Source organism: Osmerus mordax, chromosome 5 (assembly GCF_038355195.1).
Source record: "Osmerus mordax isolate fOsmMor3 chromosome 5, fOsmMor3.pri, whole genome shotgun sequence".
Taxonomy (NCBI): Eukaryota; Metazoa; Chordata; class Actinopteri; order Osmeriformes; family Osmeridae; genus Osmerus; species Osmerus mordax.
This window is the reverse complement of record NC_090054.1, coordinates 10,210,979-10,272,251: the sequence shown is the minus strand read 5'-3', so window position 1 is coordinate 10,272,251 and position 61,273 is coordinate 10,210,979. Positions and strand designations below refer to the sequence as shown.

At 42.3% G+C, this 61,273-nt stretch overlaps 7 protein-coding genes across 9 annotated transcripts; 5 read left to right on the top strand and 2 right to left on the bottom strand.

The window, feature by feature from the left end:
* The first annotated feature begins 1,553 nt into the window (after positions 1 to 1,553).
* Positions 1,554 to 4,626, top strand: tysnd1 (trypsin like peroxisomal matrix peptidase 1). Of its 3 annotated transcripts, none has more exons than XM_067237105.1 (4): positions 1,554 to 2,912; positions 3,049 to 3,179; positions 3,347 to 3,535; positions 3,782 to 4,626. In XM_067237105.1, the coding sequence occupies exons 1-4, from the start codon at positions 1,849 to 1,851 to the stop codon at positions 3,982 to 3,984; spliced, it is 1,587 nt and encodes a 528-aa protein (XP_067093206.1). In that variant the 5' UTR covers positions 1,554 to 1,848; the 3' UTR covers positions 3,985 to 4,626. The 3 variants fall into 3 exon arrangements, with proteins under 3 accessions (XP_067093206.1, XP_067093204.1, XP_067093205.1); XM_067237103.1 differs by having other exon boundaries at positions 3,314 to 3,535; XM_067237104.1 differs by having other exon boundaries at positions 3,049 to 3,203.
* A 1,211-nt stretch (positions 4,627 to 5,837) lies between these two features.
* spock2 (SPARC (osteonectin), cwcv and kazal like domains proteoglycan 2) lies at positions 5,838 to 29,458 on the bottom strand. The gene is made up of 10 exons (XM_067235906.1): positions 29,225 to 29,458; positions 19,062 to 19,107; positions 14,704 to 14,818; positions 12,240 to 12,345; positions 11,566 to 11,677; positions 11,253 to 11,393; positions 10,573 to 10,791; positions 8,636 to 8,698; positions 7,414 to 7,545; positions 5,838 to 6,873 (listed from the first exon to the last, which is right to left on the bottom strand). The coding sequence occupies exons 1-10, from the start codon at positions 29,411 to 29,413 to the stop codon at positions 6,728 to 6,730; spliced, it is 1,269 nt and encodes a 422-aa protein (XP_067092007.1). The 5' UTR covers positions 29,414 to 29,458; the 3' UTR covers positions 5,838 to 6,727.
* A 6,277-nt stretch (positions 29,459 to 35,735) lies between these two features.
* On the top strand, positions 35,736 to 37,276 carry LOC136942881 (DNA damage-inducible transcript 4 protein-like). The gene is made up of 2 exons (XM_067235908.1): positions 35,736 to 35,903; positions 36,149 to 37,276. Exons 1-2 carry the CDS (start codon positions 35,744 to 35,746, stop codon positions 36,658 to 36,660), a joined length of 672 nt encoding a protein of 223 aa, XP_067092009.1. The 5' UTR covers positions 35,736 to 35,743; the 3' UTR covers positions 36,661 to 37,276.
* On the bottom strand, positions 37,264 to 41,187 carry dnajb12a (DnaJ heat shock protein family (Hsp40) member B12a). The gene is made up of 9 exons (XM_067235907.1): positions 41,055 to 41,187; positions 40,367 to 40,544; positions 39,180 to 39,325; positions 38,897 to 39,070; positions 38,719 to 38,798; positions 38,506 to 38,615; positions 38,226 to 38,398; positions 37,976 to 38,118; positions 37,264 to 37,880 (listed from the first exon to the last, which is right to left on the bottom strand). Exons 1-8 carry the CDS (start codon positions 41,185 to 41,187, stop codon positions 37,997 to 37,999), a joined length of 1,116 nt encoding a protein of 371 aa, XP_067092008.1. The 3' UTR covers positions 37,264 to 37,880; positions 37,976 to 37,996.
* Positions 41,188 to 41,323: 136 nt separating this feature from the next.
* trmt2b (tRNA methyltransferase 2 homolog B) lies at positions 41,324 to 44,350 on the top strand. Its single transcript, XM_067235905.1, has 2 exons — positions 41,324 to 42,261; positions 42,371 to 44,350. The coding sequence occupies exons 1-2, from the start codon at positions 41,365 to 41,367 to the stop codon at positions 42,977 to 42,979; spliced, it is 1,506 nt and encodes a 501-aa protein (XP_067092006.1). The 5' UTR covers positions 41,324 to 41,364; the 3' UTR covers positions 42,980 to 44,350.
* A 1,857-nt stretch (positions 44,351 to 46,207) lies between these two features.
* Positions 46,208 to 50,548, top strand: scdb (stearoyl-CoA desaturase b). The gene is made up of 6 exons (XM_067235839.1): positions 46,208 to 46,337; positions 46,538 to 46,805; positions 47,778 to 47,908; positions 48,256 to 48,461; positions 49,359 to 49,591; positions 49,988 to 50,548. The coding sequence occupies exons 2-6, from the start codon at positions 46,571 to 46,573 to the stop codon at positions 50,185 to 50,187; spliced, it is 1,005 nt and encodes a 334-aa protein (XP_067091940.1). The 5' UTR covers positions 46,208 to 46,337; positions 46,538 to 46,570; the 3' UTR covers positions 50,188 to 50,548.
* A 5,054-nt stretch (positions 50,549 to 55,602) lies between these two features.
* wnt8b (wingless-type MMTV integration site family, member 8b) lies at positions 55,603 to 60,153 on the top strand. The gene is made up of 6 exons (XM_067235840.1): positions 55,603 to 55,673; positions 56,220 to 56,253; positions 57,046 to 57,184; positions 57,882 to 58,007; positions 58,176 to 58,318; positions 59,584 to 60,153. Exons 1-6 carry the CDS (start codon positions 55,603 to 55,605, stop codon positions 60,151 to 60,153), a joined length of 1,083 nt encoding a protein of 360 aa, XP_067091941.1.
* The last annotated feature ends 1,120 nt before the right edge of the window (positions 60,154 to 61,273 follow it).

The following is a 61,273-nucleotide window of genomic DNA, read 5'->3' as shown; positions in this document are numbered from 1 at the left end:
GAGTGAAACATACAAATGCATAAGTGAAATGTTCCCCTGAGCTGTAACAGTAAAAATGGACACCAGAGACAGCAGACAGTGAGCTCTCCAACTAGGCCACTTCTAACACATTAGCTACCATTTCACCAAAATACCATCATTCTACACCGAGTAGCCTAATATCAAGTTAGCGGTTTGCACTAACTCATAGCAGAGATACCTCTGGAAAAGTTATCTAGTATAATTATAACAAGCACACAGAACTGAGTGATGAACTGCTGGCGGCGGTGGATGGTCCAGGTGCAACCGGAGGATGAACGGCCGGAGGGGCGATGCTCGGTACGGCTCCGCGCTGCAAGAGAAGCCGTGTGTTGGTGAACCTTGTCTGTCTCTGGTCCATGTAAAAACTGTCCGCCGTGAAATGTTCAGTGCAGAAGCGGCTGTTGGAGTTTATCCGAAGCTTTCCATGAGCGTGGCTCTTCACAAAATCTATCCACTTATTTTTCCTTTCATTATCAATACTAGGGAATTTAAATGGCGCTGCAGCGCAGCTGGAGTTCTTGCATCCAGGGAAGATGCAGTTGCGGGTGGTGGGAGACATCCTGAAGCTAGCTAGCTAGCTGATGTAGGCTACAATAACAGTACAGCAGGAGGAGCCATTCAGTGATCTGACGTAGATAGGGCGAAATGACGTAGATCGGGCATTTTTTGGCTCCGCCCATTAGAACCTGATCTGAAAACGGAAGAGAAACTGTTCTTCGGTTTAACTCCACATTTCAGTGTGACAAACTGAACCTGCTGGCCAATGTTATACCAGTAATATTTGTTTTATTTCTACAATAGCATTCTTGTGTCAGTTGTAATCTAAGTCATTGTAATGGAATATGACTTATAAAGTAGGGGTGGGGAAAAAACGTATTCACGATTCAGTCTTTTTGAGACTTGGGCTACATCGATTCACAAATGTAAAAAATAGATTTTTTTTTTTTGTAATGTTTTTTTTCTTAATTTTTTTTCTCATAAAAATCTTTTTTTTGATTAAAAATCGATTCGTGACCCCGAGAATTCACTCGAATCGTGAGGCACCAAAAGATTCCCACCTCAAGTCTCTCAGTTCATAGCGGGTGAACACCGGCCGCAGTTAACATAGCCTAGCTAGCTGGCTACGATTTTAGTACAGTAATATCAAAGATCCTTGCTCCTTCTCAACTCTATGGTAATATTCTATTCACAAAATACAACCAATAGTGCGGTAATGTTAAATCTTACTTGTGAAAAGTAATCCCCGAGCCTTGTTTGCGATTGTCCGCCGATTTGAGCAGGAATGTACTGCACAGTGCTCTGGCATCTTATTTCTTCTGCTGCTACGCAACTAGGAGTATGACCGGTTCAAGATGGCGGCCGCATTTCTTGTGCCCAGCAGCCAATGCGGCGTCTACTCTTTATTATGTCTATGAACGTAGGTTCCTTGTCTCCTCTTGCAAGCACGTTCAGAACAGAGCCAATGGCTTTCGTTCAGAAGACACGTCAGCCAATCCCCTTGCTTTCACCAATGAACTCGAGGAAGTAGAGGTTGTAAATAACTGGTTGCACGGATCCGCAGCTCAGCTACCGATAATGTTCTGCATGTTGTCAGTTTTCATCGACTTTTTAGCTGCCCATCATTATCTTCTCACTGACATTTATAACCAGTAGAGCTAGTTGTAATGTTTTGAAAGATGTGTCTTTTTGTCGGGGTAGCCTACATACTAACTGTAACTAACTAACTTGTAGCTAGCTAGCTTCCGCCATAACAAGCTAACTGTGCAGGCTGTGTGTGAACAGTCTACAACAAGTAAGAGTTGACATTCACAACTACAAAGTAATTAAATGGAATCGACAGAAAGGGCTTGTTGTATTGTTACAGTATCCGCGTCTTTCTCTGATCAGAAGCCTCTGAGCTGTAGTGGTGTCATTCTGAACCCACAGGCAGGAATCGTTCTCTGTAGTGGTCTGTTGTTCTCTCGATTTATGAATACCAAAGCATCTGTCTCCTCAGACCTCAGATTTCTGCCACCCGACATTTTTAATGACAATCTAAAAATATGTTTAAACTACTCGGAGCAACGAGACCTGGAAACAAACCAGTGCGCTTATGAGGCATGCACGGTGGCCGACAGCCCCTCGTCACACCCGCTTCAGGCCACAGCAGAGCTTCTTTTTCTAATCAACTGTGTGGAGTTCAGAAAAGCTTTTCTCAAAATGTTCAGAGGATCAGATACATGGGGTTTCTACGGTGGCGAGGAGGAGGCAGAGATGGTCAGGGACTCTGAATTCCTGAGCTGGTTTGCTGTGCTGAAGGCACCTGGTTTGAAACCAGGTGTGTCCAAATCAGGACCTATACCCATGGTTAACAGCTCTTCTCTCCGAAAGGGGTGCCCAGTATTGGCGTGCGGCTCTCCATTTGGAGATCTATGCCCTGATCTCTTCATGAGCACCCTGAGCAAGGGCATCATCAGTAACTTGGCTGGGGAGGAGAATGTCATCATCCTTACAGATGCCCGGTGCCTACCTGGCACTGAGGGAGGGGGGCTCTTCATCCGTAACGGAGACCAGGCATACCTTGCTGGCTTAATTGTGTCTCCATTGTGCTGGAAAGCCAGTGAGTTGATTGGACTGACACTGGTGTGCTCTCTCCAACTGATCCTGAAGAACATAATGCGTTGTATGAAGATTCATGATCCTATGGGAGACATCCACCTTCAACAGGAACTCACAGATTTTGAGAGTAGAAGCCAAACTTGGGCCATCCAGAGATATCCCACTGTGGCCTTGGTAGATAGCGGACAGTTTTGGGGCTCCGGGATCCTTGTCAGCCCTCAGTTGGTTCTGACCTGCAGGCATGTTGTCAATGGAAAATCTGTCGTCACCTTGAAATTTGACAGCAATGACAGGTAAACCCGTTGACCTACACTTACTAACCCTTATCAAGTGGCCTGTCCTTTCTTCTTTTGGAACTTTAGTGAAGAAGATGCCTAATCTGCTGGAATAGTTTCCCAAGCTTACTCGTCTTTTTATTTTGCTCCACAGGTACAATGATGTGATGGGAGATGTGCTTTACTCCACCAAGGACTCTTCACCCTATGATGTAGCCATCGTACAACTGAGAGACCCCACCGTCGAGGCAGTGATGCCACGTTTGGCCACATCATTTCAGCTAGGTCATACAGTCACTGAGAAATATAGTAAAGTAGCTGCACAATTATTTGTAAACTTTTAAGCATGTTCTACCATTACTGTTTCAGGAAATGATAATAGTTGGTAACGGAAGGCTACAATATATACTCACTGACAGCTTCTCTGGGCGTACATGTCCGTCCGCCCCCAGGTGAAGATGTTGTGGTGGTGGGTTATGGTGCGCTGGGTCAAAGGTGTGGTGGCCCCTCCTTGACTCGCGGCATTCTCTCCAGGGCCGTGAGCAGGTGTTCCGAGACTATCATGCTGCAAACCACCTGTGCAGTACAGGCAGGAACCAGTGGGGGCGCTGTGGTGCGTGTGAGCTCAGGCGAGCTGCTCGGTAAGGATTGCCTTATTGGATGTATTCCTAATTATTGGTTTATACCACTATACGTATGAATGATACAACAATAACATCTGGAAGTTATGAATGTAACATTCTATTTAGATTTTATTTTCACGAATGATTAATGAAACATTCAAAACAGTAGGGGGCACTCATTGACTGCAGTTTATGTCAGTGCGAGTAAGGACCTGTCATCTTGTGTACATTGGGGGGTGGTTCATTGCTGTAACTGTATTTCAGGTCTGGTATCCAGTAACACCAGGGACTTTGCTGCTAAGGTGACCTACCCACATCTGAACTTCAGCATCCCAGTGACTGTGCTCCAGCCGTTGCTGCGGCGATACGCCCAGACGGGTGATGTTGGCCTGTTCAGGGCCTTAGATGAGACAGAGGAGGGGGTCAGGAGGGTTTGGAGACTACAGGCTCCTCAGAGCAAACTGTGACTGAACGATGTCTAAGAGACACCCTGCCAAGCAAGCAACATTCTCAGTGTTAGGCAATAGCACTTTGCTCAACCTAGATACCAAGTACCTTCATTTCACAGAGAACATTCACAACAGCGAATTAGCACTTCAAATGGTTTGATTATGATAACCTATTATGTTATTCTTATCCAAGTGCCTGTCAAAATTGAACACAGTGTGAAACATGACCCACCAAAACATTATTTTTGAGGGAGAAATTATTTTTGATATGTCTATGTGGTATCCTCAATAAATGAATAAGCAGTTTAGTAATTTTTGTTGAAAGTGTCATAGTGATAAATAATTATTTTTGTTATTGCTACAGGTAAAAAGCAAACAACTGTTTTAAGATTCACACACACATTGTATAAGTTCACTAGGAAGTAGAGGAGCAGAACCATAAAGTTCAGGTAATGTTTCACCCAGATTTTCAAAAGTGGTGGGGAAGTTACGCCCTCTCCTCAGAGATGATTTGGGGAGAAAAAGCAACGTTTCGTGTCATCATTCCTGTGAACAATTCTCTTGTGTTTTTCAGGAAATGGTCAGACACAAATGAATCATATGTTTTTACGGTACTAGCCTTGGAACCCCTGACATTTAAAAAAAGCACATGATCGAAAACAGGTGGTCTTTTTTTGTCTTGTCCCGAGCACTTTGACACCCTATAGTTGAATAGATATCACGCAATAAAAGCCTGAATGATTCATGTTTTTTGTCATATTAAACAGATCTACTGAGAGTACTAGATGTTGTATGACACTACCCAGATAGGGATGCTTGTAGCATTTACTACCTCTGTGATCACTGAGGTATTAGACCGGAGGAACTGTTTTCTCTATGCAACATATTAACATCAAGGAGATGAGCCTCATGTTCCCATGTAGAATTTACACCTAGTAACATTACACATGCCTTGTTTTGTTTTTTTGCAGAACAGAACAACGGGGTAAAATAAGACTCGCTTGACATGTTACAGAGACTGATTGGTCCCTTTGGGTAGCCAGGAGACATACTGTCAGGATCTGCTTTCAGACATCTGGTATTCCTTCTCCCTTCCTCTGCACAGTGGGACTGTCATAAAACCTGGCGTATGGACTATTGTAATAAATTTAACGCCTGGTCCTCCAGGATATTACTGGTTCTGTATTCTATTATCACAGAAATACAGTGTGAGAAAAATGTGAGAAAATATGTATTTCAAAGGATTGGTTACGGCCTCTTTGAATGAGCACAATACATATGGCTTGAGGGGACTGAGAAGCCTATGTGCATACATGATAACATGATGCTTCACTGCTCCTGGAATCACTAGTTTACAGGTTTGAGGGGACAGAAAACTGCCTTTAGGAGCCTGGGAAACGAGCTGTTGCTTTATTCCAATTGTGACATGCAAGATAGAGCCCAGATTGTGTTTCTTACGGCCTCCTAAGAGCCACAGAGGGGGCAGAGTGAGGCAAGGAATTGAGCCGACGACTGAACACAACAACCCTGAAGTCTGATCTACGTAAGATATGGTGCAGAGTAAAGAAGCCCTTTGGACCTGTTGGAATCTACAGAGCAGCATCTTACATTTAGTCATTTAGCAGATCTTCATCTGCAGATGGTGTGGGAGTGCTACAATGCAAACCAACAGGAAACATTCTTACCCTATTTCAATGCAGAATTGAGCAATTATTTATGTGAGTCAGTGATGGAATTACTGCTTTGGAAGCTGGTGAAACCAAGCATTTTCTATCCTTCCACCGACATTCGGTAGAGAGGTCACTAGTGATCAGCCGGAAAAAGAATTGAAGGAGAGGTAGTTTGATAAGACGAGAAAGTAAAGAAAGAAATGTTTGGTGGCCTGGTGAGGCCACATAGATCCGTTTATTTTATTATTAAACACATTTTTGATCCACAGATGGTAGAATGTGGTTACAATACAAGCCAAGCTCATGTCTAGTTTTTCAAAGCATTGGTGTTAGAGGACTAATATGTGGCGACCTGATACACACAGTATATACACGTTTAAGAGTGAGGTGTGAGAAACACTACTTAGTACACTTGAATTTAACAGAGCACTATTGTCTCACGAGCTAAAGCATTTGAAATGAAACGATAAGTGCAAGAATGGCTTTCCTTGCTTTGCCTTCTCTCCATCATCAGACTGGTGAAACTAACATGGTGGACGCCAGGCCCCATCTCTTTCTCATCAGGACAGACAAAGGAGAAAAACAAAGAAAAAGGGAGCCTTGATGGACTGTGGACACGAGACCTAAGCATCTCTGGTTCCTAACGCAAGCACATTACAAGCACCTGGGGACTGGCTTCCAGTCTCCAGTCTTAAAGCTGCTCAAGGAGAAAGTTCCTGCACATACAACAGAAAAAAAATAACAGAGATTTACAAGTAAGGACTAATGTCCTCTGGATATCCCACGTTCTAGCTATTGATACAACCCCCTCCCCAACATGGGCACCGGATCATCTCCCCCCTCCCCTATCCGTTTCTCCTGCATCCTCCACCATATTTTTCCTCTTTCAAGCCATTGGTTAGTCAGCATTGTTCTGGGTGCGGTTTAATGTCCATATCTTCAGTCAGGTTTCCTGGATCCCTGTGTGTGTGTGTGTGTGTGTGTGTGTGTGTGTGTGTGCGTGCGTACATGTGTGTGTGAGTGCATGTGTCTGAGATAGAGATGGAGAGAGATCATCCTGTAGTTATGCTGCAGCAGGGACCGTCGGCGCTTCACCAAATATATCCTCCGTCGTCCACCTCCCCCACCTCTCCCTCATCCTCATCGGCCTCCTCCGTGTTCTCCTCTGTCTCCTTCTCTTCCTCATCCTCCCATCCAACGCCACTGCCAAAATCACCTGAATAGGCCACTTCTTCATCTGGAAGAGAAAGGAAATGAGAATTACTCATGGTGCCTGTCTAGTATTGCATTGCATTCTGGTCCAATGTTTACTCTGTGTACTTTTTGACGATGAAAAGCCAATTGTAATGTAATGAGAAATGTTGAAATGAATTCAAAAACGTTGACCGAAATAGCAAAGAAAGGGCATGTGTTTGACTTTGTCTGGAGTTAATGGCCATTTCTAAGCCTTGCCAGGGGAGCCATTCTTATCAGGCGCGGGTTCAGTCCAACCAGCCTCCATTTATCTTAAAAGGCTATTCTCACAGCGACAAGCAGTCTTTTAGAATGCAAATGATCCCCCTGACACATGAATGTGCCACTGGCCCATTCAGTGAGCGATGCTGTTGTATGGTATTACATAAGGGACGCTTTGTACAAAGTGTATGTGTATGCGCGGGGGTGGGACGGGGGGGTTCTGATGTGAGGTGTGTATAGGTATCTCTTCCCCGTTCGTGTGTGCATGTGTACTGATGTCTTTACAGAGAGTGTGTTCAAGATTAGATTATGGCAGTCTCACCACAGTCAGGCTTTCCACGGATTCTAGAGCTCGCTAGCTCACCGCCATTCTGGTCGACACACCAGCACTCTCCTCTGTCGCACTGTAACTTCCTGTAGAATCCATCCTCATCACAGCTGGGAATGAACAGACCTAATAAACACACATACAATGTTACATTGCATAATGCAGAATGCATACATTATATGTGTATCCAACTGTATAATACTTACTGGCATAATGTGGAGCTGTGCCTCAGTGAACTATTTCGAAATGTTTCTAAAGTATGTATGAAATGTATGTAGTTAAAATGTATGCATGCAGCATGTGTTGCCTTCAATTTCAGATTCCATGCATACAAATCAATTTGTTAAGGCTAGTTGTAAATAAATGTAGTCAGCACAAAACAAGAAACATAGGGTTGGTGATTATTATGGGACAAGGAAGGACACAGGCGCCTTAAATCACTTCTACTTATTAATAAGCTAAGCAAGATTCACTGCACTTTAACTTTTATAAAACGACAATAAAGCTTTGTCCATAGCGGGGCATAGAAAACGTTTGGTACCCCACGTTATGCGCATTTGAACCATTTCTCCCACTCTCAAACAACACCTTTTATTTCTTACGCTGAGAAGTAAAGGATAACTTGATAACTTGTCAACTGTCAACTCGGCAGAAATCTTCCCTCGGTATGCCTGCGCCTTGTCCATTAATTGGATATAGCGGGACAAGTTATCCCTTACTTCTCAGCATGAGAAACACTAGGTGTTGCGTGAGAGTGTGGGAAATGGTTGAAATGCGCGAGTCTTTCGCCGCGAGACTCTGTTTCAGGAGTTGATATATTTTTAAACTGAATATTCGAAAACGTTATCAGGGAAAGAATGACAACGCTGAAGGACATTGATGTTGCCAGGAGACAGGGTTTCAAGGGAAACGCTCAGCAGGCCGGCAGTGTTTATCTACGGTCAGCTCAGCCCTGATTCTGTCCTGTGTCCTTGGAGAGTCCTAATTCAGAACCCTACCACCCTGCCAAGTCTGCAACACACAAGCACGCACACACATACACACACACATACGCACACACACATTCTGGCGGCTGTCCTTCGTTTCCGTCTGTCAGTATCAAGTTATAATCCACAAGTCTGATCAAGGATTATCCTGGCCTGCCTCTTGTTATCTGTTTGAAGAGGCTCTTCTAAGTAATGGAATTGAATATAGACACACGTAGCATTATACGTACCAAACTTTCTCTTGCCTCCCTCTTGTACTTGGATCCTCTCAAGCTCAGACAGACAGGGGGGCTCTGAGGACGAAAGGAACACAACAGTCAGCACTAAAACGTTGTGTACCCCTTGAACCAACCCTTGGATATTTCAGAATAAAAGATGGCTAAATGATAGACAGACAGCGAAAAAAGTGGGGCAATGGGGCATATCAAAACTTGAAATACCCAAAAATCTAAAAGGAGATAAGTAATATAAAAAGTTGCCTCATCGGAGGCTTAATTCCAAACTAAGTGTCCACTGATTTCACAATATTACTTAAGCTGCTTGTCCTCTCCCAATCCAGGTCATAGATTCTGCTAGGCTTGCTGGCTGACGGCTGCAATCTTGGAGAGCTTGAGGGAGGACCAGGCTATAAACAAGCGCCAGTGATGTTGTAAGCGCTTGGCGGCAGCCACTCCCCTCGATCACAGTGGAGCCACAAAATGAGGGACAGACAAAGTGTGACGGACTCGGGGAGGCCTCAGAGGTGGCTGAGCTAAGGGGGGTGGACGGGGGACGGGGGGGGGGGGGTGGATGGGTGGAAGGGGGGGTGGACGGTGGGGGTCTAAGTGTCTGGTCACAAGGTCATAAACTGCAGAAAACAAATAGGGGTTATTTTTCTCCCGCTCTGCTTCCCTACTGCTATATAACCCTCACTCTGTCTCCCTCTCTCTCCCTCTCTGACAAATACTCACAGTTTTTACCCCAGGCGCATGTGGCGTAAACTGTGCTCCATCACAGGCTACAGACGGAGAAGTAGCAGTGATGCCCAGCCTGTTGCCTCTCTTCCCGATTGTGTAACAAAAGACACCTTGGACCCCCTTAAATTGGCATACTGCCCCTGTGACACAATAGATCTTACGAAGAAGCCATCGCCCATCAGTGCACACCGCCCTCTCCCACCTGGATAAGCGAAGCTCGTTCCCAAGCTTGCTGATGACATTACCATCCTGGGTCTCATCTCCAAACACGAGACCGCCTACAGAGGAGGCTAACGTCTTGGATGCATGGTGACGGGACAACAACCTCCATGCCCCCATTCACATTGTTGGAGCTGAAGTGGATACAGTCTCCTGCTTAAAGTTCCCTGGTGTGTTTTTATCAATGATGACCTTTCCTGGCCCAGGCGATCAGCTGCAAGGGGTAGAAACGGCCCGAAAGCGCCTATACTTCTTGAGGAGACTGATGACGTTTGGCATGTCTGCCAAAACTCACACCAATTTCTACAGGTGCACCGTTGAGAGCTTCTCACCGGCTGCATGCAATATGGCAGCTGCTTTGCTGTGGATTGCGAGGCTCTCCAGAGGGTCTTGAAAACAGAGAAGCGCATCATTCGCTGCCACTTCCCCTGTGTGCAAGGCATCTACCACACACAACGCCTCAGGAAAGCACAGAAACCTCTACAGCCACCCAGGCCATGGATTGTTCTTGCCGCTGTCGCCTGGAAGAAGTTACCGGAACATCCGGGCACGGACTACCAGACTCACTAACAGTTTTTCTCTCCCCAGGCTGTCAGGCTTCTCAATCAGCAACATTAATCTCAGTGACCACATGATCACCTCAATGTATGCTTTAGTCACTTTCCATGTGCATTCACCATATAATGTATAATTGTTCACACAATTTAATATACAAATCCGTACGCATTTCTACTATTTTTGATATGTAATACTATTGTTACTGTCTATATTCCACAGCTTTACTGGTTCTGAAACTGATGCTAGTGTTTCATTGCTATTCTTTGCTATTCTTGCCCTTTTTCTTACTAATTTTAACAATTAAATGTTTACGCCTACTATTTAGCTGTTGCTTGCCATATCCTACAATTATCCTTTTTTCAGAATAACCTTGTGTTAAACTTTGCAATTGACAAATAAAGCACTTTGACTTTGACAGTAGTCTGTGTACTCACTCTCTCTCCAAAAGCAGAGGCACCACTCAGCGGTGGAGACCTTCCCGTCCTTGTAGGAGTCGCAGGAGTTAAAGAACGGCCGGATGCACACCTCGTACTTGTCCAGGTTGATGGCTGACAGCTCGGCCTGGTCCAGGTACAGGTCACTGTTGGTGTCCAGCTTGGAGAACATCCAACCTATGGAGTCCTTACAGCTAGCCACCAGACTCCGGTCCAGGACTGAAGAGACACACACATGCATGGAAGATATCATTTACTGACTCATAGATATTTCACTGGGTAAGGTGCAGGACTATGCTAACTCTCCTGGTACAGTGTAAGACTGTCCATACTAACTCCCCTGGTACAGTTTACGTTTATACTAACTCACATGGCTGGTACAGTGTAAGCCTATACTAACTCACATGGCTGATACACTACAGGTATATACTAACTTACCTGGTACAGTGCAGGGCTATATTAACTCACCTGGTACACAATAGGTCTATACTAACTCACCTGGTTCACTGTAAGTCTATACTAACTCACCTGGTACACTGTAGGTGTATACTAACTCACCTGGTACCCAATAGGTTTTTACTAACTCACCTGGTACAGTGCATGTGTATGCTAACTCTCCTGGTACAGTGCAAGTCTATACTAACACACCTGGTACAGTGCAGATCTATACTAACTCTCACCTGATGTGCTGGCTGCCGCTGCTGTGGTGCTGGCCCCTGTCTTGGTGTTGTTGTTTTGCTTGGCGTTGCCCTGCAGTAGCTGGAACCAGTCCCTCAGCCGGTCCCCCAGATCAGCCAGGTCCTGTCCAGTACAGCTCTCAACTGAGGGAGGGAGCGACAAGGGAAGAGGAATTGCAACACTGTACAGACATTGCCCGCGTTTCCCAGATTCGTTAAGAGCTTCTTAGCTTCTTAGCTTCTAAACAAATCTGGGAAACGCGGCCATTGTGTGTGTGCTTGTGTGGATGCGTGCGTGTATGTGTGTTTAACTCACCATGTTTGCTCTCTGTAACCATGGCAGAAGAGGTGGTTGGACAGGGACACAGGCCTGAGCATGTCATGGTCAGCTCCTTCCCTGTCAGACATGCCTGCTGCTCCAGTTTGCACTGGAACACACAAATACACACACATACAAACACACACACACACACACACACAGGGACAATGAGGAAGAGAAGGGAAATGAGTAATGTCCAACATACAGATCAATGGTGACCAAATATACCCTCATTCAGATAACAGCCTTTCCTTGATACAAGCCTAGAATGAATAGGAATAATCAGGTTTTCTTGTTCTACATCTCAACAAGGTCACAAGTCCTCACTTTGAAGACAAAGGATAAATCAATGAACACATGGGAGGGAGTTACTGCAACCCTCTGCTCCTTAATCCCCCCGGGGGACATTTATCACGTCTCTCTGTATTTGTGCATCTCTGGAGACTCTCTCCCCTCCAAACTTCTCCTCTCCAACCATACACTCAGCTGTGCCTGCAGTCTCAAGCAGCAGAGAGCAGCCGTGGATGTGTGCACACCATGTTTTGATGCAAAAATGCCCCCCCGCCAGGTCTCTCTTTGGAAAACTATGAGAAGACAGATGGACTTGGTGTATGTGGGTGTAGGTTTTGAGGTAAGTGTAGCTGGGTGGTGTGTGTATTAGTTGGGTTTACCTGTGAGGCATAGTTGTGGCCATCTGATCCACACACAGGACCAGATGAGGAGATGGGACACGGCTGGCAGGTACCATCAGGAGACCTCAGAGATGGCTGCTTCAGCCTGACAGACAGGGATAAACCACATAAGAAGATAAAAAGGAGGACAAAACACATGAGATGACAAAAAGCTGACAGGTACAAAACACAACATTAATATCTACTCCCATTTTATTGTTGATTATGTCTTACATTGAAAACTGTGCTATGAAAAGAGTCACTTTCCCATATATTCAGTGCCCTCCATTATGTTTGGACAAAGACTTACTGATTTTTGTTTTGTGATTTTTGAGCTTGTAGTGCCCATTGAGCCATAGATGTCTGAGTGGTAGCCCATTCTCAGGTTTTATTAAAGTTTTTTTTTCTAGTGGTGGGCCGTTATCGGCGTTAACGTGCTGCGTTAACATGAGACTCAAATTGGGCGATAAAAGACTAAGGTTGTTTGCACCTTGTGCTATGCGGAATTAGTTTACTGTAGGAGTTCTTCCAGTCTCAAATACCACCTAAACGCAAAGCATCCCTTAACTAATGCGGAAGATGCTGGGCCAAGCACTAATGTAGCGCAGGGGAAGAGTCGTCGTCAAACTACTGTTTGAGTGCAACCGAGGCAAGCACGTCAGCACAGCTCTATCAGCCAAGCTAACTAATCTAATAAACAGGTAATAAACACAAGTATCTTATTAATAAATAAATTCAGAAGTGCATAGAAACATATTTACTGCTCAAGTTCAAGCAAATGCGTCAAATCTCACTGGCCGGTGCTTCATTCTACATTTATTCATTTAGCAACATTTATTCATTTAGCAGACGCGTTTATCCAAAGCGACTTCCAAGAGAGAGCTTCACAAAACTGTATAGGTCACTGATCATAACAACGAGATAGCCCCAAACATTGTGGGTAGCCAAAACATGAAGCATACATTGTGAAAAGCAAATAAGTTCCAATGGGAAGAACTATAAGAGCATTTAGTTAAACAAGTTACAATTAAACAACATGAACCTCAAAAAGTGCAAGAGTGTACCAGTAGAAAAAGCAAGCAACAATAATATAATTCTAAGCAACAAAATTATTTGAACCTTAAAACTAGGAAATTCTAAAGTCAGTCATCTGATTTGATTCCAATTGAGCATGGATATGCAACAATGTACTAAAACTGTCTACTTAATGTGCCTACTTTCATTTACATATAATTGTGCCCCTGTACACAATCATGCTGGAGTCCAGGAAGTGGAGTCCATAAAGACATGGTTCGAAAAGGTCTGTTTGGCCTGCACAGAGCTCTGACCTCAACCCCATTGAACATCTTCAGGATGAATTGGAATGCCAATTTCAAGCCAGGCCTTCCCATTCAACACCAGTGCTTGACTTCTCAAATGCTCTTTTGGCTGAATGGGCACCAATTCTGAGAGACACATTCCAAAATCGTGTGTACAGCCTTCTCAGAAGAGAGGCAGCTGTTATAGCTGCAAATGGGGGGGCAACTCCATATTAGCAACTTTGATTTGGGAATGGAATGTCCAACAAGCTCATATAGTGATTGTCAGGTGTCCATATACTTTTGGCCATATTGTGCATAAAAGGTCTTTCTACATGTTCAAAACAAAATTACTGAAAATACTCTTTAATGAAATCAGATTGTGGATTGTTTAATTACAAATCTAAAACTGTGGAGTACAAAGAAGTACATTTATTTGTCCCAAACACTATGGAGGGCACTGACAAATGTATCCACATGCATCTTATATTTCACAATTTATTAAATGGTTTTAAAACTATACATGCTACATTATAAGGACATTTAATGGTAGCCTTCCCATACAAGTTAAATACCACAAGAATAGACAGAATTCTCCATGTGCAGATTTATAAGCAATACATGTAAATATGACGTACATTTATTTTATTTATAAGAAATGTATTATCAGATGGGAATTACTTTACAATTTAATGTCTCAAAACAATACTAAAGGTCTTTTTTGCTGGTAGTCCACAGTAGCGATGTGTTCTGATGGTTGTTTAGTGTAGACTCACGAACATAGCCAGAGGGTTGTCCTCTGGCACTTTACAGTATCATATCTAGCAGAGGCTATTTACAGAGTGCACGCGTGCACTGGGGACATTCTGTGAAAAACTGCTGCTGGAGCTTTTTAATAGTCTCGTCTCAGAAGTGCATCATTCAACATTAGACACTAACGGCCCATACAATAATGGGGAGAACCGGCCTTCTATCACCAAAGCCTCAACTGCATAGAGGACTTATGGAAGCTATACATTCTCTATATAATGTGCAGTTTTGAGGTTACTTTGCCCATGATGATGTACCAGCATGGATGTGTGTGTGTTTCCACCTGTCAGCGAGTGAGTACTATGAGTGTATTTGGGGCTACCATCTACACTAGGCTACACAAACCATACACTCACCTGTGCTCCAGCTTCTTGCGGTTGACACACACAGCTCTCTGGTAGCCCTGGGCGATGCACACCTTGTGCCGGCTGCATTTAACCTTCTGGCATGGGTCCTTGGTGGTGTCTACATCTGAGATGAGAGATGGAGGGAGAGAAGAAACACAAAGAAGACAATGGGTTTATCTCTTTCTTCTATTCTTTTTCTTACCCTCACCAGCCCACATAACACACAAGACATCTCTCTTTCTTTCTTTCTCTCTCTTGCTCTCTCTCTCTCTCTCTCTCTCTCTCTCTCTCTCTCTCTCTCTCTGTCTCCCTCTCCCTCTCTCTCTCTCTCTCTCTCTCTCTCTCTCTCTCTCTCCTGTACATCTTAATAGGAGTGATTCACCAGGGTCCGGAGTGTTGCAATCAGCAGTGCTATAGGCTAAAGTCTGCACAGCTACTCTGGCCCACCTCATCCATCACGCACACCTCTGCAGACGGCTAATGACTAAACCGCGTGTCAGCCCCACACACACACTCATATGTCACCGCTGTCTTTTCCCAGTGAGCACTCCTCCTCCTCCACCCCCCCACCCAGCCCTGAAGCGCCTCACCATCCGACCCCCTCCCCCACGGTATGCCATCCATCAGCACGGCACACTAGACCACTGTGTATTTACAGACCACCAGTGGGCTTTACCAGAGAGATCAACTAAATAAGACCAACCGAGCTCATCGTCCCTTTCTCTACGCTTTACAGACACCATGGCAGCACACGTTGCGATATTCAGATACAGACGTACCGTTGTTTATCCTCTCGTGCCATATCTCCTTTTGAAGAACAAGGCCCAACCGGGTAAGGCTGAGGGCCACGCTGGCTTACTGGGACAAACTGCTATTTTCAAGAAGCACAAATCCAAACAATGCAGTCCTTGTGTGCCATGTTCCACCATTAGTATGAGACAGAGGTAGTGGTGGCGTGTGTGTTTCTGCCTGTCACTGACTGGGCTTTTTTTTTTACTTTGCCAACCTCCAAGACTCTCGTGGCAGGGATTCTCTGAGGCCCTCACGACTTTCACCCGTAATCTGACGTCCTCCCTACACTCTTGATAAATGTTCCTCCTTCGCTCGGCTCTAGGCTTGGCATGCTCGATGGTTTGACACCCAGCTAATTCACACTAATGCATCAGCAGAATCAGGAAGGGTGAGAAGCTAGCTGCCAATTTACGTACGAGGATGCCATTTTACAGACAGACAGGAGAGAGAGAAAAAGCCCGAAAGGATAGAAGAGAAATAGGGACAAACAGAGAGACAGAATAATAAGAAAAACACAAAAGAAAGAAAAAAAAGAAAGCAATTTTGAAAAAGAGAAACTGAGTGAAATTCAATGTGTTTATTTGCCCTTCCAGCTGTACCGTTGATGGCAAAACCCTTATGTTGTGCCTCCCCCTGAAGATTATGCTGTAATACTTAATCAAAAGAAAATGAAAAAAAGTAATACGAACTGAAAGGACTTAATCCTCTACGCACATAGGGACATTTGAGAATAAATATCTCAAGTAGAAGCCACAATGCTGGCGTAGGTTTGTCCTGTGTGTAATAAAAACATATGGTAGCTGCTTGAGCTCCATGTTAACTTAACAGGCTTCCACGGATTAAGGCAGAGTCTACGATGATGACGTTCCCATGGCAACAGGCTCTCAGTGGTATAGGGATGGTTTCTGGCGGTGGTTTGCAGCTTAATATGCAATTTTCCAGAGAACCCCTTCCGTCTCTGTCCCCCTGTCCTCGCATGTTTCTTTTTTATCTCAAGCTTCCTTCTTCTTTTCTATGACTCCATTGATACAGCCAACCCTTTATCTCTCTGATTCATGTCCTTTTCTCTACGTTTCCCTTCATTGCCCACACATGAGCATCCTCTGCAACGGTTCTCTCCTTCTCTTTCGCTCACCTTCTCGATCCAGCGGTACCTCCCATGTCCTTCCCTCCCTTCATCTCCACCGATGCATCCCAGACTAAGTTCGGTAGGGGGTGTGTAGTACAATCGGAGTAGCCATTAAAGCTGTGATAAACCTGACTAATTGCCCTCCCTGTGTTCTGATGTGGCCCGATCCAGATTAGCATGCTGCTAATCCTGTCAGATTGATCCATGTGGGAGATTTGTGAGCTCAGCCCAGAGCCCCATCATCCTCCCTCACATCCCCTGTTTACAAACTCACAAGCCTCTGATATCATCACAGTTATCTCCCTGTAGCGGCAGGGTTCTCTGAAACCAGGGTGCGATCTCAGTGTATACTGTTGGCTGTATAACTGCAAACCTAGTGTTACACACGCTCACTCTCGCTCGCTTGCACATACACACCCGCACACAGTACGGCAGGCTATCAATACCCTGCAGCAAGGGTATTAAACTCTGGACTGGAGAGTGCAGTTTCAGCTTGTTTTCATATCTCATTAGAGGGGAGCATTGATTAAGGGCCAATGATTTGCAAGCACACAAAGTCTGCTGACCAGACCTTCTGGTTCAAACCAGATGTTGATGAATTAAAGGTGAGCTGGTTGCTATAGATTTGGTGAAGGTCTAACCTGACTCACGGGAAAGTCGCTGAGAGAACACGTCCCATCTTGATGTTCATAATGAGACGTGGCCCTGAACCACAGCTGTGTTTCTCCACCATTGGACAACACTGATGCCGATCATCCAATCAGGGTGTTGCGCTAGCCGATTGTGTGACTAAGCAGCTGTGAAATTGCCAACGTGCAAATAACCCTGACCTTCCTCCGGCACTGCGGGGAGGGGGGGGGTTGGGGGAGGTTGACAAAATGTTAGAGTCAGAGTTTGCATCAGCGAGAAGTCCTTCACGGGGAGGTTTCTTTGTGGTTGGCTCTCCAAAGTAAATCTGGGTGGCTAACGAGGCCTGTAGGGGATGAATGAGACTGATCTGTCGGCCAGGCTCTACGGTGAAGACATCACACTGATTTAGTGATGTCTGCGGAGGGACACATCGGCCATTCTCTCTTTTTTCTCCCTTCCCTTCTTTCTCTGCGCCATTAAACCAGTCATAGATGCAAGAAGATCAATGTGGAGGCACAGTGCAGAGGGGGAGGGGGTAAATTGGAGGTGGAGACAGGTTGAGGGATAGAGAGAAGCGGGGGGTTGTAGTGGTGAGGGGGGAGGGGGGATCGATGCTATGGAAACAAGATGATCTCCTAGTCCAGTGATAGAGCTGGTTCGGTGCAACTGCACATTGCCAGCTGAGTAACAGCAGAGTCCAGTGTGTGTGTGTGTGTGTGTGTGTGTGTGTGTGTGTGTGTGTGTGTGTGTGTGTGTGTGTGTGTGTGTGTGCGTGTGTGATTAAGGGAGACTGTAAAACTAAATGTAAGTGAAGTGTCTGTAGTCCACTCTCAGTCCTAACCTATGCCTTTCAACATTGTTAAGTGGATTCCGATCTAGCAGGGACAAAGCCAATGTCAGTCACCTTAGGCTACACTGAGCCATTAGCGTGTTGCCCTCTCTCTCGTACTCCATATCCCCCCTCTCATTCTACCTCTCTCCCTCTCTTTCTCCCTCCCTCCCTCCCTCCCTCCCTCCCTCCCTCCCTCCCTCCCTCCCTCCCTCCCTCCCTCCCTCCCTCCCTCCCTCCCTCCCTCCCTCCCTCCCTCCCTCCCTCCCTCCCTCCCTCCCTCCCCCCTCACCTCTCTCCCACTCTCCCACCCTTCCACTTTCTCTGTCTCTTTCTCTTTTTTTTATCTTGATGTCCCTTCACTCTAAGTCATAATTAGCCCTTCATTAAGCCCTGATAGTACTGCACTAATGGACTCCCCTATTCCTCCAACTTCCTTTGAGCTGCGAATCACCACACAATGAACAAGACTTCCTGCCATGACTTCATCTGCCTGTGGCTCCGTTAAACACTGAGTCACTGCCTGGGCCACGGTCATAGTCTGTGTAGGATACTGTAGCTCCAACCCAAAGACATTTGGGGGTGGGGGCTCATGCTGTGGCTGGGGGGTTGGTCAGCCCAAAGGAGGCAGGCCGGAGGTCAAGCAGCTCTGCTGCTAATCTAACAACGACAGATCTTTTCATCATCAGTCCAACGCATCTGTGGACAGAAGCTGACTCCCCAAAACAAATGGGGAGGGTGATTCAGGTATCCCTTAAACTAAACAGTGGTGTTGTCTACGCGGCATGTGAGCATTTTCCTTTGTAGAGGAAGATTCTAGATATTAGTCTGTGAACTGGCTCTCATAGTGTCAGTGGAGAGCCCTTAACAAAGACATCAAGCGGCATTCAAATTGATTATAAGTACAGTGCTTGCCTCTGTTCTCTGGTTAATGTGACAAAATACAGAACAAAAGCGTGAGCGTTAATCCAGTTACTTAGCACTTACTTTCATTTGAGCCTTGATTCTCATCCCAGGTACGGACATAATCATCCTACAAAGACAGAAACAAAGAGATTAATGTGGTCATTCGTTCATTACCGTGTTCCTGTCTAGGTTGTGTAGGGTTACGAAGTAAATTTAATACTCAGCCTAGATTCCTGCTAAAATATTAAAAACTTAATCCAACATTTTCTGTGTTTACAGTTTGTTTTCTACACTTTTGGATTGGATTGGAATTCAATGGATCCATTTGAAATTCCTTATAAACATTTTATATCACATGCATTCATGATTAATGGAGTAAGTGAATTACTGTGAAGTCATATAGGATTCAAAAGGCTTTTTGGGGATGGTATAACTGTGCCCTCCTGTACCTCCACACATAGTGGTTGTGGAACATATGGAAGGAGTGGGAGCGATGTTTTAAGTGCCTGTCACTTCTCCCTCTCCCTAAATATGACCATAATCACCTTCATTAAAATGGACAAGATGAGAGAGAGAGAGAGAGAGAGAGAGAGAGAGAGAGAGAGAGAGAGAGAGAGAGAGAGAGAGAGAGAGAGAGAGAGAGAGAGAGAGAGAGAGAAGATTCTGAAGGGGACAGTATAGTAAGATCGACTGACCTCTACTTCCTGGTGAAACGACAGGCAAAAGGAGGGAAAGAGAAAAATACGTTGTTAGAGGAGAGGAGGAAGATAACAGACCAGCATATTTTAACGTGCATTCATTAACATTGACTGGTCCTTGCAAGAAGGTTTTCGGATGACTTCTTCAGATGACTGATTCAGCCAATGTACTTCCCGACTTCTCAAGTAAATAAAATGAAATATGCACAAAACAGAAGTTCCAAACAGCAGTACATTTGTGCTGTAGTTACCTTCTCAGTGGGATTTCATGAACAAAAATGCAGGACAGTCAGGTTACTCTTCCCAAAATAATAAAAATGTGACATATCACAGAATTTACTATCCACCTCCTCAACTCAGTAAGATATACAGTACATCACTGTAAATATTTATTGCGTAGGAAAGCTGTGTCAAAGAATTCTCAGGAAAGCAATAAAATGTGACACAAGAAATAAGCGTCCCTCATAAAGGCAGACACTGGGGTCCCCTCTCTGTTTTTCAACTTCCAGGCCATTTTAATAGAGGTAAATGTTTACATCATCAAGGGCTCAGCGTGGCCATTTAAACTCGCTTTGCCTCAGTGCAGCTCTGCACAAATCACCATGGACAAATTTCCACAAACCCCTTTTTTCTTCTTTTCCCTGTCTCTCTTCCCTTTCTCCCCCCTTCCATTTCTCATCGCCCCCCCCCCCTCCCATTCTCTCTCTCACCCCACTTTCAGTTACAGCCTCTCTCTCTTCTAGGCCAAAGCACTTACAGTAAACAGGACGGTGTCTATGACAGGGAGGGGCAGGAGTTTAAATCAAACGCTCTCCAGTTTGGCTGCATGAGTTACGGTCTTTAATGTAGTTTAACCTTGTCGAACCTGATGGAGTCACACATTAGCAGGCCAAGAACTCAGAGTTTATGACCAGGCCATTCATCTGACACCTCTCATGTCCACTTATTGATGCTGCGGCTCCTGAATTATTTAGCAGGTTATCTGTATTTGTGTTCCTGCCAAGACCATTGGGGAAGGTGTCCTACTGCTGTGCCTGGAGTTGAAATTTATTGCTTTATGGAGGAAAGGTCAGAGGAAATGCATTTAGGAAGACATGTTCTTTTCTGGGTGTGCATGGAAATTTACTTTGGGGCCACGGGAGGATATGGGTAAATTTTCTGCAATGAGCTATAAGAGTGGATGTGTCAATGTACAGCTTGTATAGTGTTCGCCATCTTGGTACTGGCATCCATATTTTATGTACATGGTATTCACTTCTTTTAAAACCAGTTCTGAAGCACATTCAAGGCCATGCTTAGCAATTATGAAGAAATTGATAGCTTGGTTGCAAAAATTGCTGTAGCGCTTCCAGACACATTGGGATTTACGATGTTCCAGATGTTATCAATTCAACTTCAGTCAGAAACTCGGAACAAGATTTCGCCAGGTCAACACCCACCGCATTTTAAAATTAGGTTTTTGCTTGGAAGGAACTGTCACCTTGTCATGGGAGTTGATGTGTTTGTGTGAGCATGTGTGTGTGTGGGGAGGAGTGGAGAGAACGAATGTGCGTGTTTGCATTTGTGTTTTTGTGTGCTTGTGCTTGACAGGTGTTCCTCCGTCCATGTCAGCTGTCACATGCACTCAACAATCTGTTTGATTGGAGCCTACTGTGCGGTCCTGCTAGTGGCGGTGTAGATCACGGAGTGCGAAAGTATGGAATTCTAAGAATACACAGGAATGACTGAAGTGACATCCCGCCATGTTAGATACCTTTATCTTAAGGGCCTGCTGTAGAGAGGATTATCCATAGACAAGACTTGGACAACCAAAACGTAGTTCAGGAGAGAAGGGGCTGAAGAGGTCTGTCCTTAAACCACTGATCAGTTAACAACAATTAAAGATAATTATGACTTTATTACTTTTATACTGTTTGAAATGTTCTGAATATAATAAACAATGTTTGATCTATACCTTGCAATATTAAGCTCATGAGCACATAACTCTTGGTTATGTCTAGGATAGAAATATGCCTATCTATTAATTATGTTTCTTCTATCATTAATAACTGTCATGATGCTGTTTTCTTATGCCTGCATAGCCATAAGTTAGTTTTTTGTAAGATGTGACTAGGAAAGGCCTTGTCGTGAACTTGTTTGAACTATTCCTTTCATTGACTTGGTACTTTCAGAGCAATTGGGTATTATCTAATACATCTTCAGGGTTTTATACAACAGCAATATCTTTCAAGCAAGCTCAACTAAAAAAGCATCCACTGCAACATAACTTGAGCAAGCTAGTGCAACAGCTTTTAGTCTGAAAACCTCTTCTCATTGAGGTGAGAATGGAGTGAGCATTTAGTAAGCTATTGCATCCTGGAAGCAGAAAAAGCTGGAAAATAAACTGTTTTTACCCCTTGCAGAGTTTACTCAGCTAGCCCCTGCTGTTGCTCACTGACTGCAGAGACCTCTCTCATTCTGTCTGGCATCCAACAGCTCCAAGAAATGGCTTCAGACCATGTAATATATGTATTTCTTTTCAACCTCTCACTCCTTCACTCTCCCGTGTTTTCTGTCAGTCTTACTCCCCCAACCTTTTCCGTTCCTTCTTTCTCTCCCTCTCTTTCTCTCTCTCTGTGTCTCTCTCTCTCTCTCTCTCTCTTTTTCGGTCTCCACTTCACTTTTCTTCAACTCCTGTCTTTTTAAAATTTTTACATCCTTTCCATCCCTCTTTTTTTGCCTCTTTTTTAATCTCCACCTCACATCCCCTTCCTCTGCCCACCACTGTTTCCTCTCACTCTCCCTCCATCTCGTTCACTTTTACTGAGCCAGCACAGTATTCCGCGGAACTCTCCCTTTGATTATGGATCCAATCAGTCATGCTGGAGGACAAACATGAGCAACCCCAGAGGATCGTTCTACACACTGTTCTTCTTTATCTCCGTCATGTTTTCTCCAGCTCGCTGCTACTCTGGGCTTAGAGGCATGAAGGCACGGGGGGGCTGCTAATTGAAGTACGCATGTAACTGGCCGGGAGCGGTGCACAGTGGGCGTGTAGAGGCAGATCAAACACACACTAGGCAGCACCGGACTGACCTGCTCCTCTGGATGGAGCCTGGGGTGTGTGTATGGGGATGTGTGTGCGGGGGGGAGGGGGGGGGGGCTGACTCACAGAGAGATGAAGATGGATTGAGGAAACAGTGGGAAAGGAATAGAGATGGAGAGAGGCCTTAAAAGTCAGGGAGGGAGGCCTTTAATCACACAATAAAAACAGTCCTCTATTCTCCCTATGGATGAAGTGCGTTCTGTGTGTTCACACAGAAAAAAACACGTCATGCCTGGCTCAATATTAATCTGATTTGCTTCCCCCTAGACAGCCTCTCTATTCAGCGCTTTGCTCAGCTTTATTGACATAGGCCCCTGAGCACTAACATGTCACACAATCTACAATCAATTACACTGGGAATACTGCAACGGCACCGGCCAGACACAAAGATTAATATGGGGCTTGGATGAAAACTTAAACACTTTCAGGACCTTAACAACTCAATTGCTTGCTCTGTTCCTTTTTCAATATTCCCATGGTAGGCAGAGCGAATTGAGGAAAACTCACTCAGTTTTGAATTATGTCCATCATTCACGGATTTATTTTGAAATAATGTAAAATCAGCTCCATTGGATTCTAATGCAAATGGAAAAATGTGTTTTCTTCAGAAGTAAACACCCATGTTTGACACTTTTCTCTTTAAGGGAAAGCACAGGTATATGCAGACATGATACTGGCAAGATTCAGATTCAAGACAATGTTGCCTGGATTGTCTCTGCGGGAGACACCTTAAAGCAGTGGTAAAGCATGCAGGCAGGTAACCAGGGTAACAGTTCATTATTTATCTAGTCCTAATTGCGCTTTCCTTTCATCTGTGTTTCAGCTGCCAACACTGACAACGCAATACCACACAAGCAAGCACGCACAAGCACTCACACACATGGCTGTGTCTCTCACGGTCTCATTATTCTACAGAAAAACTCAACTTCTCCACGATTGTGTCTTTAAAACACATGCAGAGAGTAAGAGAGGAGAATGGTCTGGCGAATCACAGTGGCTCCACGTTCTTTTGTACTTTGTAGCTTCTCACCGATGAGCCACAAAAACCTCCAATCTTGCATTTAACAGAATGTGCTGTCATGCAGAACTGGACAGTTACAGGTAGACCCATATAATATCCATCCATTCAGCTTCCTATGGAAAACACAAATTAGAACACAGCTGATCTTCCTGGTCTCCCCAGCTGTATGTACAGCATCTGTTCTCAAATCTCTATTCCTGCACAGTGTATTGAAGCTGGCGTAATGCGATGGTAAATAACCACCAGACTACGACGAAAGGCTCGATCTCTACTCACATACACCCCTGCTTGTGTTCTGACAACCAGCCAAGACACCCCAACAGACACCCCCTTCCCAACACAGCCCCACTGGTCAGACCTCATTCAGACGTAGTATCTATTGTGGCCCCTGGTCTCCCGTTCAGCACAAATAGGCTCCTGTGAAAAATCGAATCCCCTGCAGGCTTACCAAGGCACTGGGCCAGAGTAAGATAGAAGCCAACATGCACATAAGAGACCACAGTAGACAGAGTAACTGTGGTATTGACAAAACATTGTCAATCTGTCAACTTTCAATATGGCACCTTCCATTAACCTTGTTATTGGGACTTTACAATTATCAGTGTGAAGCGTACGATGAACACAATAGTGGGACTGTGCATAGTGCAGTCAGAGGGCAAAGTCTGTTGGCGGTGGGATAGCCAGGGCAAGGGCATTTTCTGGTGATAATCATTGTCTGGCATCACCGAATATGTCGGAATAGGATTGGGTTTAATGGAATATTTGGCTGCGCTGTCACAAACGCCATTATCCATAATTATGTTCCATATGCTGCTCCACAAGTGATGACAGAGAGGGGGGCGAGGTAGGGTCCACCCATACTGACTTACAACTCAAATCCTATTGGACCGAAGCCATGCTGAGAAGCACACCAGGCCTGGGTCCAAGAAATATATGAAGAGGAGCAGAGACTCCAAGTGATTCAGTTCTGTGCTGGCTATGCTATTGGGACTGCTTTACACATTCCTCGTCTCCGGGACAGCAGGGCCGTGAACATACTGTATGTACAATACAGTGTATCGCTGAGAGACATCTTCGATGTTGCCATCAAACGTTCAATTCCTCATGTTCCCCTAAAATCCTTCATTCAGATAGTCACCTAGCACCTGTACACCCCATCCATTTTGTCCTCTGTTGTTCTGCACTTCCAATCTGCTAGTGTTGACCGTGGGAGCTGAGGAGAAGCATGTGTGAAGGTACAGAACGCCGTCTGTTCCTTAATGAAAGGAAGTGGTGGAATAACAGCTGTGGGAAGGAACTGAGTGGCACAGCTTTGGTCCACTGGTTTAATAAGCTTCCAGGGAGACAGAAAGACAGGGAAAGAGTGACAGAGAGAGATTGAAAGAGACAGAGACACAGATGGAGAGAACGATGGCGACCAAATAACAATGTACAGATGTGTATGTATGTGTGTGTATTGCATTGTGCACAAACTGTTCAGAGATAACTTTAAAATCATCTTAATACCAGTACGGAATCATCTGTAGTGTTAATCTGGGGTCGTCTATGCGATCAAATAGAAAGGGATGTACCAGTAAAACAAATGCAAATCTGGCCATTATTTTAGTATGTCTTCATGGTCAAAAGCTTACATTAATGAGAAAAGATAAGCAAAAAGAAAACTGCCTTTAGATTTTGGCTTAGGTGAGAGACTAAATCAGAAACGTATCACACATGCCAACCTAATTTTTTTAAATGGCCACCGTCCTTTAGAATTGAGAATTGAGCCACATGGATAGACAGGAGCCTGACCTGTTTACCTTTCTTATCCTGTTCGATTTCAAATACAGTTTCATCCATTTCAGGGTGATTGTAGCAATGAGAGTTCACTGCTTTTGTAATTCAGGATTAGTGCTAATAGGCTACATTTTGACACGTTTGTGTAAATCCTCAGTTGAATAAACAAGGGAAGGTTTTGCTGGATCAACAGTTACTGGTTTAATTTGTGATAATGCAGTGTACATTTTACTTTTACATGGCTCCAAATATACTTTTTACCATTTCTGCATTTTAAAACAGATAACCTTTCTCAGACTACTAGGAATGGTTTATGTCAAGACTTGATTTAACCATTTATTGTAATGGAAATAGGTTTGTTTTTGGCGGGGTGGTTATATCTAAGGGGAATCTCCCTGCCTTGGAGCATAGCTAGCATAGCACACGTACATACAATTACAAGGCAGGGAGAGCAGCCAGACTGCCATGCCAGAACTAGCTCCGCCGATATTAAAGGGATAGATATGCAACCGTTTAATCCAAATTATTCAATGTTGTAGTTATGATGATGTTATTGCCGCACGTAGTCTGGTACCAATACCAACCCTTCCTTGACTCTACCCGCTTAATAATTAGACCTGTGATCTTCTGGTCCACCTATTACGGTATAAGCATAATATTAATGGACTTGCTATATGCACCATTTGTAACTCACAATAGATAAAAGTGTCTGGTAAATGAATAAGTGTAAATATTAATTGTCAGGCCTATGAAACACAACAACACACAACACAGGACCACCAAATGCCTGTCTCAGTTTTACACAGAGGTTGTGATTTTCAAAATCTCTGAGCATCGAGTCCCACTGCCCCGTACTCCAGCCAATCACCATTACTGGCTTTCTGTTGTTCTACAGATCAGGTGCATTAGTGGAATGAAATATCCTGTGCACCTGTCAGGTTCAAATAATTGTAGTTTTTCTATTCATTTGTTGATTGTAACTGTTACATCTCATCACTAATCTTTTTTTTGTGAACACATTGAAATTATACTGTGGAGTTTCATTTTTTCATGTGATATACAGTTCTCCATTGGAAACACCATGAGTGCAATATTTTCATTTGCTTACTCAAGTAAACAATAAATATGAATGTGTTATTTAGGCCCATGCATGTTAGGATGTACAGTGTGTGTACGCATATATACTGTATGTATATATACGTATGTCCATGACAGAGAGAGAAAAAAAGACTTCTTTCAAGCACCTCTGCTTTGATTATTGTTTTCCAGAGTTGCATTAATATTTAACATCAGCTCTCAAATTACTATTTAAGTCAACCTCGTTTTAAGTAATTTAACTGTGTCATGTGCAATTCTTTATTGATGAACTGGATAATTCCAGAAGGAGGCCCATTTAATCTACTTTCCACTTGTGGTTTGTACTCTCTATTTCTATTCAAAGACAAGTTTGAAACATGACAGATTGAAAGGAAATATATGCAGAGTATACTGGTGTAATCCAATTATGAATACAAATGACCACAAAGCCTCAAAAATATATGTATTTTAAGATTCTTCGTCACATGAAACTTGAAGTAAACCAACTAAGATTAAGCCTTAACATTACAATGTATTATTCATTCATGACATCGCCCACACTAAACGACCTTGTACTTGTTGAAAAACAAGCTTTTCTATGAAAATGACACTGACGGTGTCAATTGATCTTTCCTATTTTCCCTTCATCCCAATTCCCGAGGAGCAGAGGGGGTGAAACAGAGTCCTCAAACTCCCTCTGAAACACATTCCATTTCAGGCCCATTTGCGGAGTGCCGTCTGTTGCTACGGCAGCAAGCTGAAATCAAAGCAGTTGCTATTGGCGATCCCCTGGGAGGCTCTGTGATGCTCTCCTCTGATGTTTCCCTTGTCAACATCACCAGAGACACCAGCACTCCAGCGCTTTCACTCACGAACACACATGCGCGAAACCCATGAGCAAGGACACACACCGGCACAAACACACTCCTATGCACACATATCAACCGCTAACTCATCCGGCAGTGCTCTTAGAATGGCAGATAACTTTACAGGTAACACTGCACATTCCATCACTGCTTTAAGCTTAAATTGAGCACAAGGAAACCCATCTGACATCTTAGTAACTCTACTGGAAAGCCCAGTCTACAGCGACAGGGAGACGAGCTCAGCTTGTTTTCTCAGAAATGTTTTGATTTCCACTGAGGAAGGATGAGGGAAGCTTGTGCGGTATTGCACAGATGTGTGTACGAACCTGATCTGTGTACAGTTTGCGAGTGCATGTTTGTGTGCGCATGTGTGTGCGTGTATCAAGATCACTAGGATTCACTTCTTAAAGCTGTTGTTCAGATGTGCAAGGTGTTGTGGGTGAGCCAATTGATAGATACCGATCTGAGAAAATACGGAAGGTGCTCTGGCCAGCAGTCTGAAGCAAGGATCCATCCGTGCTAAAATGAAGCACCAATGTATTCACAATCCAACTCTAATTTATACCTAATCTTTTCATGCCCAAAATGTCATGACTTTATTAAGGAAAGTTCCTCAAGGAAATTCTCCTTACATAATCACAGAGAGAGGCGGACAACTAATCCTGCCCCAGGCAGAGGAAAAATGGGCTGGAAGGGGACCAGCGGGTTTTAGATCCATTCAGCTACTCAAGGAGGATCATTTGATGATTTTAGACCCTTGTCATATGAAGTAAATTACTAACAAATATACAGTATTCAACAGTAGATATGTGGAATTATTGAATCAATGTCACTCACGTTCAGGCTAAAGCCATTTCTCACTTTGTAAATAATGTAGTCTGTCAACTTACTGTAAATGGAAGGGGAAAAGTTGACAATTTCTTCAAAAACATACTTTTGCTGCCTCCAACTGCATTAGATCAATAACACTTTAACAGGATTCCAGTAGAATATAATCCAGAGTACTCTTTTGCAAATCATGCCATGATCGTTGGTAATCATATCACTGAGCTGGAGGCTGGGTTTCACATAACATATTCATGGACACTCAGAAACAGCAATAAACAGCCGTTGGGCTCAAATCAATCCATGCAACTTGGCTCAGACTGAAACTAAATGAATAACACCAGTAATCTATCATCAAATCAAATGCAGTTTAATTGTATATTGCGACCTCATTACAATGGTTTAAATGGAGGAATGTAGATCATAATACATCTGAAAAAGATACGCACAAGCATTATTGGAAATAAGGCTGTCACTAAACCTTTCATATATAGTCATATTGCCTATTATTGCACTGACAATTGTTTAGTTGGTCAGTAGTCTGACATAATGGTGTTTTATTGTTAATTTCCCATATAGAAAGCATCGGAATTAGGATAACCTTTTGTTGCCCTGATTCAATTTACATGTACGTGTTAATTTTCTGGTTACCACTCAATACTTCACTGGACCGTGTCCCTTCATCCCGACCAACAGTCACAGTAAATAATGAATGGATAGGCAACAGAAAACATTTCCCCGCAAACAGAGCCAACGGTACTTCCCAGACAACCCCTATTGGTAAAGAATAATCTCAATCACGGCGGGTTTAAGGTACGATTCTTGTAAGGGCATCCTTTCGCTGTTCACAGCTTACCGCATTACCACGGATCTCTCAATAAACACAGCGGACTTACATCTCTGAAGTGATTCCAGTGCTTGATCTTGCGGCTGTACTGTGAAATGGTGGACAGCCACTGCTCATCTTCCATGAAATTCCCCGTTTTTTCAGGCTCTTTTACACTCTTCGCATCCGCCCGAAAGGTGGACCCCACCAGCATCATCAACGGGACGAAAAGACACCGAATATTCGTCATTCTGACCATGGTAGCGGATAGAAAGAGACGCACTCACTCGCACTGGCTTCTCTCCTGGACGAGAAGAGGAGGATGCTGAGATATGTCACCCGATTGTAGGATGCTCTTTCAACGAGAGAGAGAGAGAGAGAGAGAGAGAGAGAGAGAGAGAGAGAGAGAGAGAGAGAGAGAGAGAGAGAGAGAGAGACCGAGAGGCCGAGAGACCGAGAGACCGAGAGGCCGAGAGACCGAGAGAGAGAGTTATGATTGTTACGCCTGCCCAGTAAGGTAGGCTATTATAGTACATACACCTGCTCAGCACCCGAACCATTCTGAAAATATTTAAATGTTAATTTATTTAATGTGCTACTGTGATTCATTTCATTGCAGATATAAACTAACTCCATCACATTGGTCAATATAAAAACATATTTGTCTTTTCACCAAGTTAATAAAGTCATAAAAGAGTTCATATATAATTTTTTTTTGGGCTACCCAGTTTAACAGCTTTTTGTTTAGCTCTGCCGAACAATGTAGCCTATGTCAGGTTGTTCGATTGTTTTCTATTTAGGTGGTGAACCTTCATGATGATTATACTGTGCATGGAGTAGTGTGAAGTATCCTGAAATCGCAGAGAGCAAAATGTTTGGGGGTCTTTGGGGAATCACAACATCAGTCTCCGCCTATCTCTTATTTCTTCACCCCGTACAGAATAGATACAGCTTTGAGGAAAACAGTGAAAGACGGACAGTAATTGAAATGCTGGATTAACTGATAGCATCTTTATTCCTTCCTGAAAAGACTGTTCTCTCTCTTCCCGAATGTAGAGCGAGGACGCGGAAATCTAATCTCTCAGCCGAAAGCAATCAAGTTTAGAAAGAGAAAATAATTTAGGTGGAAATACACGAACACGCGCACACACAAACATACGCACGCACGCACGAACACACACACAAATACACTGAGCTAAAATGAGTTCATACAGTTTATACAATATATGATTAACAAATAATACTTGTTCAGCCTTTGTTTAGTGATGAACTACTTTCTGCTATTGCTGAAAAATACACAATGGAAATTCTCCTTCTGCACTGGGACTCCATATAGTCTCTTCTTCATAGTGCCATTGGTTCAATGGTCAGAAAGTCTAGTCAGTCAAGAAGGCGGAAAGTGTGGACATACACAGCATTCAGGGAACAGATGTGACGGGAAAAGACTGCAAAGTCACTTCAGGGGCAATGAGGCATGTCCTATGGACATATTGAATGTGACAGCTGAAGATGCTAGGAATTGAGGAACTGAAGAAAACAGAATTGCTGAAAGATGATAGATCATGAATTACCATTTCATTTATAAGTGCCAGCTCGGAACTATTTCTAGAATCCAGTGGACTAGGGGATTCAGCCAACATCCTTTAAACTGATAGAAATAAACACATCTCTAAAAGTCAGTGTCCGTTGGTGACAGTCATGAGATTCTAGTTTCCCTGAGGTAAAAGAAAAACAAATTCTCACGCACAGATCGGCAAAACATACTGGTCTGATCTACCTGCTGAGTGCAGACATGTGAGATCAACGACAGCTCATTAACAAAACATGCTCTGTACATATGGACAAGAGTCTTGCATGCCTGGAGATTTGAGTTAATGCTCGGTAGCCATTTGACATGAATGGTGTCGGGCCTTGGAGCTACTGCTAGATGTATTCACATCATTGATTGCTGACATTTGATTTGTGAGGGAACAACTATGTAAGCCTGTGAGTTTATAGCTTTCTAAATGAAGTACTGGGACTCCTCTTCAGCACTGAGCTGTTGACATGTCAGATGGTAAACCATGTCCTTTGGACAGAGGTTGAAAGCTGACAGTTAATGCATTTAAGCACAGTTAATATTGACCACAAAAAGGCTATTTTATAAGACACCCCAAATAGGAAGCTGAATGACAATGGAATTCTACAACACATTGTGATTAAAGTTTGGAGATCACGATGCAGTATACAATTTTTCCATTTCAAATAAATATGGGTGTGAGTGGCTATCTTCATCGAGATAGTTTCATCGTACCAGTCAGAGCAGTAAACTGTAGAGTTTAGTCAGTTTAAGCTCTTATGGTTAAATCACGTAGCTAAATAATGCATGTGGTGCTAAAAAGAGAAGGAGGGCATCATCGGACAGGTCATATCGTACGAGAGCAACGTCAAGGTAAGGCTGCTTATAAATAATGATCACTGTATTTTTCCCTGACATCATACATATTCTCCTCACCACAGATAGTGGTCTTCTGCCATCTTTCTTTAACATTGCTGTTTTTTTGTCCTTAAGGGTTTTGATTCAGTAGCGAGTACACTGCTTGCTCTCTTCTTTCCCGATCACTGAAAGGGGGGAGGGGAACGTTCCTGTGTTGAGGTAAAGCTCCAGTACATTACATGAGGGAGAGAGTTGAGTGCTTTTACCAAGCTCTCAGCACTTCTGAGAGACTATCGCTGTGTCACATCTTCTCCAAGGGAACTTCTGCAGTTGAGTTCTATACTTTACTTTTTAAAGATGTGATTTACAATGTTATAAACGGATGCCTTCTGTAGCCATGGATCTTGTTATGTTTCTTAACTTTTTGGGAATTCCTATCAGAATGTTTTTAACATTAACATAGACAGCATAGGCTCCAGGCTACTGTTACATGACTCATTGCTGCAACGACACAGCTCATTACAAAATGAGGGTAAATCAGGTATCACTGCACAGACTTTGTGTAGATAAAATACCAAAAGGCCCTTCTCAAGGAACTTCTCAATGAGGTAAACTGTCAAGAAATGTTGACTGACAGAAACAATTCAGAAGTTAATCCTTGTCAATCCTTTAGAATTATAATTTTTTGCCTTGAAGTGTTAATACACAAAAGAATATGCCGCTCGTTTTATGGAGAGTAACATACTGCATGAATAGCTTCATACACAGTTCATCTTATGGCAACTTTTTTTCTCTCACACAAACAAGTTTCTGACTAAGGATTCTTTAGAGCATGGTTGTTTATTATTAATGGGTAAACATTTCCAATGGTCTCTTGAAATGTATCTGATAATACTGTGATATACTGTGTACAGCATATTAATGCAGCACATAATATGACAATGACTGACTTGAGCATTCACTGAAATAACCCCTGTCTATGGTGAAGTGTCCAATTACTCAACATTAAGCCTAAATGCATGTCTATATCTAAAGTTGCTGTGTAAAAGTGTTGGTGCTACGATAAAGAACAGTGCGTCTCAGCAGGATTTGCCAAACATCACAGTTTTCTTATCCCCTTGAGGATGGAGATCTGTTTCTGCCTCCTCCAGCAATAAATCAAAACCTAAATGGAGCACTGTTTCGGCTCCAAACACCAGGCGCAGACACTAAGGCCCAGATAGACACTGCTCTATACCCAGGGCTAGAGCGCCCTCAAATAAAGGCAGGGCTCAAATTACCCAACATACTGAGGGGCTGCATGTAGTCAGAGCAGCTTTGTCAACACCAGACAATTGGTCGTAATGTAGTACACCTATATAGTATCATGCACAGACAAGTCTTCCTCCCCTCAACTAAACAGGCCATTCTTTGCTAACTGCCAGTATTACCTAGATGGTTATCAAGATCAAATAGCCTTCAGAGTAAACAAGGCTAAAGTGGCAATTTGTCATGTTACTGAAATGTTAAAGAGTTCTCAAAACTCCATACTTAACAATGTATTTGCACGTGTATTTATTATTCATGAAGTCAAACAGTTCTGGTAGTCATGTAAGAACAAATAGGCCTATTTAACACTATTTTTCGTCTCCTCCTCAACATTACAATTAATGCAATTAACCACCCGAGGCTGTGTGGTAACTGTCAAGATCACCACAGTCAGCTAAAAAGAACTGGAAAAATTCCATCTCCAGATAAAAAGGACCAGAGATGGCCCAAGGACCTCTGGGAAATCCACCTAGGTCTAATGCTAGATATTTGGATTTCTTGACTGAAGTGTCAGATATTGTGATTTAATTCAAACTCTACACAAGACATTTTTGGGGCTTCTGTTTAGGAGCTCATTGCAAGGCAAGTGACACAATTATGAAACGTTTTTCAAAGTGGTTAACTGAGGCCATCCTCTGGAGATTAAATGTATTACATCAAGTATGTAATTATAGGTCGGTGGTTTCAGTGCCACTTTGAGAATTATGCAAACTAGGAATTTGGGACACCTCAGCAAGGTTCTAACCTTGTTTGACAGAGTTGTCAGTCGGAGATGTTAACTAGGCAACTACATCTTTTTTTCAGAAAACAATTATGATGTCATGTAGGTCAATATGGATTCGATTCATCAGGTGGTAGGTCTCCCAGACCTTTCTGTGGAGTTTGCATTTCATCCCCATGCCTACATGGGTTTTCTCCACAAAATAAAAACTAAAAGGTGAAAGGACAACAGGATGGGAAAAATGCACAGGCGAATTTGTTCGATGGCCGCCATGGCATCATGTGCCAACCCTAGAGCAACAATCTTTGGGTGGTACCCGAAAATCTGAAGCTGATTTCAGGAATTGTATTATTCTGTTAGGCTAGTTGAAAATAATGTCAGTGGATATACGTGTTTTTACAGGCACGCCTGACAATCAACGGACATGTGATTTGAAAATGTATTTTGAAGTTGATTGGTCCTACCAGTCATAAGATAACTACCCTGTATGTCAAATTGAATTCCCACTTTCCAATCATTAAAAAAAGACATCCCGTCGACTCGCGAAGGGGGCGGGTGGGGATAATTGCATTAATTGTATCAGGGTGGCTAGTTGGCTGCCTGACATGCGTGTGTGTACGTGTGTTCCGACAGATCTTTGAGTCTGCACACGTGTGTGTGCTCCACAAATTGAGTGAGTTGAATTAGGATTATAATTCTTCGTTCACCGTGTAGCAAGTCGTAAAAAGTGAAGTGCTACTAATAAAAATGTGCCTAATAGATGCTAATAGATGCTGGTCATAGGAGGGGTTATTAATCCTGTAGCTACACTTCAGCAGAAGCCACAAGTGGACAAACGAAGAGTCAAGTGCACGACTCAATTGGTAACTACAGTAATCGCAACAACAACCCATTTCAACGAATCGTTTGCGAACTGCACATAATCACTTGCAGTCTCTTGAGTTTTGGACGATGGTTTGAATCCCCAGCCCTGGAAAGGTTATTATACAGCATCCTTTCTGGCAAGTCTGTTGGCAGTCTAAATGTCATGTTGGCTAAGCTATCTCGATTGTCTTTCAAATAGCCTACTTTCTTGACCTCCAAATTAAATACAACACCTTCAACGAATAGGCCTATTGAACCGACTTGAATTGTCTGGTGCAGTTTGTTTTATCATGTCATGATGGCTTAACGCCGTTAGATCGCCGGGTATTTAATTGTGCTAATTTATTTTGGGGGCATTGCTATTATGGCAGATTTGTCTGGGAATCAGAAAAAAAACTACCAAAAGTTGCCAGCTTTGTGAAATTGTTTTGCTTTGTGAAAGGGTATAGACCCAGAAAATCGCCCACTCAATTCGATAACCCTTTGTCCGATTTACCGGTTAATAATATAGTCTGCCATGACCTCAACAGAGTAGCCTAATTTGTTCTTTGGCAAATGTACATATTTTTCTGAGCTACCCTCTCTTGGCACCGGACCTGAAGATAAATATAGCCATAACATTTTGGGTACTAGCCTATTTAGAATGCACAATTGTTCGTAAATTACAACAGGGAAAGGTGTATTGGGCCCTTGTTGCCGGAGGCCAACTTGCCTAATCGCCCCATCCCCCATACTCTATGGAGGACAGCTTACGTGAGGAACGTGCAGTGAAACTCATTTACACATAGTATTTTATCGGTGATTGTAGCCTTTTGTAATATTGTAAAAACTATTATTTTTATAGTATTTAGTTTGCAAGGAAGCTTCTTTAAGTTTTAAAGCCCCAATTATAATGAGTTAAATCAGAACAGTAAATGTATCTAAACAATGGAAGTATGACATAAAAAGATGATAAATAATGTGATATGAATAACTGTGATATAATTTGAAATTATTATTATTATACAAATTAGCTTTGTTTTCTGACCATTTATTTGTGGACAAGGGAAACTCATCTCAATCTGTTCATCATCGGAGAACCAAACTGTTACTAGGCAGGGTAGAATTTTCTAGTACGTGTCCAAGACGCTGATTGGCTTGTATAGGTGGTGGGAGGAGCATATACTTTTAGGTACATAAATGTAATGTTCCATTGTTGTAATTGTGTTTTTGTGTTCAGCTTGACTGGTAGTTAGAATCAGGACCATCTTCAGAAGTGTAATCAATTGTAGAGGCTAAAAATGCCGTGTAATAATTCAGTGGACGAGAGTTATCCTCCTTCCCCTGCGGATTATGTGAGAGGTTGTAAACGGCTGTCATGGGGAAATTTGGAGCAGAGACTGACTGAAATCAAGATTAGTCAGAGTCTAACGTCAGATCAAAATAGTATGAATGAAAATGGTAAGTGTTTACAAGCTATTCGAGCAGTGTCCCTTTTTCAAGTTTTATAAAGTTAACTAAATGCAGCAACACAGCAAAATCTTCTAGGATAAGGTTTGTAAGTCTCCAACGGTATGAAGTGGATGTACCAATTTACCAATACGAAATTGTCGTGGGGGAATTGTTTCTTGGATAATTCAAAAGTATCATTTAAAGATTTATTGGAGTATGTTTAAGAATGTTATTTTACTTTTTGTCTATTCCAGGATCGGTTTCAGACATGTCCCTGACATCAGAAAGCAGCATGTTCTGTGAGCCACTGGAGGAGACGCTGTGTGCACAGGTCGTCGAGACCATAGCTCAAAAGCTTACTGACCCTTCTGACAATGTGCTGAGGTGCTCCAAGATCATTCTACCAGACCTTCTTCTTCAAAATATTAGACAGAAACTTCTCCACTTGGCTGCTGCTGAGCCTTGCGGCCTACGGGGGGCGCTCATTGACCTGTGTTTGGCACAGGGGGACCAGAAAAGTCTGTGTAGTGTTGACCGCTTAGCTGTTGAGCCTAGCTTGGTACCTACCTTCCATCTTACTCTGGTTCTCCGGCCAGATACTGGGGGACTGTGGCCCAAGTTTCAAAAACTTTTTAGGGGGATCTATTCCCCTCCCAAACATCGCACGACTATGAACCATAGACACTCCCTGAGACTCAGTACTAGCTTTATGGCTATCAAAAGAAAGCTGTACAGTTCCGAAGAGTTGCTTGTGGAGGAGTGCTGACTGCCATTCTTTGCCAATGGAATGATATTGAGCATAATTTGTGTGTGATTGTTAGTTACAAATGTTGCGTCATTTATGGATTCAAGTGTTATACTTGAAATATATTTCCTTCCATTGTGGGATATAAATGGGTATGGTCAGCATAAAGACCTTATAGGTTACTTTTTACTTGTTTTAAGGAGCTCATTGCTTGTTTTTTGGTAGCTATTCTACATGTTTTCATTGTACTGAGTACAATCAACAGTAAGACAATCTATTGTTCCATCTGAAACCATGCCTTTAACTACATTGTGATTTGATACTTAAATATCCATGTTAAAACCAGGCTTCCTTTTTGTACTTTCACTGAGGTGTAATAACAAAATGCACGTTTTCAAGCACTTGTGAAGTTTGAGTTCTTTTTCTACACAGTTGATAATGTTTGGGGTTTACCCAAAGCTTCACCAACAATTACCTCAAAATACAATTGGCTAAGCACAGACACTTTGCGGTTTGCAGTACCTTCATATCTACAGTAGGGCCTACATTCAGTTAATAAAAACAGGGTTTGTATAACACGGATGAGAATGAAACAGCCATTTTTAAGAAAAGAAATTAGGCAGTTCAGACAGAGTAATTCAGGAATTAATTTTAATAAATACAATTTTATTTTCATTTGTGCAATACGTTCTCTTTTCAATACTTTCTAATCTCCATAACCTGACAAGCTACACGCTAATCCACAGGGTACATTAAATTAAATTCTGAATGACATTAGTTTGATAAATCAATTTAGCCCTGCATTGTTAAAAGTAAAATATTTACACAGGTGGTAAAACTATAAAAAAAAATCCATTCCTCTTAGTGGCTCAGATGTCTATAAGAAGGCCATGAGGTTTCTCCATGAAACATAAGAATAGGGATAGAGAAAGCTTGTGTTTAGCAGCTTTTGTATTCCATTCAAAGTTTGCTTTTAATTTCAACCACAATACCAACTAGGTTTCCGCCAGCCTGAAGACACAGGTGTAACATCAGCAGTTTCCTAGTCCATCTCACAGTTCAACAGTAAGTCAGTCCACAGAACACTGCAGAGGGGTCCCCTGAAGTTGTCTGCAGCCCACCAGGTGTAAGGCGTTTCTGATTCTCTTAGATAGCTGCATCAAAATTCTCCAATTTGTTTGTGGGCTTCCATAGAGCTTCATTGATTAATTTCTTCAAATTCAATTCAAGTACCGAAAAATCTAGAGATGAATACACAAACGTAAAACATGTTATCTACGTACTTTCAAAGCTTAGACAAATGCACATGCAGACAAATAGTTGATTGGTAGCTCACCCATTGCCGTGTCAAAGGTTTCTAGCCATGTAGCATGACCTGGATCTCCGAAAGTCTGGAACAGCTGGGAGTGCCCATCCTCTGAGCCCTTTGATATAAGTCAGAGTCTCCAAAATAACGTGCACGATACAGCAAGCCTTCCTCTGAAGAAAAAAGGACACAAGAAAATATTATCAAATATTAATTGGTATTTCAGGCTGGTGTTTTTAACCAATCAACAGTTCAGATTGAAGATTTGGGTCTGACTAACTCTGTTGCTTCTCCTTCCAACAATTGTTTCTGAGGTTGGAGATGTAGTCTTCCTCCACACTTCTCTCTACATTCTTCAGGTTGTTTCCAGAGTATTCATCTGTGAAGCGTTCACCTACATAATAAGGCACTTTCAGGAGCGGCGTGTGTCTCTTATGAATATGGCCAGCTGACCTGGAAAAGGGAACATAATGACAATATTAAGTTTGTCGAAAATTTGCAACCTATTTTCTGAATGAGATTATTTTTTTAAAGCCTTATAGTTAGCTAGGTTTACTTACGGGCGGTAGCTAAGGCTGTAGGGAGGCTGGGACACCATCATTTGGCTGAGAGCAGAGACGACGATGAGTATGAGGATGGGCATGAGCTGGACAAACAGTGCCAGGCCTCCCTGACAGAGAATAGAGTGTCAGACCACTCATCTCTAGTGTGGACATTGACATTTTCCTGAACATAAGAAATGCATTGCACAAAACTTAGCAGATTTCACTTACTTCCCGGGGTTGTTCTCTCCTCTCTCCCCTATGCTGATGGCCAAAATGCATTCTTCCATTTCTGTAAACATGTACATTACCTGGAAAGTAAAACAAAGTAACATTGCTTAAAGACACATGTAGCCTAGCCATTACCCAGGTGTACATTTGATTGAATGTTTTGCAATTCTCAACTGACTTGATGGAAAGCCTCCTCCAAAGAACATGTTAAAGAGGTCTTCAGGTGAGATGTCTGCTTCAAAGTCATGGCGCTGTTGCCTCTGTCTGGTTGGATGGGCTCTCTCTTCTCCATATTGGTCATACTGCTTACGTTTTTCTGTATTACTCAGCACAGCATACGCATTACCAATAGCTGGGAAACATAAAATCAATGTTATAATGTGCAGCATTGTCAATAACACAGGGGATGTAGTGTCTTAAGTAATAAGGCTATTGGCCTTATAGGGGACTGATGTATTCACCCTTAAATGCTTCTGTGGCTCCTGGTGCATGGTTTTTATCTGGATGGAATTTCAGAGCCAGTTTTCTGTAGGCCTTTTTTAGATCCTCCTCTGCAGCGTCCTTTTCAACTCCCAGAATCTCATAGTAATTTTTACAACTCTTGATCCTATAGCCAACCCAGATGCAACCGTCACATTGATGAGCAAATATATGTCAGACATGAACAAAAGAAAACTATCCTGATTAATCCATTGCTATTGACTACTAACATTAGACATGAGACAGGTCGGAGCCAGGGACGGATTTATGCACGGGTTATAGTGGTGGTGGTGGGGGGGTTGGGCTGGAGAAAGTGTATTTATTTGTTGAGAGCAGTGACTTGTCAGACAAGAAACCCAACAGACATTGTAATGGCCAATAACAAAGCAATATAAACACTTTGATATACGATTGGTTTGAACTAGTAAATCATTTGAATCAGCAAATGAGGGTTGTTAAGCAGTGAGGGTTGAGTCTTTTGACCCGCTCAAGTATAGAACCTGGATAACACTGGCGACTTACAAACTAGGGCTGATAGTTCTGTTGTATTGACGTTACATGTCATCATCTTCTCCTTAAAGTTAAAGACTGACTGAGACTATGACTAGGTCTCAAAAGAAAAAGCATTTACCTCCACGAGCTGTGTTTTCGATTTCTTAATGTGACAGTAAACTATTTCAAATGTTTGCATTTTGAGATTGCATGTATTGGAAAGTGCTTCAAAAATAAAATTTATTATACAATTGTTACTGGCATCTGACTGCATTAGACATACTATATGTGTTGGAACATACTAAATATTTATATTGTATGAATGATGGATACTGATGTGGTACTGACCGAGTAAATGATAGTTTTACCAAGAGAGTTGGCTACTGGTCTAGCTATTTTGTATGACACATACATTTTTCTTTTAATGTCAGAGGATGTCCCGTGAGGGGTAGTTGCTGAGTACAAGTGATTTGCTGTCAACTGTGTAACCCGTAATATATTTGTACTACTGTAATGCCTGTATGATCATCATCGTGTATTAAAGTTGGGGAATGGGTGGTACTGGGGAGCCTTAAGACATCCGTGCCCAGGGCCTAACAAAGTGTCAATCCGTCCGTGGTCAGAGCCTATGGTAGATATTTAGCCTACTTAAAACGATGAACAATCGTGAACTCACTTTTTCACAGCACCCAGCTGATCTGCAGTGTATGGTTTGGCTGCGTCTGTGGCATTCTCCTCCGACGCATGAGAATCATTTCCATGGCTGCGGTTCCTCACTCCAGAGCTATCCCCGTTCATAGGAGTACTATTTTCGTTCGGAGGTTTACCGTTCTGTGTGAGGGACTCCAATATATCTGACAGAGAGAAGGAGATGCTGTGAGCAACAGCTTTGTCTGTGGTGGCTACATCTGGATCTTGTACAAGATCGTTAGATATACATAGAAAACACATTAGGAGGCCCAAATGTAGGCAATCTGTGAGGATCAGATACTACTGGACAACTACATCATGGCAGCTGGCTAACAAGCAAGTTACAAATTAGAGTTTAGAACAGCCGTTAAACGAGACACATAAGACTCATCTTATTAGAGCTAGTGCTACACGGTAGTAACGTGAGTAGGCTACTTAAATAGTAAGCTACAGTAGCAACATGAAAGGCACATAACCAACTGCAGACACGAAACGAGGTCAATCGAAAATAATTAACAGCGGTTATGTGTCGTTTGAAAGAAACAGGACTACAAGTACCACACTAACCAGTTAGCTAGGATTCGCAAGCCATTGCAGATTTGTATCTACAGCAATGCCAATGGCCCAGAAAATGGCATGAAATCCAAGCTAAAATACAAATAACACTGACGTACTTTTAGCTTGGTCAGTTGGAAACAAGCGTTGTGCTTTCTCAAGAAACCTCCTAGATTTGTCTGGTTGGTTTTTGCTGAGTGCATTGAGAGCAATCTTTATGCACCGTTCCGCTTCGTCCTTGTTTGATTCCATCGCGACGGCAGCGGAAATGTTTACTTGGCTCTGGACGCCGTAAGATGACGTTGAAAAAGTAGGAACGTAAATAATGCGTCACTTCATGTATCGTGTCCTTGTGCTTGTGACTGGCAGCTACATATGTGGTTAATAGTGAATACAATGTAACGAAAAAATTATAGATTCAAGATAAGTATGTCATTAAGTGTGGTGTCCTTAGCAGCTGGCTTAAGCTTCAAATTAGCAATTCGCCCAACTACACGTACTGCGGTGAAAGCATGTCTTTGCCACTATTCAACAAACGAGGTAATTCCATCAACTGACCATGGTACATGGTCAAGAAAGAAAACGTCGAGGAAAAAGAACCATACGCTTAAATTCAATGAAAATCTATCTTGGGAGGAACGATTGGCGGATGCTGTGACGCCGTTGTGGAGGCTGAATTACAATGAACAATTGGAACTAAAACAGAGGAAGCAGAAGGATATCCTGCTTCAGCTCTCAGACCAGATTTCAATGAGAAACTCTTCTCAACTGACTTTAGCATCAAATTCAACACTAAATAACAGTAAACTTAGTTTTCCTTTACTTCCTATAAAGGCATCACCTGCTACGGTTGGCTACCGCAACAAATCCAGCTTCTCTGTCAACAGAGGAGTTGATGGCAACCCAAAGACGGTTGGTTTTTATGTTGGCACAGGCAAAGCTGGTAATATTGTCTGTGTCAATGGGGATAACCTCATTAACATGCCAGAAAAACACCTGCTGGTGGCCAGATGCTACCAGAACTTTATCCGCCTCTCTCCTCTGGAACCCTGCCTCCTCTTCCATACCGGGGGTCACTGGAGAGATATCACAGTAAGAACCAATACAAAGGGACATACTATGGCAATAGTGTACTTCCATCCACAGAGCCTGACTCCAGAGGAAATAGACTTCCACAAATCGGCTCTAGTGGAGTACTTCATCCGGGGACCTGGAGTCGTCTGTCAACTCAACTCCCTGTACTTCCAGGAAAGTTCTGTGACTCGCTGTAGTCATGAGGAATCTCCGTACCAGCTCCTACATGGCTGCCCACACATATACGAGGAGGTAATTACCAGCATTGGAGTAATTACAGTGATTAATTCGGGGGATAATCCCTACAAAGGTTAATTGTATTAATTAAAGTAAGCACTGATCTCATTCCTATCATCCTCAGGTGTTGGGGTTTAAGTTTCGCATCTCAGCAGATGCATTTTTCCAGGTGAACCAGGGAGCTGCAGAGGTGCTCTATCACACCGTGAGAGAGATGTGCCTACCAGATGGAAGAATAAGAGAAAGAGGGGGCATCCTCCTGGATTTGTGCTGTGGAACAGGTGCCATTGGCATTGCCATGTCCCCCAGAGTGGACAGAGTCATTGGCATTGAGCTCATTGAACAGGCTGTGGAGGATGCCAGACACAATGCAGCCCTCAATGGTGTGTTCAACTGTGAATTCCTTCAGGGAAAAGCGGAAGTGGTCCTGCCTCAACTAATACCCCAGCTGAGCTCTATTAGTAGGGAGCTGACAGTTGTGGTAAACCCTGCCCGCTCCGGCCTGCACTACCGTGTGGTCCGGGCACTACGGAACACTCCCTCTGTCCGCAGGCTGGTCTATATATCCTGTAAACCTGAAGGAGAGGCCATGAGGAACTTCAAGGAGTTGTGCTGCAGTCCAGACCCTCAAAAGAAGCTCATAGGAGAAGAGTTTTCTCTGAGAGTGGCTGTGCCGGTAGACATGTTCCCACAAACACCACACTGTGAACTTGTGCTACTGTTTGAAAGATGAGCTGCTGGGATCCTGGTGAGAAGTGGATAGACTGCAATTATGATGATTTAATACAAATTTCTCATTACAACACTTTGGAATTCTACTGACACTATCAACACTAGATGGAGCCATTTCAAGTTTGTCAAGGCAGTTCTCTATTACCAATCTATATGAGTAGCCATTCAAGTGTCGACACCAAAGTTCATACAAGCTGGCATTTCCCTAAAATGTTGTACCTTTCATCAAAATTATGAGAACAAATTTAAAATATAAGGATAAGGATTTTTTTTATTGTCATTCCAAACCATGGTACATGAGCTGGAGCGAGATTAGATACTGAGATCCGGTTAAATCCACTCACAAATAAATGACTAAACTACTCATCATAAATAAATACAATAAATACAGATAACCAATCATACACACACACAGATAATTTATTTATTTTTAAGGCAGGGTATTTAATGTGTTTGAGAGGCACTTTTTGTCTTATTATAATAATCACATTTTGATAGCAACAAATACATATAAAGGTTTGATGTTAATATGAAATCAATCCGACATCTGTGGGCGTCGCAAGACTGTTATAAACACAACCAATCATTAGGCAATGCCCTGACTAATGATTGGACTGGCTACCTGTCTGTCTACCTACCTACCTGCGCACACACTGCCCCTGCACTCAATGTGCGTTACTGTAGTTTTGTGGGAGTGGCTTTGAAGGGATACATTGGTTTGAATCGTGTCATCAAACAGAAGTGAAAATATCTAGCTTTGCAAAACTTGCCTAACCCAGCTTCAAAAACAAAACCTTTAAAAAAAATTTTTTTTATGACATCTTAGTCATCACCTGAGCACTTTTTTCTGATTAGATTAAAATGATGCAAAAGAGTAGTTCTGAAGGTAATGAAATAGAGGTGGCACTCTGCTATCACTCTGTTAGCATCTTCAAGTGTATTGTGTTTTTACAGTAGGAAGGCCCATACATAGTGCATAAAGAAAGTACAGTCAAAGATCAAGGATCAAAAGTACTAATTCTACAGTATTTTATCAGAAGAAGACTTAATTGAATTTATTAATAATGCGTAGTTTAGTTATTTATTTGTGAGTGGTTTTAACCGGACCTCAGTACCTAATTTCGTTCCAGCTCATGTACCATGTTTTTGGAATGAATCAGAATCAGAAAGGGATTTATTCGCCATAAAAGTTTGCACAGACAAGGAATTTGCTTTGGCAGGAAGGTGCATACAATAAACATATACCTAAAATTTAAATATGTGGACTAACTATACTAAGGGTACATAACTAGCAGTACTAAGTGGTATAAATATAAGTTGCCGTAAATTACAATATAAAAATACAAAAATACAAATATTACAAAAAATACAAATGTACAAGATACCATGTTGTGGTGCAGTGCAAAAGCAGAGTGTTTTAAGCAATAAGTCACTATAAGAATGACAATAAATGATCCTTTTCCTAGTTTGTGATGCTAGATGAACACATACACACGTGTGGGTAGCCGTGACACCAACACACGCTTGAGTATCCACACAATGAAATTACGTTCTCTGCATTACCCCCCATCCTGTTGTCCTTCCTCAAAGGACAGCCAGGAGCAGTGATCAGTCATATCAACTTGTGTCAAAAGGCGACGGAAGTCAAAGTGCTCATCTTATGCCTTGGCCAGGAACATGAGCAAAAGACCAATTTGTCTTGTATGTTTTTATAGTTTTTTTTTTGTGGAAACCCTTGTGAGCACATGCAGACATATATACATACAACATTTGTATGTTCATTGGACATACGAACTCCACAGCGGATAAACCAGGAGACACCCCACAGGAGCACCAACAGGCTGCAAGCGACAATCAAACCCACAATCTTCTTGCTACCAGACACTATGAACTGTGAGGTAACGTATTACATCATAACTGCAAAAAGTGAGGGGAGTTTTGTCTGATAAGAGGACACAGGGTAGATGTCAGAGCTTGCGTATGACCTGCTGCTACCTTTTTATAATGCAGACAGTATGTCAACATGGGTGATGGGGAAAGCGATGAGGCAGATAATGCATCTTGCCACATATTTGGCCTTCCGTACCCTTCTTGCACGACACATTCTTTGGTCAGGACATACCCGGTTTGCATCAGAATTCATATTTTTATTAGGTACGACAGATTATAGATAGATGCAACATTTATATCTCTGTGGATTCTTGTCTCTTCTTTTTTATATCCGTTGGCCATCCCTGGGGTGCTGGGTCTAAAGTCTCACATGTTCACCAGAAGACCTCCCAAATACCAAATGTATCTTTCTTCCAATGGTCTTGACAGAATCCAGTCATTGAATAAATAAAAAATATATATATTTTGGAGATCCAAATGTTGTGTGTGCTATATATACTTTAGAGCCCTCTGTAACAATACATTTAGTAGAATCCTATGGTTTTACATACAACCGATGTTAGTTATTTACTGTGCCTTTTGTTAATCTAAATTAAACCTCTATTCACAGGGTTTTTTACACATTTTACATTTATAGTAACCTTTAGTTTTTCTAGCTGTGGCTGTCCCTATGCATAACTTTTATAGAGGGTTGTTAGGGTGTTTTTTATTTACCCATCATAAACTAGGCTACTATTATTTTATCATGTTTTCAAAAAAATGATTAGATGTAGACCTATGTATGGATTACTCATCATACAACTAAGGCAAGTCAACAGGTTCCAACCAGTACAGTAATGCTACGTTGAGGCTGAAGGTGCTTTTCAACAAACCAAAAATACTGTTAGGCGTGAATTCGGGTAATCTGGGACATTGGGTAATGTGGGACACCTAAACTCCAGAGCGTTTTCTTCCCTGCTATGACAATGTCAAGTCCACATAACTTTGACTATAGGTTTAGCATGGATGTTATACTTATTCACGTTTCTGTTTGGAGTGACCTACTTTTAAGCCCTAGGTTACGGTAGGCTACTGCTGGTCACTGACTTGAGTAACACAAATTGAAAGATGGTTGCATGCCTATGAAGCAAACCATCTCTGTTGACATACCTTATGTAATCCCCAAACAAATACATGATCATGACTAAACAATGAGTGTTACTGTGAAAAAAAAAGAAAAAAAAGACATCTGAACGACTTTCACCCGTGGATGTCGAACATCAGATGACAGGGAACCAATGAAAAAGTCAGGGCAATGTGGCATCCTCCCCGACCAATTGCATGCTTTAAAAAGACGACTGAAATTCACAAAGCGGAGGTTGGCTACTGGGCGCGTTCAGCATCACGAGGCATTCGCAATAGAATATCAATTGAGCTTTTTCTTCTGTTCATCTTTGGTAGAGATAGGCCAACTTGCTGAAGTTTATACGGTAAGTGAGTTGGAGACTAAGTGCAAATATTTGTGTGCATGATATTTTGTTGCCTGTGCTTTGCTTGTCTGCTTTGGTGGCAAGACCCACGCAGCACTGCTGGCTGAAAGTGTTACAGTCTAGTTCCTGGACGGATGGCATTGGATGAGTTTACTGCGTAGGCTATCTGTCTTCAATTGAATGCTCCATTCTTTGTACAGTATCAGGTCTCTGCACATTACTGGATCGCAAAAATGACAGAAACGGAGACAAGGACTACCAATCCTCGCAAGCAACAGAACGGAAAAGTTGTGGCAGAAACATCAGCAATGGAAGATGTTTTTGATGACAGCTACAAAGAGAAAGATGGTCCAAAACCACCGACGAGATTGGTGTGGAGAAATATCATATCAATGCTACTGTTACATACTGGGGCGGTTTATGGAGTGACGCTCATCCCATCCGCATCAAGTTTAACTCTCGTTTGGAGTAAGTATATTCCATAATTACAATTTTGAATTTTCCACTCGCATGATCAATCGAGATCCTCCGAACATTCATAGAGAACAGAATGTGCTAGTGGGCTGTGCTGGTGAAGAGGTCACATGGTGGCGTTATATACAGTATGTTTTTAAATGCGTAGCCAAGTGTTGAATGTGGGTAGATCTATTTTGGGCTCCGAATATTTTTCACTTTTCAGAAAAAATACACACTTACGTGACGCGACGACCTACACTTAAAAGTATTTGCAAAATTATACCGACAATTTAGGCTTACTGTACCCAGGTAGGCCTATAGCCTATATCGTGAAGCCCTATTCATGTGTTTCCTCATGAAGTAACTTTGTTGCCCAGTCGCACTATTATGGTAAGGCAGAACGATTTTCGTGCTAAAGGTAGACCAGTGAAGGATGACTCAAATTACTGAACAGCCCAAACTTTGTTTCCACAGTTCCACAGGCAATTTTTTCTCTCTGTCTTTGCAATGCTGAACTGCATATTATTTCACTGGGCGAGACAAAGGACAATCGCCATTGCAATAGACATTCCATTGTGTGCTACATAGCACCACAACAGAATGTCCTTCTTTCCTGGTTGGAGGCCCCCGGTTCTCACATCCTTAGCAGCCTTGTCTGGATTCACATAGAGCAACATTCAGCAGTTTTGAAAAAACAAGTGTGAGATGGCTAGCAGCTATGCATACATACTCCCACTGGCAGCTTCAAACATAAATAACTCCATAGCAGTGATACTGGGCTGGGGAATAGAAAACACATGGCCACCTCACTATTGCATTGTTGGTAGAAAATTCATTTCTCTGTGTCATTGTTAGGGTTTTCTAGGAATGTGTGTGCCAGATGTTTATACTCCTTAGTTTTCTGACGTGGTCACTTTACCTTGTTAACCACAAACTTGGGCAAAGCTTAACCAATGAATGAACTAACCTCTATCTTTTGGCCAGGTTTAATGTGCTTCATCACGAGTGCTCTTGGTATCACTGCTGGAGCACACAGACTATGGAGTCACAGATCCTACAAAGCTTCTTTCCCACTGAAAGTCTTCCTGGGCCTAGCCAACTCAATGGCCTTTCAGGTAAATCAATCTGAATGCGTGTCCTTCCCAGACTAATAAACAAATCATCATATGCTTATTTCTGTGTAAAGGGCAAGGCATTTTATGGCAAGATGGTCATTGCAAATCCATAACATGTTTAAACTCTGAATCTATGAACAAATCAGCAACATTCATCTCCGGTTTTACCAAAGATGCTTGTCATCCGAGCAGTGTGCATCTGGAATCTCTTGCCTGCTGATGGTTCCCCTAATTTCAATTCCAATAATTCTATGTGTATTGAGCTCAAGCTCAACTGTTTCGCATTATCATGAAGTGCAAGCCTCTCTTTGTGGATCCAATGTAATCCTCGATCTGTGTCATTGCAGAATGACATCTTCGAGTGGGCAAGGGACCACCGGGTTCACCACAAGTACTCAGAGACTGATGCAGACCCCCACAATGCCATCAGGGGCTTTTTCTTTTCTCACATCGGCTGGCTGTTGGTTCGGAAACACCCTGATGTCATAGAGAAGGGAAAGAAGCTGGAGCTTTCCGATCTGAAGGCAGATAAAGTTGTGATGTTCCAGAGACAGTAAGGACATGGTCCACCCCTCACCCCTAGACACATGAAATTTGAAGTCAAACTGGTTTAGTTCCAGGTTCTGTGTTTTTGATCATTAAAATGTTGCAGTGTGGTCGCGTAAGAGACAGAAAAGTACCAATCCTGCTTGTAGTGTTGGTTCTATAACATTGTCATGCCGCTCATACCAGTCTTGCATAATAAATCTATCTGTAGCACAGTTAATCATCAATCTTAAGGGGAGAGTCCAGTCACATACTTGGTGAAGTTCACATAGGATGGTGTGCAGTACACTCCAATACACATGGTTGTATTTCAACCCAGGCTTGATCACGCATGCAGCTCATGAGTGTCTAGTGGTAAAGCCATTTCCCCATTGAAACCCTGGTCACAATAGGAAATGGCACTCAGGGTCAGTGTGATCATGACAGCTCTTTGGGGGCAGATTTGCTGATAAGGGCTGCAATTTCTGGTAGTTGGCAGACTCAGAGAAAATAGACTGTCCATTTGTCTCTAGGCCATCTCTATTGGATGCATTCCTAAACTGGCATCATAGCTGCTCAAAGGGGAATTAACATTCGCAAACACCTATCAGAGCACTATTCTAAACATGACTTCTGTGAACCGCAAAGGGCTATTGGTTGTACTCTGTAGTTTTTATTTTTAAGAATGGCCCAATTTTTTCCTCATCAGATCATATAATTTGCCTGTGTTAATCACACTCCTACATGCAGCCAGGCAGGCATACTCACCAACCCACAGTTACGACAGTCATTACATAGTTGCATAATACCCGACCATCAGTCACAGTCTGGCATGGAGCCAAAGTGAAGATGTTTGCATGCAACCTCACACAGTCACATGAGCAGACCGAGCTTCATGTTCTTCTCTGCCCTTGCTTCTCCTCAGGTACTACAAGCTATCTGTGGTGCTGCTGTGTTTCCTGATGCCCATGTTGGTTCCCTGGTACTTTTGGGGGGAGTCCTTGTTGGTGGCGTACTTTGTGCCTGCCATCCTGAGGTACACCCTGGTACTTAACGCTACCTGGCTGGTCAACAGTGCAGCTCATATGTGGGGCAACAGGCCCTATGACCAGGGGATCAACCCCAGGGAGAATCGGTTTGTGGCTTTCAGCGCCATAGGTAAGGAACAAGCCTAATGTGAGGGCTTCTTATCTTTCTTGAATGTTTGTCTAATGTAAATTCATACTGGCAAAATGATTGCTCTATCTGTGAATGCCCATCATGCAAACTCCAGTAGCACTCCTTGGGCTGTTGGGAATTCAGCAGTTTGAAATTCATAGGGTGGAACTAGCTAATCCAATGCAATAGCTAATTGTTTTAGTTATGGAAGAATATCCTTTTTCTTTGCATGAAAAGAAAGCTTTTGTCAGAACCATCGCATGGGATATATTTAAAGAATGTGAAGGCCTATTTCCTATCAAAATGCATAATGTGAATATCATTTCTAAGGTAATGTGATTATGTATTATGGTCTGCTTTCCAGGCAATCAATGACTATTTCCTTTTGATTTCCAGGGGAGGGCTTTCACAACTACCATCACACGTTTCCCTTCGACTATGGCACTAGCGAGTTTGGTGTCAAGTTGAACCTCACCACTGCCTTCATAGACCTTATGTGCTGCCTGGGACTGGCCAGGGACTGCAAGAAGGTGTCCAAAGACATGGCCATGGCTCGGGCCGAGCGAACAGGTGATGGGAGCCACAAAAGTGGCTAGGTGTCATGTCTCATGCGTAATATACTCTACAACAGGCCAAACCAGGAGAGAATGTAGCTTCAGTAATCACAGCAGTAGTGGTGTGTAGTGATGACCACGGTTCATGTCTCTGCTTGTTTTTGAGTTCAACCTATATCTGAGTTCCTCAGACTAATATTGGCTTTAAATGGTCCTAGACCTTTCAGTGTAGTGTGTTTGTATGTTTTGATATGCATTAGTCAACTATCTGCAATAGCAAATAACTTGGCTGGAAATGTAAGCACAGTTTTTAACCTGTTGTGTCCCAAACAGGCACTTAACTGTGTGAATATCAGCAAAGTGTGGTTGAGATGGGTCATGTAGAGTAAAAATGATATACCAACCAAGCAACCTGTCATTTGTGCACCAAAATCAATAGGAGCACGTTAACCTCTTAATTATTTATTTGATATTAATATCTCTTGGTGGCACTTATTGTTAAGTGATACAGTTCTTCTTCCCATTTCGGCGAAGCAAGGCTCGATTTGATCATGTGTCTTTAGTAGAAGCCAAGCTATGTTTTCCCGCATGTAAAGATCTGTCAGTAGCACATTTGCTGACATTCTTTCCAAAAGGATGGAATTGAATTTGGGGCCAATCCCTGCTTTAGTGTATTTTATTTGTTATTAAGCAACCTTATTCGGTCCTCTTTATCATAAGCTGCTGTGTTATACAGCCGACTTCACAAGTCCATGTAATCTTCAAAGGTCTCCATTTATCAAATATCATACAGTGTACATACATTATAAAGTACTAGTAAATTTGCATACATATAAACCACAAGATGTGTCCTGTCCAAGGTGCTCTTAACTGAGGTCTTCCTCCTCGTAGTGGACGAAGTTCTCTGAAACTTGTCGAGTGTCTGTGTATAACACCAAGTATACCTCTAGATTTGCTAGTCTCAAAGGAACCCCCTAAGGCCCCCTCTCCCTCTGTACTTTTAGAAATATTATGGGATTTGACAGGTAAAAACGTGTCACTACCTCCTGTTTGCCCATATGTTGGCTGTTTTGGAATTTAAATCACGTTGCTTTTACCTGTTTTATCCTGTTATCTCTATAAGTGCTTAGAAGGTAGGGCTTATGGGTTTGTTTGGTAACTGGCAGATATGTGGCAAAGGTGTTGGTGACCTTAGTGAGATGGTTGATGCTTGATTTTCCATCTGCTTCAATGACGCACCTTTGCACTGAAATATATAAAATTACTTCTCAGTCTTATACTGAGATGTTTTTTGTGTCATTTATTTTATACTCTTATTGCAAAAGAAAGTAGACAGCCGTGGCTGTACTAGCCTCCCTCTAGTAAACAGACTTGTAAAGCATTTACTGTACGTGTTTGTCTCCATCTTGACATACTAGTCAGGATTCTCGCCCAAATGCCTTATGGAGGTTATGTGATTTGCTTGTTGCACATCTAGACACGTCTAATAAAAGATTAATGCAACATTTATGAAGGAATTGGGTCTGTTCAAAAGGATCATATTATCCAAGTGTGAGGATTGGAAAATATGCTTTGGAAATGTCATTTGGCTGTGTTATTTAATTACTTGATGTCTATTTGTGGAAGGGAGATGGCTAGAATAACTGTAATCTCTTTAACTCAAGAGGAAGACTATATGAATTGTCTTTCATGATATTTAAGTCATATTTTTGTGATGAAGACTAAAAAAAGAAAAAAAAGAAAAAGAATCTACATTTTGAAAACTGTCCCTTTTGGGCTCCGGAAATACAGTAAACTCAGATTTAGTAATGAACTCATTAATGAAATTGTAATAATATTTGTCAAACTTGCTCTACCTTTTTCTGTGCAATTATTTTATACAGTGTTAACTTCTTGAAGTCTGAATGCCTTAAAAAAAAACTGCCGCATTTTTTCAAGGAATGTTTTACCCACTGTATGTACCGTAAATAAACAACATTTTCTACATGTTGGAAATCATGGCTCACCGTCTTTATTCTAGTCCTATAACTTGTCCTATTCCTAAAATGAATACAATTGTTTATTACCTTTTACCTGTAACTACTGTATAGCATCTGTGACTTCGGTCAAAAATGGGGAAGCTTGTAAATGACTCTTCATACACAGCATCTCGTTATGCTTTACTGGATCATGACTGCTGCTCAGTGGTTCCCAATTCAAATCAATTTTGAAGGGATGTGTTGTGTAAGTATATGTATACTAGCTTTCAGCAATATAAGATTTGCTGACCAATCATTAAACTGGGACTAGTCCTCAGTTCCAATAGTTTTTAGGAATATTTTATTTTAGAAGTGCCTTCATCTAAACACGTTTGTTTGTTTGTGTTTGTGTGTGTGTGTGGGGGGGTGTTATTATTGGTCAAATTTGATCTTGAGCCTCTTTGTCTCTTTTCTCTTTATGTACTTGCACATCATGTTTGGACCAACAGACCTCTCGCTGCGCCTGCTCAGACTAAACAGCTGTGTGAGTATGTGTGAGCGCACGTGCTGTGTTGCTCATTGCTGATTGTGAAGTACAAAAACTGGTCCAGCAAAGTAAAACCGTTACTCTGATGTTACAGATTCCTTTATGGGTATAGCTCTGAATTTGAGTTGGTTGTGATGGTCGGTCCCAAACATTGGCCTATCTTGACTGCTCTTTGGTACAACATTAATGTAGGGGGTTCCATGATGTCCTGTTTGTGCACCGTATCCCCCTTAGTTGTGCACAAATTCACTCCTATACACATGGATATCAATGCCTACAGTCTTGGTCCAGTGTGAAGGGATAGAGGTTGAAAGTTTTGAAAGGTGGAAATAATTCCGGTGTTGCAGTAATGTAGTCTAGTGTTTAATTATACTGTTAGTTTACCAAGACTTCCTCCTCCCGTTGCTGTCCTCCACCCATGTCTAACTGTGAGCATATGGTGCATGCCTGAAAGTCAGCACACCACAAGGGTGCAGGATTGAATAATTTCATATTCCGGGTATTCTCTTCCAACAGGAAGCAAACGGCTCAGGCTTCAAGTTAACCACATGATGTTATAACCAGTCCGCTGGCTCCATCTACTGGACAAATATTGATATGCCAGAGCTTCCAGTGATCTGTCTTTTTACTAGTTTAATGTGTAAGGATATGGTGATTTCTGTTATTGTCCGTTTTAATGACTCACAGCCCTGCCCAAACAGCAAGACATATTTTAACAGTGGGTCAGAGTGTCAGTGTGCAGTCCAGGTTGCACCACAGCTGTTTGATTTGAGCTCCGGATCTCTGCAATGACATCAGCCCTCTATCCATTGGCTGATCTCCGTCAGACCATCCACCCCACTGCATGTAACACTCTGGTGTGGTCATGTTTGTAGGCTACTTTTAGCTCAGTTTGGTCAAACTCTACAGTGCTACCTCTACACTTGCATTTGAAAATATGTACTATTTATAATATGTAGGCTACAGCTGTAGAACCGGCCTAAATCAGCATGTTTGAAAAACTGTCAGTTAAAGCATTAAAGTAGCAAACAAATTCACAAAATTATTTGTAACTATCTCAACCGGTTTGGTACCAGTATCAATTATTCAAAATCCAATAGCACCACTTTATGCCAGTTCCCTTTCGCACAGTTAAGACGACGCCAGGAGTCATCATCGCAACAGGAGAATAACAATTAAAAAAAAGTTATTATCAAGCGTACTGATATACACGCGTACAGAGAGAGGCGACACACACACACACACACACACATGGTCGAGTGTCCACCGACCGTGTACCGATCGGCCGATTAAATTCCCTCACTTCTTTTCTCACACCCTGTTGCCCTTCCTCCGCGGGCAACCAGAAGCAGTGATCAGCCATTTCAAGGCGACTAGGAGCCAAGGCAAATCATAGCATACGCATAAATCTAGTTTTTTATTTTATTCAAACCCTCCTAATCCCAAAACATCCCTCCAACCTTGGAAATCACCATTTCCAAATATTAATTTGCACACAATAAGATAGGCCTACACGACTGTCAACGGAAAAGGTTTTAGCAAAGGGTCGACAGAGTCATAGCGGCTATAACCCGAAAATATAGCCTATGGCAACCTGGATCAGTGATGCAAATGTTTAACTGTATCAATGTTTCGGCTACTAGTTTCTTCGGATCCCCAAATCCTTTATTTTTTGATTGTCCATTCTGAAATACCCCACATTTAACGGAGATGTTACCCTATTTTTTCGGTGCAATGAAAAGTAAGTGAAGTTATCCTTCGTGTTTAGCCCAAATTAAATAAGTTAATTGATCGTTTGTCTAATTGCCTATAATGGAAGAGCCAAAGTGCCTACTAATTAAATTACATAAACATGTGTGTCGATATAAATGTGCTGGTCAAAATGGGTTGAAAAATCTGAGCAGTTTAATCTTACAAATCCGTTGTAGACCTAACACTTTTGAACAGTAAAATAAAGGCTATAGCCTAAATTTTGGAACTCAAATCATTTGGCCATTCATTGTAAACTCGATCTCTTAAGCTTCGTGATTTTTTTGTTCATACTCATTCTGTCATGTTGAGATTTGTCATATGTCAGATATGTAATCTTGACTATTCACAGACTAAAAATTAGCACCCACTCTAGTGATTCCTAATATTTTTTTCAATAAATCTCCCCGAAACAATCACATACACGACCTTAGTTACTCAATAGGTTACGGGGGACTACATGGGGTATCACTTGATTACACGACAGAGGCTGTAACACGAATAATATATATATAGGCCTAAACATTATAAAGTCTAGGCCATTCTCTTCCCAACGTAAGTGGTTTCAGCAGTAGGCCTAGGCTACATTTAGTCAAAACACTGGCAAAACTGTTCAACTTTTTCAACATAAACATCGAATGCATTCCTCCCAAACTGGCTCTTTGATAAACCAGGATACTTTCCTCACGAGTAGGCCCACACACTGGAATCCTTAAAAGCTAATATAAATTCCATTAAATATTTGTTTCCAAAAGGTAACAACAGTAGACTAATCCGTGGAAATAGATCAGTTAACTGTATCAAACTCTTAACGTGAAGTATTAACTGTTAAGTGCTCAAAACTCGAGAGATCAGTCAATGTGTTCTGATTTCATATTAATTTAGTCGGCTCTAACCATTGCTTAGCGGGAGCAGAGAGCTCTTCTCAACTATAGGCCCAGGGCGCCCTTTTGATCATTTCAATCTCTCCTTGGTGCAGAAGTTCTGATTGGCTGAGGGAGTAAGAAGGGGAAAATCTTTAATTAAGCAGATAATCTCTTGTTGGGATGAGAGTGGCTCCATTTCAGAGCCCCCTCGAATCCCACATGAGAACCTTGGCAGCCTGAGTTGAGTCCTGTATGTAGGTAGCTCTGTATCCTCTCCACCGTCGCACTGTCTGTCGGCTTTTCAAAGTTAGAGAACTACTGCCAGTCACCTGTCAGGATGTTCATGCATTTGGAGGCCTTCTATTACATTTTAATTTTGATGGCTCACATGAGATCCTGCTGCAGTTGGTAAGTTTTATCAATTTTGCTTCATTCAAACAGGAGCAGGAGTTTTTTTTAAACTGACTATCAATGTTAAATTAATGTTAAGATTAATCTTAATTTACTTGTTTGGGGAAATAATGAATGAAATGCCCATTGAATAATTTGGGGTACATTGAGAATATTTCTTGGTGCTTGTAGGTTGTTTATGTTCCTATTTATGTGCCCTGAATTTAACAAATATAATTATGCAGTTATTGAATGATTAGTTTGAATAAATGGAGAGAAATACGTTTTTTCAGCCAATTGAAAGGTTCTCACAATTGTAAACAAATTCTGAAAACCATTTAACTCATAAAATGTTGCAATATCTATTCGAGAGTTTAAAAGTATTATTATAAAATTCAACAGTTTAAACGTCTTTTTATGTGTCTATTGAGGGTTTTTTGACAGGTTATAAAGCTTGTGCACTAATGAGAGGTGTTAGCTTAGATGCAGAAGGCAGGGAGGAATTTCTCCGCCTTGTGAAAGACACTTAGTTTCTCTGAGTTAATAAGCTGTCTTCTCTTCCAGGTCAGTGAATAATTTTTTGATGACTGGACCCAAGGTAAGCCAACATTCTTTTGATCTCCTACCCTGACCCAAAAGAAAAAGTTAACTTTTTTCTGAAGATGTCTACTAAAATACCCCTATACATGCATTTGGTTTGCTTGTCTTAGATAGATATTTCCCAAAAGTATAAATACTCCTCCATGTTTATTATGGTATGACGAAAAGACCCAATCCTAGAAATGTACGGATGATTTTCGGTGCTTGGGAAATTATTCTCTAACTCTCACACACTTGACATCCTTCAGAAGCGCTGTGTGTCCCTGAGCTTGGGGTTGAGTATATGTTTGAAGGCGAGGGTGGGCAGAAATATGGTGGGTGGCCATCATTAACGAGCCAGACTCCTGTGAGAGAGGTGGTACCTCACTTTCTCCAAAGACCACTTGAGACATATTAGTATGTATCATTCACGCAGTCTGAAAAAGGAGCAGAGAGGCTAGTGAAAGCCAAGTGGAGAGGGTGAACTTGTAAAGAGGGCTTGGACCTTCAATTCAGGGTTGGGAATCAGGTTCAGAAAGTAGGATAATTTTTGGTCTAATCGGATTTGAAATAACTTTTTGTCTTTTTGCTTTGTTGTGTTTTGTTTTATAGTAAAACAGTAGAGCCCTGCTTTTCAAGCAGGGCTCTACCAAATTGCTATGACTGATTATACTCTTAGAATGTTATAATAAAGAAAACAGACAAACAAAATGTGTCTGATATTTGGGGAATATCCTAGTATATGTATCACAGGGCTTTTGTTTAACCATGATGGTGTAGTGACACATTCCACTCCTGTCTGCTTCCCCAGGCCTATCTAATCTACTCCAGCAGTGTTGCGGCAGGGGCCCAGAGTGGCATTGAGGAGTGCAAGTACCAGTTTGCCTGGGATCGCTGGAACTGCCCAGAGAGGGCATTGCAGCTATCTACCCACAGCAGTCTGCGCAGCGGTAATACCAGAGGCGCTGTGGTGCTTACTTTACAACATAGTAGATTTTAATTAATTGGGTTAAATTATGGAATTACTGTTTTCTATTCTTTTCATCATTTACAGTTAGAGAGATATGCAAGAAAAGGTGAATTTGCTACTGTCATTTTAGTGTTAGGCTACCAGTGTTACTGTTGCTCAGAAGAGCTAATCCCAGATAGAGCTGTCTCCTCCTCAACGGTTAGAGAGAGAGTTGGTGTTTGACTTCTCACTTGTGATGGGTTACAGTGTGACCACGGTCGCTCCAGCCAAAACAAACACACTAATCCAATTCACAACATCCTACTGTTTCTCCCCTACTGTTAAGGCCCTTTAAAAACAAGGCATTGCCAAGGCAATTAGACCCAATGTGTTAATGACCGGGCTAGAAATAGCAGATAAAGGATATTGTGAGGCTGAGAGAGGTTGAAATGGAAGCCCACTCGAAAGATGAGGGTTTGGGTCACAGGGGCAGAGGGGGAGGGCTTTATTCAGTGAAGATTTTGTTGTTCAAAAGGATTGGTGCTTTCACTACATTTTCAGCATGGGTATGATAGGAACATGCAATGAATAGCAAAACTGACACAGCAATCAAGACAGAATCCCAGTGTTCTGACATAAAATGATTAATCAGGTATAAAGGATATGAAATGATTATTGTTGGGCCTCTCCATCCACAGCAAACCGTGAGACAGCTTTTGTCCATGCTATTAGTTCAGCTGGAGTCATGTATACCCTCACCAGGAACTGTAGCCTTGGGGACTTTGACAATTGTGGCTGTGACGATACCAGAAATGGACAGCGAGGTAAGACAAGAAGACATTTGTTTCTTAGTCTTAATTCAAGGTAAAGAGACAAATTAGTCAAATTTGGAAAAAACTTTATCAAGTAATTTGTATTCAAGATGTCAAGTCACAAATTGAAAGTTACCTAGGGAATGCAAATAACTTTAAGGTTTTCCCCATCTGCCATAGGGGGCCACGGCTGGCTATGGGGAGGCTGCAGTGATAACTTGGGCTTCGGTGAGGCAATCTCCAAACAGTTTGTTGACGCACTAGAGACTGGGCAGGATGCACGGGCAGCCATGAACTTGCACAACAACGAGGCTGGGCGCAAGGTACTGTACACATATGTCACGATACAGCTCTGTGTGACAACAGAGGTACAGTGAGTTTTAGCACGTTGTGACTAGAGAGGTCAAAAAAGCTTCTATGTACATTGACTATTTCTGGCTTATATCATATTTGACGTAAAATACAAATTTTAGGGCCAAACCTGTTTCTCTCAAACCACAGATAATGTTCAGAGGAATTAATCATCAAGACTGCAGCAGTAGTAGGGAGGTCTTGTAGTTCAAGGTCTAAGTCTGCGATCTGAGAATCTCTTTCGGCCCCCCAACATACCTCTCAATGTAAAGTACCTTTTGAATCATTTTTTTCTTTTCCTGTTCAGAATTACAGCGAGTGTACCACCCAAGTGTGCCTTTCAGGTCCCCATAAGTGATGTGCCACTTGTCCCCAATAATAACAGTGTGTTCGTTGTACCAGAAGGGCCTATTTACTTCTGTTGAATGTCCTTCTTGACAAGACCTCAACACAAGAATCGCAGGATCACTGGTGCAAGCTTAATTAGAGCGCCTGGGGAGCCACACATTTCACAGAGTTCTAAATTATTCTGCTCCTTAAATAAGTGTTTAGTTTTATTCTTGCAATAAGGATCCTACATTTATGTTGGTCTTTGTTTTGCCCCGGGGATTCTGTGGGGACCACAGGCGTGCAGCTGAAGTGCTCATTGTTTACCCCCCTGCTTGCGCTCCCGTCTGTCACGACTCAGGATCCCCATGGCACCTGGAGCATCATTGTAACTGAAAAGATACGAGAGAGAAAAAAGAGAAAAAGTCCTTTTTCATTTCTCCTCTCAGTAGGGTTCTTCATTGGGTCTTTTCTCAGCAGAAAACATGTTGATAATGGTCATGTTAAATAAATACTCCTATTTCTTCGAAGGGACAATGAGACTCAATGTCAACTTTCACCTCCAACGAAAGGGCTTCCCTTCTCTGAATAAAAAAAACCTTCCTTTTCAACCGACAGCTGTTTGTGTGGAGTAAAGTCAGGAAATACTAAGAGAAAACGAAACGGACAAAATCTCTTGGATGAACTCTGAACTGCTTTTTTCTTCAGTGTATTCATTTATAATTTTTTTGTCAAGTGGGGAGGCTTGGTTTACCATTGTTCCATTTGACCACATCAATCGAGAGGCACACACACATGCTCTCACACACACAATCTTACAATAGCATGAAATGGAAAATAAAACAATGAACATTTTCAAATTTTTCTTCTTGTCTCTTTTGCTCTCTCTCCCACTCTGTCTTTCTCTCAGGCTGTGAAAGGGACTATGCAGCGTACGTGTAAATGCCACGGTGTCTCAGGGAGCTGCACCACTCAGACCTGCTGGCTGCAGCTGCCAGAGTTCAGGGAGGTGGGCAACTACCTGAAGGAGAAGTACCACCGGGCCTTCAAGGTGGACCTCCTCAGGGGGGCCGGGAACAGCGCAGCCAGCCGGGGGGCCATTGCTGAGACCTTCAGCTCCATTTCCCGCAAGGAGCTGGTCCACCTGGAGGACTCCCCTGACTACTGCCTGGAGAACCGTACCCTGGGCCTGCCTGGCACAGAGGGGCGTGAGTGTCTGAAGAAGGGCAAGAGCCTGAGCAAGTGGGAGAAGCGCAGCTGCAAGAGGCTGTGTGGGGAGTGTGGGCTGGCCGTAGAGGAGCGCAAAGCAGAGATGGTTTCGAGCTGTAACTGTAAGTTCCACTGGTGTTGCGCGGTGAAGTGTGAGCAGTGCCGGAAGACAGTGACCAAGTATTTCTGCGTGAAGAAGGGGGGCCAAAGGGGCAAGAATGAGAGCGCCGGCAGTCGCAGGAAGAACCTTCGGCTGAGAAAGAAGCACTGAGCACTGCGGTGCTGTGTTATCACTGCCACATCAGCAGTCAATGTGCTCAGAAACAAACATTTGAAAGTCTAAATTGGACAAGGTCAGTGTTCTTATAAAAGGTCACAGAGATAGAGAAAAGTGTTTCAGTGTGTCTGCAAGTCTACATAATAGATAAAAGGATGGGATGCTTTTAGAATTTAGAATCTACGGTATAAATATATTTAAACGTATATTTTTGTACATTTCCTCAATTTATATTTTCAGAGGTTTTTTGGTTTTATTTATTCTCATTATTTCCACTGATAAACTTACCACTGATGAACATCTATTCCTGAGACATGATATGACAAATTAATTCAGCCTTTCCATAGACAGGGATAGATAAACATTTCTAGGTTTTTTCGCTGACATCACCTGGCAGTGAGGGATCACGGATGCTTATTCAAGCATGTATTGAGGCTTGCATTCCACTCTACCATACCCTCCCCACTTCTTCCCAGAGGATGTATTTAATTGTAAATAAATGAAGCACTTTGTTCTGTACATTTTTAATTTATTGCACAAGTTTTCCTAGTTTTTCTTTTTTCTTAGCTACGTTTATGACTGTTTTATAAAAATGTTTGTAATTAAAGAAGTATAATCTACAATCTTTTTTTTCATATATAATTTTTCTATTTTACAGACCTAAGCCAAAGTGACTAACACATTAACAGTGCAAAAACAGCAATAAAATGTGTTTCTATATTTGTGAATTCCATCAACAGTCTGCAGTGCACACAACCTGGCTTTTAAGTATTGTTCACTTGGGGATGTGATAGCCCTGGGCAAAGTAACAACATGAGAAAACTTCTCATTATTGTCTTCCTTCCTTTCCACCATTCTCAATTTCGTCTCTACAAATACCTCCCTTTCTACCCCTCATCATGGTAATCCTCAAAGAGACCCCTAACTCCCCAGTGTTTCTTCCCTGTTTAATACTAGTTTAATTAACTTTGTCGAGACAGAGGTTGGAAGGTGGGGGCGGCATTAGGCAAGTCGCCCTTAAAAATCATCCTGCCTCTAATTTTGTATGCTAATCTCCTTTTTTACACTGCCCCTCCTCAGAAGTAGGGAGGAAGAAATGTTGGGAAAACTTGGT

Excerpts from the sequence above, each read along its gene's own strand:
- scdb (XM_067235839.1), top strand. The coding sequence starts at position 46,571 with ATGACAGAAACGGAGACAAGGACTACCAATCCTCGCAAGCAACAGAAC. Across the intron at positions 47,909-48,255 it reads CCAACTCAATGGCCTTTCAG|AATGACATCTTCGAGTGGGC; the intron begins GTAAATCAATCT and ends GTGTCATTGCAG. Across the intron at positions 48,462-49,358 it reads GTTGTGATGTTCCAGAGACA|GTACTACAAGCTATCTGTGG; the intron begins GTAAGGACATGG and ends GCTTCTCCTCAG.
- tysnd1 (XM_067237103.1), top strand. The coding sequence starts at position 1,849 with ATGGAATCGACAGAAAGGGCTTGTTGTATTGTTACAGTATCCGCGTCT. Across the intron at positions 2,913-3,048 it reads AAATTTGACAGCAATGACAG|GTACAATGATGTGATGGGAG; the intron begins GTAAACCCGTTG and ends TTTGCTCCACAG. Across the intron at positions 3,536-3,781 it reads GAGCTCAGGCGAGCTGCTCG|GTCTGGTATCCAGTAACACC; the intron begins GTAAGGATTGCC and ends ACTGTATTTCAG.
- dnajb12a (XM_067235907.1), bottom strand. The coding sequence starts at position 41,187 with ATGGAATCAAACAAGGACGAAGCGGAACGGTGCATAAAGATTGCTCTC. Across the intron at positions 39,071-39,179 it reads AGCCACAGAAGCATTTAAGG|CTATTGGTAATGCGTATGCT; the intron begins GTGAATACATCA and ends TATGTTTCCCAG. Across the intron at positions 38,119-38,225 it reads TTGGAAGGAGAAGCAACAGA|AGGAAGGCTTGCTGTATCGT; the intron begins GTTAGTCAGACC and ends TTTTTTCTTCAG.
- wnt8b (XM_067235840.1), top strand. The coding sequence starts at position 55,603 with ATGTTCATGCATTTGGAGGCCTTCTATTACATTTTAATTTTGATGGCT. Across the intron at positions 57,185-57,881 it reads CCACAGCAGTCTGCGCAGCG|CAAACCGTGAGACAGCTTTT; the intron begins GTAATACCAGAG and ends CTCCATCCACAG. Across the intron at positions 58,319-59,583 it reads ACAACGAGGCTGGGCGCAAG|GCTGTGAAAGGGACTATGCA; the intron begins GTACTGTACACA and ends TCTTTCTCTCAG.
- spock2 (XM_067235906.1), bottom strand. The coding sequence starts at position 29,413 with ATGGTCAGAATGACGAATATTCGGTGTCTTTTCGTCCCGTTGATGATG. Across the intron at positions 10,792-11,252 it reads AGCGGCAGCCAGCACATCAG|TCCTGGACCGGAGTCTGGTG; the intron begins GTGAGAGTTAGT and ends GTGTCTCTTCAG. Across the intron at positions 7,546-8,635 it reads GGGAGGCAAGAGAAAGTTTG|GTCTGTTCATTCCCAGCTGT; the intron begins GTACGTATAATG and ends TGTGTTTATTAG.
- LOC136942881 (XM_067235908.1), top strand. The coding sequence starts at position 35,744 with ATGCCGTGTAATAATTCAGTGGACGAGAGTTATCCTCCTTCCCCTGCG. Across the intron at positions 35,904-36,148 it reads AAATAGTATGAATGAAAATG|GATCGGTTTCAGACATGTCC; the intron begins GTAAGTGTTTAC and ends TGTCTATTCCAG.
- trmt2b (XM_067235905.1), top strand. The coding sequence starts at position 41,365 with ATGTCATTAAGTGTGGTGTCCTTAGCAGCTGGCTTAAGCTTCAAATTA. Across the intron at positions 42,262-42,370 it reads GCCCACACATATACGAGGAG|GTGTTGGGGTTTAAGTTTCG; the intron begins GTAATTACCAGC and ends TATCATCCTCAG.